The sequence below is a fragment of the Cydia splendana genome, chromosome 9 (genome assembly GCF_910591565.1).
Source record: "Cydia splendana chromosome 9, ilCydSple1.2, whole genome shotgun sequence".
NCBI lineage: Eukaryota > Metazoa > Arthropoda > Insecta > Lepidoptera > Tortricidae > Cydia > Cydia splendana.
In genome coordinates, this window is record NC_085968.1 from 12813838 (window position 1) to 12885926 (window position 72089).

The following is a 72089-nucleotide window of genomic DNA, read 5'->3' on the forward strand; positions in this document are numbered from 1 at the left end:
CGTTGATTGTCCGTTGCTTTGCTCCTGAATATTTATTAAAATTATTTACGCGATCTAGGATATTTTCAACTACTTATAAAATTTTAATAACAGAGAATTCCGAGAAGTGAAAAAATTATAAATCATTATATTAAAACTAAAACATATTTGATTCGCAACATTCGTTTTATTACAATAATCATCATAGGTAGAGTAGCTAGAACCCTAGCGCATTCTTACGATGACGCGTTGGCACGTGACTCGAACGGCGGGAAACAGTCTCGACTCTTTGTGCGCGTAATTATGGTACATTTCTTCTTGTCCTGAGCAGCAGGTATTACTAGCAAAAAGCAGAGCTTTGTAAGGGCTCGCGGAGGTTTTCTACCTTAACGTACCGAACCGGTTGCTGTCCGGTAGGTACGCCTGTCTGTTATAGCTTTTACTTTGTCCTTTAAAAACGTGTCCAGACGACAAAATCAAATTGCCAATATCATCCACACGTAATATACAATTTCATAAGTGCATTACATCCTACACGGTCGCCCAGTACTTTTTGTAAGGAACCCAACTGGCTTTCCTACATAATGTTGGGTCAGCGAGCCAATGTTCTTGAATTTATTTTTGCGTCCACTCCACACAATTGATCGAAAAACTTTCCCGTCTGGACACCTACTGGCGGTAATCACGCTGCTCCGCACATAAACTAACACACACAGTTCCACTAGGTACAGCCAGGGTCCAGCATCAGCTCTATCTTGGGTACTGCTCTTCCAAGTTCTCATTAAGACGTGTCAGATGACCAAAACAGCGTGTGCTTATGTTGCACCAAACCTGAGTTCCACTAGGTACAGCCAGGGTTTAGCATCAGCTCTATCTTAGGTACTAATCTCCTAAGTGCTCATCAAGACGAGTCGGATGGCCAAAACAGCGTGTGCCTATGTTGTATAAAACCCGAGCTCCATTAGGCACTGTCAGGGTTCAGCATCAGCTATCTTGGGTACTGAAAGTACTGATCTACCCAGTGATCATCATGACGAGTCGGATATCCAAAACAGCGTGTGTCTATGTATGTTGCATCAAACCCGAGCTCCACTAGGTACTGCCAGGGTTCGGCATCGGCTCTATCTTGGGTACTACTTTCCTAAGTGCTTATCAAGATGAGTCGGATGACCAAACCATATAATGTGCCTTTGTTACACCAAACCTGAGTTCCACTAGGTACTGCCAGGGTACTGGGTCATTTTGCTGAACTGCACGCCGACGTTTCGATTGGCGTGCAGTTCCCATACAAGTTGCAGTCGGGTTGTAGTCCGTCTGTATCGGCCCTAAGTCACTGAAGTTTGTATTAATTATGCTTATCTTTATTTATAATTTTAGCAGTTCCAAGCAATAGTAACACTAAAGGCGCCATTCATTAATTACGTAAGACAATTTTTGCCAGCTTTTGACCCCCTCCCACCCCTATGTAAGAAATAATAAGAATAGGCTGACCCCGTCCAGCCACCAATATAATTTATTTTCAAAAAAATATTTTTATGAATGTTTATTTGGACCTGTACAAAGGTACTTGAGCTCATTTAAGCTAACTCTGCACCGTGTTTGATAGCATAGAGTGTGGAAGTATTATTTTAAACGTCATAATTTCATAGAAATTAAAAAAAATATCGCATCTTTGTGATCTTACTTAAAAACTATGAAAACCCCCTCCCACCCCCTTGTAAGAAAAAATAAGATATGTTCGACCCCCCTCCACCCCAAAATCGTCTTACGTAATAAATGAATGGCGCTAAAACTGTATCTCGAACTGAAAATACCCGATATAAGTTTGCTAACACAACATGACTGATCAGTCGAGTCAGATCGTCAGCGTCACAAAACATACGAGTAAATTGACCTCGGCAGTAAATATACAGCAAGATTGATTGTTCTAGTAGGTATTCACAAAAACTTAATTGCTAAAATGGGAATCAAACCAAGTGAAGCGAGGTGGGTTGAATCCAAAATTGTACCCACTTTGGTATTCATCGTTGTTAATGGCGTAAGCGCCATCGACGGCATCGACATTATTGAACTTGAAAACACCACATAGGTATCGTATTGTCTGAATACCCACAGCACAAGCCTTCTTAAGTAGTCAATTTGTATAAGAATGTCCAATATTTATTTATTACTAACGCCATCTGTTAGAGAAAGAAATAATTAACATTAGCACGAATGTTAATTCATCATTTTGCCAACAGATGTCGCTAGTAGTAATACAAAGTGTTATTACTTTATTTTATTTTTTTTAGGTTTATAAAATGATATTTTTATGTTTGATAACACATCTAGACATGAATTTAAATTACTATGTTAAATTTCAAACCTAACAGTGCAGTAGTTTTTCCGTAAAGTGTACCACAAGAATGCATAGTTCGTCGATTAGTGATAGGGCTCGCTTCGCTCGCCCTAATTATTAAGGTTCTGTAGGCTATTATAGCGTAGGTATTTTTGCTTTTGTTTGGGAATGAAGTATCTGTTACGTAGTAACAAAGGTAGTAACTATTTATTAATCTGTGACATTAGCACGAATTTTATTTCATATATTTTCTAACAGATGGCGCTAGTAGTAATACAAAGTGTTCCATTATTTTATTTTTTTAGGTTTATAAAATGATATTTTTATGTTTGATAACACATCTAGACATGAATTTAAATTACTATGTTAAATTTCAAACCTAATAGTGCGATAGTTTTTCCGTAAAGTGTACCACAAGAATGCATAGTTTGTCGAATAGTGATAGAGGGCTCGCTTCGCTTGCCCTAATTAAAGATAGCTTTGGCCATATTTGTTTAGGCAACCCTATCTATTTATGTTCAGGAACATAATTATTTTCTTTCAAAAAATATAAGTTTCAGCCGGTATATCGTATAGGAGGCAAACGAGCAGACAGATCGCCTGATGGTAAGCGATTATCGCCTCCCATGGACACCCGCCACACCAGAGGGGTTGTAAGTGCGTTGCCGGAATTTAAGATAGAAGTACGCTCTTTTATTGTGTGGTCGTACCGGTCTGGAAATTCCGCAGGTGTCATGGTTATGTAAGGATTTGGGGTGTGGTTAAGAAATAAAACAGAAACTTATTGAATTTCATTTTTATTACAAAAATGTTATTAAAAAATCATATTCGACTCGGCATCCTTACATTATTTAGTAATAAACCTACATTTAAATTTCTACTGCTGTCTTACAAACTATTTATTTTATTTAATCATATTTTACATGGATGTTGAAATACTGGCAGTGGAAAAATACAAATTCTATTTTATGTTACAAAATTGGTTAGAGATACGTTACAATGCTTCATTATTTATTACTTTACGGAAGTCCAATATTAAAAGTTCAGATTCTTGGCATTGCTTTATGCGGCAGTTCTACTAGATACATACATCCAATACGCCATTTGCAACCATATCATCATTACTATATATTACGACAAGTTTAGTGGGGTTTACCTTCAAGCAATACAAAATTATCGTTTTTTCAGCAAATGTTTTGCTTACACATAATTCATAAACACGTAAGTGTAGCTAAAATAGTATTTATGTATTAATTTATTATCAATAAAAATTCACAAACATACGCAGTGTTATTAATTATTATAAGCAAATTATTTCCCGCTAAATCTATTTACACATTGCACGCTATTGAAATTTTATTAATTATGTCAATAATAATAGCAGTATGCACCTAACAAAGTTTTGTTGCGTTCCAACTTTAGAACGCTGGTGATTTCAATATTTGTGCCATTTTCAACCAAAAGGGTACTGTAGGTTGTCAATAAGGCGCTATTTCCATATAGCTTCAATTTGAAATCAGCCTTATTACAACCGACAATGTGGTACCTTTTGGTTGATGACGTCACATTTTGTCGTACAAGTTACATTTTCCTTTCTTTCAGATTAACCAACATCCATAAACTAGGGCGGCTGTGCACTGCACGACGAACGTTTTTACACACGAACTTTAGGTCCTAGATGCTACATAACATAATAATAGTTAAAAGTACTAAAAACGAATCGCCACGTGCGCAACCGCTGCTACCCTTCAAGACAGATTTGTTACTTGGGCCATGATCTAATTAGCTACTTACATATACCGTTAAAGAGTAATGGGCATATGGAGGGATGCGTATTGTAATGCAGCAAAGCGCATCCTTGACAGCAGTGTATTGAGGTGGATTCTTCTGAGCAAGAAACATCGACAAAAATCATTGACGTATAATATCTAAGGACTGGCCTTACGGGCAATATGAATGGGGCATGAGTGGGGCCAGTAAAGCGGTATGACACCGCTAAAACCCGATTGGTTGATGATGATGAGTTCGCATCACGAGCGCGATTGGACGCAACTAGTTGGGTTTAGATTGCACGATTGGCTCGAATTCGTGAGTGACATTCGTCAGCGGTGTCAGCTGAACTAGTACCATTTTGAGTGCCCATCAGGCCCGTCCTTAGATATTATACGTCAATGACAAAAATATAAACGATTGTCGAGCTGATGGTCAACAGATTGGACTAACAATTTACGCAGACAATAAACGCGTGTTCAGATATTTGTGAGCTCTTTGGTCGCTCCGATATGATGGCGACTGTACAAATTGATTACAGTTCTATGCAACTGACATTAGTCGCGTGAAGCGATGTTTGCGGAGAAGAATGCCACTGAACATGCCAATGAAGATATAGGTACATAGAAAACTTCAATAAACCTAATTTGCAAGTTATAATTGTAATGTATACATAAATACATGTGCACTGCGGTCCGCTCCGCTCGCGGCAGACCCGGCATTCGGAGGACAGACCGCGGCGGGAGCAGACGTACCGTTAGTGAACGTAAATACAATCTTGTGTTTTATTAGGTCCCCCTCACGGTAATAGTGGACGTTACAATACTGTACGTATAGCCAGATATAAACGATCATGTTTATAAATTTTAGGCTTTGTTGTCAGTCCATTACGCCATTACTCTTTTTTAATACAATCTTTTTGTTAACACAATTTCACTAACACATTCACATCCAATAAATCACAAGTCCTATTTGCACGTTACTTTTCCTAACATCGTATCACTTGAAATTTCATCAATCCTATGTGTCCGTGTCATAAAAGTTAAAACTCTTGCATTGCAAGTGTGTCGTCACGGTACCTACCTACGGTCGCCATAACAAGCACACATGATTTGACTCTTTAACTTCTTGACAATAGATTATTTATTCAGATGTGTCTAATCACGTTTTCCGGCCAAATATATATTATAAAGATTGTATTCCGTACAAGCAGCGCTTGTAAAACACTTGTATTACAAGTCTTGAACTTATATGACAGGTCACTCGTCCCTACCGCGTAACGTGTTTAAATGCATTGGACTAGGGGTGTGCTTATCCGTAACAAACCATGATCTTGAAGACATGAGATCTACCGTTATCAACACAACCTTAATATAATTTTGCACCTCAATTCAATCACTTAAAATAGTTAAAATACTACTGGAAAAGTCTAATAGCAAACTTTATTCAGTTCTGTAAAAGCCACTTTCATGAAAGTATTTGTCTATTGCCTGGAAGACTTGATGTTGAAACTAGTCGCTGTTATTTATTACGATTACAGTAATTAGATGTATGAATATCCTGAAAGCTGAATGAAAATACCAACACAATAGAGTTGGGGATAATGTATGGTTATTATTCAATACGTCATAAATAACAGAATCTAGGCACAACAGCAGGGCTAGCCGACAAGCGCATCCGTCTATTTAGAACGTATGCTGCCGACTAGAAGATTTAACTGAGCACACCCTACCTATATCATAAGATACCGCCTGGAATGACCTATAGATAGCTTATTGACATGATTAGCCGGCGTATTTATTGACAAACTTATTGTTTTGCTCGTACGAGAAACACTTAACAAACAACAAACACAATAACGTCACATACTTAATAGACTTAATTAATCAATGAGAGGTATTGTATAAAAATGAGTCTTTTCTGATCCCGGCCAAGTTAGGAGTTGGGACAGGTACGATCCCGGGCTGTAGGCTCAGAGAAGAGTCATTTGTTTTGGTAAAAACCTTCCATCATCGCTCGTCTTTTATTTGCCTTTACAACAAAACAATAATGATGTGCCTAAAAAGAGTCAAGTCAATATTTTACTAGTCTCGACTGTTTGCATATACAATGTACCAATACCAACTGGTATACAAGTTCATTGCTCTATATTATTGTCCGAGTACTGACTCAAGACAAATACTGACTCATACGAATACAAGACGTAGTGAACCACGTTGCATTTTCCGTGACACGACCTTAGAATCTAATAGCATGTTGTTGTCAAGACCATAGAGTTGCGTGATGGGAGGTTACAAGTCGGTATAGTGCCATATTATAGTTCCAGTACTCGTATACAGATAGACATAACACAACTTAGTTATTGGTTACCGCGTGGAACAGTATTTGGCACTATATTGCATAACAGACTAGCTGCCTGTGTCAACTGTCTTATGTAAAGTAGAACATAAATATGTAATAGCGGTGGGAACTTACTTAATACCCGCTATGGCGCGCGCGCGCTACTGTACCGAGACTTTAGTCGATAAGTCAACTAATTTCTATAGTTCCTGTCAACCATGCTCAATAGATTACGCGCAAATTGGTAAAGAACTAAAAACCGTTGCCTATGGAATGAATTATTCACTAACACTATCAATTTGTTTATTTACTATAATTATTTGGTGTTATTTCATTCAGTAAATTCTGATGCTTTACTGTTTACGGGATAACTACCAATTTTAGCAAAATATAGTTATAAATGCTACGTAACGCAACATTACAGTAAGCGTATAAAAGTGTCAATACAGTAGCAGAAACGTTTTTGTACTCACAATGCGGCCGCAACACGGCCCCTTACAAACTAATATGGGAACATTTCATACTCGTATATCGCCGACGTTTGAACACTATTATTTATTTTATAGTACCATTATTAAAAGTTTCACGGACCTCACTATCTAACGCAGAAGCGGTCACGCGTGAGCTTCGAATTCCCCTTAAACTAAACTAATATACAGTGTAAGATATGTAACAAGTGTCCGCTCGCTAAACGGCCTCACAATACGGGCATACTTTTTACGTGCCAAAAAGGGGCACCATACGCTCAACTTAATTATTACAATTCGAATTTGACATTATTTAATTTTTAATGGAACAGAACGATCACTGGTTCGCCTACGCTAAACTACCTACCGCCTCGACCCCTGTAGATCACATGTGTGTGTGTGTGTGTGGTGGTCTAGATGAGCGCGACCCGGTTGACGAGCGGCGTTTTCCGTCGGCTCGTGTGCGCCTGCGTCGTCACCGGCTGGTAGATGAAGCTCGTCTTCGCCCTCTTCGCGGAATGAACTGTTAACAATAACACCCCATGAGATGACAATGTCATACTTGCTGCTATGGAGTTGGCAACTGTCAAAGGTTTGCATAGATGGCGCCATCATAGCTTGCCCCTTTTTAGGGTTCCGTACCCAAAGGGTAAAACGAGACCCTATTACTAAGACTTCGCTGTCCGTCCGTCCGTCCGTCTGTCTGTCACCAGGCTGTATCTCACGAACCGTGACAGTTGAAATTTTCACAGATGATGTATTTCAGCTGCCGCTATAACAACAAATACTAAAAACAGAATAAATTAAAGATTTAAATGGGGCTCCCATACAACAAACGTGATTTTTGACCAAAGTTAAGCAACGTCGGGAGTGGTCAGTACTTGGATGGGTGACCGTTTTTCTTTTTGCTTTTTTTTTTTCGTTTTTTTTTTTGCATTATGGTACGGAACCCTTCGTGCGCGAGTCCGACTCGCACTTGCCCGGTTTTTTCTATGAGATTTGGCATAAAAATCCATTGAAAAAAACAAAGAATTTACACAACTCTAGGGATTGACAGGGACAGCTATGCTAGCGCCATCTGCTAAAACTAAATAAGTACTTCGACCGGCCAACCCCGTTATTGTTGCTATATGCAATTTGGGGACGCGAATTCGTCTATAGCATCAAATCCGGCTGGCGTATGAGCCTACAAGTACGCTAACAAGAGTGTATTGTATATTGTGTTTTTGAAGTTCTTTTAATTCACAGACCACTATGATATCATTAAATAATCAATTCTTCGTTACTGAATACTTACTTGTATAATTTTCTGTGACTGATAGGTCAAACTTCATGGGTTTTGTTACGTCGATATCGATTTCTTCATAGGATTGATCTAACACCTGGAACCAAATGAAAGAAGTCCTTAATATTCATTACTATATAAGATGTAAACTATAAACTAATAGCCCGATGAATTGTTTTGCAACTGTCGGCTTGTAGCGTTTTTTTTTAGGTAGAACTAGATTTAAAACCATTTCAACATAACACAACCAAAAAAATTGTTATTTTCGACATGATTCACTATAAAATTCCGAAATAAATAACTGATTATTGACATGTTGCAGAGTACCTAGTTGCCTTAAATTGGTGACCAATTGACAATAGTGCGGATTCATCAGGCTATTGCGTGTACTGCTTTGCCTTGCGACCGAAGTTCAAGAGTTTTTTTTAGGAAGATTAGAAAGTTGTGAATGCAACTGCACTCTGCAACATGTTGCGTGGATTGGATGCAAAAGTACCATGTGTCGTATCGACATTTAGGGGGCCTAGCCAAGATGACAATTGTTTATCGACAAACGCCAATCGCAAAGTAAAAATGTTTCGGGACGACATACGACGATAGGCCACGTCACGTCATCATTTCCATCTTCGACTGGCGTTCACTATACACAACTGTCTCCCCCGCGGCCAGCAGGCGGTACGTGCCGTCACCATGCCCGTGCTGATACCACCTCCACTCTCCAGCTCCTGTCTGACACCTGCAGCACGGTGTACAGGCGGTGTACTCACTTCGATGTCGCTCTCGTCGTCGTCGGGCTCGAGGTACTCGTGCAGCGCGCCGGACGCGGCCAGCAGGCGGTACGTGCCTCCCACCATTCCCGTGCCTGACACCTCCTCCACCTCCAGCTCCTGGTCCGACACCTCCTGCAATCATTTAAAGAATTTTAATAAAGATATAATGGCTTAGCCAGGCACTTCTAAGGCTAGTTGCACAAACCATAATCGCTATCAATTTCCTTGATAGAATGAGTGACGTTCGCCGCCGATTACTGCCGCGATTATGACATTCAATCCGTCACGCATTTTATCAAGGAAATTGACAGAATATAGCGCCCACATCGAGGCCGCAGCGGTAATGTCAATGTCGCACCAGTCATCCGAATATCACCATAGTTATTATCGGTGCAAAAAATAGTTGCCTCCTCCTCTTCCCATTTCTATAAACAGGATGAGACACTACTGACAAATTGCGCAAATATCAAGCTGCTCCATAATATTTCCTGTGAGTTTAAGGTCACCCGGACACATCGCACCTGCTCTACTCTTGATGTGTTTACAATTATGCACACCTGCCCTAACCTTATCACTTCAAGGTCATGCGGAGACTACAGTCTACACACTACATAACTTGTCGCAAATTTTATGCTCAACATTTTTACTTAGATGTTAAACATCATTAAGTACAGAAATCTTGATATTCGCGAACCGATGTTCGTCACATTTGACTTTGAAAATCTTCTGACGCGGACACGAAATTTTCGTGACTTTTAAGCATAAGACAACTTTTAGAACGCCATAATAAAGGTGTATACGAGTTTCCAGCTTCTTATACTGTTTATATTCCGTGGTTGATCCGTTTGTCTTACGATAACTGAGTTAAAACACATCTGCCCGATGATCTCCTCCTCGTTGACCTCAGGGTCGACCCGGGGTCTATGTCTCCGCTCTGCTGTACTTCATCTGGCCCCGTTCTAGCGCTACTGACAGAGTTACAACACACCTGCTCGATGATCTCCTCCTCGTCGACCTCAGTCTTGATCTCGGGGTCGATCTCGACGTCCGCGTCGAGCTCGGCGTTGGGGTCTACGTCTGCGTCGTCATCTTCTGCGTCTCCCGCCGCTCCGCTGTACTTCATCTCGCCACGTTCTAGCGCTACTAACAGAGTTACAACACACCTGCTCGATGATCTCCTCCTCGTCGACCTCAGTCTTGATCTCGGGGACGATCTCGACGTCCGCGTCGAGCTCGGCGTCGGGGTCTACGTCTGCGTCGTCATCTTCTGCGTCTCCCGCCGCTCCGCTGTACTTCATCTCGCCCCGTTCTAGCGCTACTAACAGAGTTACAACACACCTGCTCGATGATCTCCTCCTCGTCGACCTCAGTCTTGATCTCGGGGTCGATCTCGACGTCCGCGTCGAGCTCGGCGTCGGGGTCTACGTCTGCGTCGTCGTCTTCTGCGTCTCCCGCCGCTCCGCTGTACTTCATCTCGCCCCGTTCTAGCGCTTCTAAGCTTTCTGGAATGTTAAATAGACATCAGGAATGTTAGGGTTTTAATACAATATCTAAAATAATTTGGCAACAACTCAGGTCAGTCGGTTCTACCAGTCCGTACTCCAGTAAGTTTGTAGAGGCTCGTCCATATTTACGTCGCAAGTCGCGAAATCGAGTTTCAATAACTTTGGCTTTGGATGCATTATAAATAAGATTGCTAAACCTTATTGGACGAACGTATTTAGGTGATTCGATTGGTAAGTAAACGATCTAGTTACTTTGTGCTATAGGACAGTTAGAAAAACTTGACATTAAATAAAAGGAACTTCTACGAACCTGGATAAACCATCGCCTTTTTAATAGCCTGAGGATCTTTCCGCGACCACTTTTGAACTTCCTCGTCCATTTTCCCCACTTTCGACGGATTCATCGCCCATAAGCAACCTTTTCTTTGACTGCCATTCGTCGACGGCTTTTCAATTTTCTCAAAACATTTATTTAAACTAAGATTGTGACGTACTGAATTTTTCCAGCCATTTGGAGCCGTTTTGAAATAAGGGAAATGTTGACTGAAAGAAACAAAAGCGATTAATATAAGCGCCATTTATGCTATAATTAGTAGAATATTTAACTGAAGTTCCTGAACTTACCACATGAAGTTGTAAATCTCTGACACGGGTAAACTACCGGTCCTCGAGTTTTTGAGCGCCATCGCGATCAAACAAGAGTAAGAATACGCGGGCTTAGGGAACTCTCCCGCCCCGGCAGTGAGCTTGGTTGTCGTGTTTACGAACTTTGCTTGGCTCGCGTCCACTGTAAACGCTCCGTTGACCGAAGTCTTAATTATTTGCCTATTATTGTTCAACGAGTTGTCAATTAGTATTGTCGCTTGACTCTTGTTACTATTTGCTAAAATTGTCCTAGATTGCTGTGCGTCTAATATATGAATATTGCCGGAGATAATGGTTTTAGTTCCTAATTGTTGCGTTACTTTTTGGCTCGTGTTCAGAATTGAACAGTTTTTATTATTGACTTTTATTAGTTCCTGAGCTGCCTTTATCCTGACGGTTTGAGTGTGCGTTGGCGTGGTGTTGGTCTTCAGTTTGCTAGTGTCCAAGTCCTTAAATAAATCCTTCACTACATGCTTGTCCTGTTTCCGCACATAGATGACCATTTGTGTGGCTTCTTCAAGGGGTTTCTTGACAACGGGCTCCTCTGGTTCCACCTTAGGTACCTTGATCGTGTTCGGTGAGAAGGTAAGATGGCTCTTCTCCTCTTTAGGGCTGGGTGCCGACGTGTTGCTATTTGAATCACCGCTGGCTGCTGACGTTAGTAATAAATTTGACGCCTCTTCCTTAACAATACTCTTTACCGGAGTTTCAGCGAATGTGGACGGCATTACAGAGTTAGGATTCACCATTACGGCGTTTGCTTCGGAACCGTACAGGTCTAAATTGTGAACAAAACTATTAGACGAGTTGTTGAGCCATATCGAAGAATTGTCTGTATCCATATCTAATAGGGGAGGGAGTTCGGAAAAATTTAATCCCAGGGAATCCTGAAATACAAATATTATTTTTTATTTCCGGATATAGATAAATTCAGAAGATTAATGTATGATGTAGGTATGAGTGATTTCTAACCGGAAAATCCGTTATACTGCTTAAATCTGTAGCCATCTCGTTCTTGATGTCCATGTCCAGCATATCCTGGAGTGAGTCGGTGATGTATAAGTCCATTTCTGAGCACCCCTGAAACAGGAAACGACAAAAAATTTACATTATATATCCAATATGAACAAAATGGCTTTTCTAGATATTCCAAATTTTATATTAAAGGAAAAAATGGAAAAATGTACGCTTCCGGCAGGACTTGAACCCGCAACCACCGCAATCCGTCATCCGTCGTGGCGTTTTTAGATATGGAATCTAAACCACTCCCAAATCTCCAAATTTAAATTTAAAAGTAAAATAATTTTTAGTTTTGTTTTAATCAAATAACGAAATGTTTACAAAACATAAAGGCCAAAAAAAAAAAACAAAGATAAAAATTTTAAATGAACAGACTGGTAACAACAACAATCATCGCATTATACCTACGATACCATTATCTTCGACTATTTATTTCGCCAGGAATATTTAAAAGAAATACCTTTGGGTACGGAACCCTAAAAATTGGGAACGTTTTCAGTTTGATTAGAGAGAACAGTCATTGAAAGCACATTTTCGCGCCATTTTGTGTAGCGCAGATGGCGGGCGCCGCGTGCAGTGGAACGGGACGGGAAGGGCAGCACAATGAAACCACTACGCAAGTAGTAGTGGAAACCTGTTCTGCTTGTGGTATGCGCTACCAAACCATAGTGTGGCGAAAATTAAAACCGTAATTCGCATAAACTTTATACAGTAACCTACAACTTGTTAATTGATATTTTGTTAGACTGGCATCTAGTTTTATTGAATGTTCAATGTTCTAAATTGAGCGATATCTTAGTCACATCAATTAACACTAATATGTAACAGCGCAATGACTACTTGCAAGGAAACTAGAATACTGGCAAACATTTTTGATCATTTATCTAAAGTTTATCTAGTTATTCAAAAACATTCCGTGCGTTTTTTTTTGATAGACCTATACCAACCCATGCCTCGTTGTCGGCGAGGGACCGGACTGGATCGGCCGAGCGGGCGGCATGCATAAAAAACGTTTCGAAGGCTTCAAAGATTTGGGACGATGCTTTTTGTAGAACTTTTACTCGACGTACACGGGCCGGCCGTGACTATAAATAAACTCGTTCGGCGTACAGCGGCCCATTACGTTATTATTAATCAACTTCCATCTTCCGGTAACATTAGGTAACAGAGATAATAAAGCAAGTCTACTAACAATAAATTTAATAATTGGATTGAACATAAATAGGTATAATTTATTAATCTTCAAAAATGTTTTGACCTTATTATTGACTCTACCGTACGTTATCAGGCTTCAGACCGTAATTTCAAGATAGGAAAAAAAAAACATAGCACCGAAAAGCAAGAAGAGTGCAACGGCAGATAAGAACACGAAACGATTTCTTTATCAATTACAAGTTTTGGATGTTTACCAACAAAAATAAGATTGAACATGCTTTAATGGATTGTAGGTGTTTAGGATTTTACTACCTTCAATGTAAACAATCACCACACCTACAAGCATGAAATCCGTTTTAAATGATTAGCGCAAACATTTTCCCGTCGCTTGATAAATTGGTTTAAAAACCCGCGAGAAAGAGAAGGCTCAAAGTAGGGTGGACGAAAGAGAAGACAACAGCGGGTTGGACGAGGGTGAACCGACCCCTAACGACAGCAGCCGGCGAGTCGCGCTCAGTGAAGTTCACGCCGTTCCCACAGATTACACAGTGAATAACAATTAAAAATGTAAATTAAAGCAAAAACTACCTTACGTGTGTATTCCTTAAAATACTCTAATATACTATTTAAACAAAACAACTAAATTATTATTCATAGTGACATGCCTAGCCTGCCTTTTTGTTATATTCGTCTGTGATTATTCAGTTGTAATATTTCACAAGTCGAACAAAAGTCTATGCGTTTTTTCGTAGCAGAGTCGTGGCTCAGAAGGCCATGAACTCAGTCTTTATTACCTCTAGAGTTCATCTTGCTCACGTGAGATTACCTATTTCAAGCCTCATAATCGAATCAGGAAGTTTTTTTCATATCCTTCTTGCATTCATCATTCATGAAATGTACTTGAAGTAAGTACCTACTTACTGAACCTAGGTACCTAACAGGTTCATAAATATTGAAGGCAATGAAGTTTTTTATAAAAGGAGGATGCAGTCATTGCAGCCCAGCCCCTCATTCACAAAACATCCTTTACCTATTCCAAGTCGTACCTATTTTATCCAGCTAAAATTAAATAAATAAATAACTATACGTACTATTCCTAACCCAAATCAAAATTACGGTCAGAGAGTGGACACAGGAACAGTCTGTAACATCCTTTGTAGTAAACGGAAGATGGTTACGTTTTCAGAAGTATGGGGTATCGTGTACCCTCGTGGAGGCGCCGCGAGGGGCCCGCGCCGGCGTTGCCGTGTCCTCGAACCTGACCGCGCGCGGTCGCCTTGAACTCGAAGCGGTCGCCTCAGCCGCCGCACAGAGTACTCGGAAAAATCGACGCCCGAGAAAAATATCATCCGAACTCGTGCACGGAAATTGTACACGTGTTCCTACAATTTAGAGTGTAATTATTATTAGCTATTCATATGAAATAGACAAGTCATAGTAGGTCCTGCTGTTAATTATTAAACACCAGATTCTAGTAGGTACTTAAAATAATTAATAATTTTGGAGCCGCGTAACAGCTATTAATACATTTCTTTTCGTGGAAGGGAGTTATTCCTCATAATTAATTAATATTTATTATGATTTTTTTTTATAAATTAGACAAATTTGAAAATTTTGTAGTATTTATTGGTAGCAGAGGAAAATGTATGTGAACATTGCATATCTGAGGGACTACAAATTTCCATACAACCCGCCCTATGCGCGCGCAATATCAGGGGTTCCGTATTGATCTCATGCGCGGCGCCATCCCCTCGGTCTTCAATTTCCCTTTTCGAAACGAAGGGAGGAAAGTAAATATATTATATTTTCGAAATATCGAATAAGTTAAAACATAAGTTAAATACCTATATACCTGGCAATGTAGGTACGTTTTCGTATTTTAATACAAGAAACATTGAACGTTCGCGGATTCGCGGCGCTCCACCGATTATGACGACGATCGGGTCAACAACCTCTCTGTAAATTAGTAACTCGGCGGTCTACTACTTATTGTTGCACGTAGTTCTGACTGAACTCATAACACGTACACGTAAATGTTTTGAATAAACCCATAGCATTAAATAATCTGTCTAGGTACCAGAAATGGAAAACCACCCTCATTAGAACTTCAAATTACCTTTCATGAATAAAATATGCATAGTGAAGTCAATAAAAAAAATGCGATAGGTAAGTGACGGAAGTCAGATCAAGTCGTCCCACCAAATAAATACCTTTTTGAACAGCCCGTTTATCCCGGTTGCATGAGGATGCAGACGTGAGGAATCCTCACAATACTGTTTTGGAGCCCGGCTTTCGCTGTTAAGGCGAAGAATGGAACTAACTTTAATAACTAATGTAATAGAGATGGTGTCTGCATAGGTAGACCGACCTTCGGCTAAAGAGCCTAGTCGTAACTGGAGAATGTAGGTAGGTGCTCTATGTCCTAATATGTGCTCTAAATTGTTAAATTTATTCAGGTCAGAGATATTTAAAATAGCAGGTCGAAGAAGGATATTATGCGAAAGGAGTGGGCTATTTGGAAATATTGTCAATTTTGAAGTTATAAATAAACATGCAATATTGATTCGATGAGAGGTATTTTCTAGATCCCTCTGAATACTCAAAATTGTTTGGATGCAGTCGGAATATTGACTTGTAAGTGTGCTTAAAACTGAAGTGACATGGATTAGGTATTATTTTGTGCCGGCCGGCGAAATCAACAGTTTGGTGCAAGCGGTTATGTTTGAGATTCAAAGACATAAAAACAGATGTAGACAGTATCTTTTGCTTCGGACCCAAGACGGAAGGGATTATTGAATTCAAACAAACTGTACTTAAATGTAGGTAATTATAATTAGGCATTGACGTATATATCTAAGGTCTGGCCTTACGGGCACTAAAAGGGTACTAGTTCAGCGGTGTCACTCACGAATTCCAGCCAATCGTGTAGTCTAACGCAACTAGTTACGAGTGTTACGACCAATAGCGCGCGTGTTGCGAACTCATCAACCAATCGCGCGCGAGATGCGAACTCATCAACCAATCGCGTTGTAGCGGTGTCACACCGCTGTACTGGCCCCTGTCATGCCTCATTATTATTGCCCGTAAGGCCAGTCCCTAGATATCTCTGTCAATGTTTTTACAGACTTCAATAGAAAACTGTTATTAACTAGACTAACTGAAAATAGACTATATGTGGGTGTATTTTTTTTTATCTAACTCGTCCCGCGTAAACGCCATCATGTATTCAAGAGCTAGGGTCTTGTCGGTGGACCACTATCCAAGTATCTCTATCCTCTTCTCTTTGACCGCCTGATGCGTCATACGACACGATGTTTACTTTTTCTTTTACTTAGTCAATTAAGATCGTCTTGGCTACCCTCTCTTCCTTACTTCCACTTTCCCTTCTGTAAAGGTCTTGGTGGTAAGGTAAGTAAAGGTGGTATTCCACCTATCCAATTTCTTTGTCCAATGTGTATTGCGTCTCACATTTTGCTTTAATGAGAGAGTGAGACGCACTGACATTGGACAGGTGGAATACCAGCCTAATCGACATGTATTAAAAGGTGTCCCAACATCTTTCCTCTTCTATTTTCATTATTTTCAATAGATTATAAAGGTAAGTTACGCTAATTTTATCATTTGTTACTCGCATAATTTGGCAGGTAGGTTTGTAGCAGAGGTGGGCATCATTCGAATAAACTTTTATCGGAATAATCATTCGAATAAACAATTATTCACAATATTCTTATTCGCGAGTGATTTATTTGCGAATGATTTATTCGCGGATGATTTATTCGCGAATAATTTATCGGCGGATAAATCATTCGACCACTTTTCAAATGACGAATGATTTATTCGTTATTTCATTCGAATAATACCACGAAAAATATTAAAGTTTTTTGGGAGCGAATCTCACAGCGTATATTTATATTTACAGTAATTATTTAGGTAGTTGTGAAACTGAAAAGTTAACCCTTTAGTGGGTAACGGCAAGATATTTGCCGTCATACCACTCAGATTTTTTTTTTCTCAATGAACGTGTTGTTAGTTAATATAAATTTTGGTTCGCATAAGAGAATATACTCGTACCAATCTACGAAAAAAAGGAGAGCTGATAAACGTTATTCCATCCCTTGTTAAATGATGATTCTTAGGCCTGAACTTAGATTTTTAACTATTGTCTACATTTGAACAAAAATGTTTGTAAATAAAATTTTCTTTGCTGGATTTATCCGATAGTCACAATTCTCTAGTTTCAGAGACAAGTTTGGCGATATAAAGTTTCAAGAAAAAAAAATCTGTTATTTGATAATTTTAAAAAATTAAGACGGCAATATATTTGCCACTGGATAGTGTCTGGTGTTTATTAAAGGAAAGGGTAGGTTAGGCTACTATTGTTATTGATTTATATATGGAGCAATAGCTTAATTCAATACTTCAAATTATTACATGCTAGCAACCTATCCAGTTTTGCTGGGATTACAATACCGACTTGGAAAGAATATACAATACCTACCTTTATATTAAACATATTATAAATAGAATAAACAAATATTTTTAAGTTAAATAAAGGTTTTAATTATTTCTTATCATTCTATTGGTTTTTAATTTATTCATTTTAGATACTTCATGCAACCCGTAGTTCCCCCGGCAAACTGACATGACGGTCTTGTCACTTACTGCCCTTGGCTGATAGCAGCAAACATATTGCCGTCTTATAATTCGGAAACCCCGAAATAATATATATATTTCTCTTTCTCAAAAATCATTAAAAAGAAAATTCATGCTGTGCGTATCGTTAAAGTTCTCGATTCATTGCTATAAAAAAATAATGGTCAAAGGGTTAATAAGGTATTCCAATAAACAAATTATTCGTGGAAATTCATTCGACGAATAAATTATTCACGGATAAATTATTCGACGAGTAATTTATTCAAATAAGAATAATCATCCGTCATTTTTATTCGTCATACGCGATAAATTTTGTTATTCTTATTAGTTATTCGAATAAATTTTGTCCATCTCTGGTTGCAGGGACCTAAAGTTATTATTTAACTTAGGACAGTTGCTAATTTAGTGGGTAAACGTTACATTCTTCGGTGGTATGGCCTTTCTTTATGGTTAGGACTGTAACTTACTTAATGTATAATCAGTCCGTTTTGCTAAGATCAAGTACGCCATAGTAAATGTATGGCGAACTTGATCTTAGAAATCGGACAGGCCTTACCTATGTATGGGTAAATTTTTAAGAGCTGGCACGAAATTTGTACTGAACTGCCAAAATTTTCATAGCTAACCCGCGCTAGCTTTCGTGAAACGACCTAAACATTTCTGAGAGAACGGAAATGTAGTGCGCTTCATAGATGTACCTATTACTCGCTACTATTAAATTCATTTCAAACTTCTTTGTAGGACGGGGTCAGATTACCTATTCGCTGTTTGTGTGTTGTGTGACTGTTTCATGTTTCCTATTCATGTGACGTTTTAAATAGAAGATAAAATCTATCAAGAAATTAATTGTCTAACTATACAAACTAAAAGGTTACAAAAATACAGATGACCATAACTATATTATTAAGAAACTTTGTATCGTAGACCGTAGACATGCCGTCATGGTGCATAGCTTGCTATCTAATTCACGATACAATTCTTATCGTAATGGTGCCAATATTTCTTGATCCCCAGAATGGTTCCCGCTATGTTATACCGAAGGTCAGATTTACACTGGTTCACGGGTCACCACCGTCACCGGTGCATTTGGTATTTGAGAATGACACGCCCTGCCCCGTCGTCCCTGCAGTCTCGTCGAGTGCAGTCAAGTCAATAGCCCTATACCGTCGTAGTATAGCTGTGTTTGTGAGCACACACTGACAGGCAGACGGAACACTGCAACCCTCGTGCACCTTCACTACTACATGCGCGTGATCGTTCATTGTTCAACGTTTTGAAATTCTCGAAATCGGCCGTGGGAACAACTGCTGCGTAGGTACAAAACTGAATGCAACCGGTAGATAGTAATAGGGGTTGTTACCTAACACATTGCTACAATACGCTGATTTGGTACCTGTACCTACTCAAGGATCAACATATTTTTTTTAGCAAAGGCATAGGGGAGAAAGATTAGTAGTACTAGGTACTTTCATATTTTTTTGACGTAAAATTTTCTATACAATTTTCAAAAAGCAAATGTAATACTAACAAAGTAGGTGGCGCGATCGCAAGTTACCGATAATTTGACGTAGTTTAAAAAAAATCAATAAAGACATTTTGTTGGCATAGGCATGGTGACCTGGTGACACTATAATTAGGTATGGCCGAATCGATGGAATCCAAAAGTTCCAATTCAATTCAATTCAATTGATATTGATAGATACAAGCAGAAGCAGTCCCACAGGACAGAGATCGTAATATCTATTTGATTAAGAAATCTTACTTGGTGAAATTTGTCTTTTTTGGTAAAAGGGTTTTCTAAAAATAGTCCCGTCCCCTACCCTACCAATTTTATAGGTTTTTTAATTTTATAAAATATAATATTAATTGTACACCTAATATCTCATGGTATAAAACAGTTCAGTTATATTGAGTCAAGCAAGAAAATTCAAAACACCGTCACTTCTTTTGAGAATATAAAATGTTTCCTGTCTGCAAAAATTGTCTACTCTTTGATCCACCACATTTTGCCTCCTTTTCCTAGGTATACCTTTCTACCTCACTCCTTCGACACCATGCACTATACAAATGAACATACCGACAGGTTGTATCTATACAACTACTCATTGACGGCAAATTGGCGCCTTTTTAACGGATTTAGATTGATAATTACAGAAAAATACGCATCCATTGATTGAAAAGTAAGGTTAGAAATAAGTAAGTTAGCCGTAAGCCGGATTGAAAACAACGTATTGTTGATAAAAACATGAATATTTAAAAATAATAAATCGATTGACAAAGACAAAAATACTACACCACGTGCACGGTAGAGTGAGACGAAAAATAATGAAACAAATTCCTAATAGTCCGTTACTATTACTACACATGTCTATAAAATACGGAGCCTAGTTATAATAATCAATTAAAATAATAGCATTTACTATTAATACGCATTAGATTTCACGAAAAACATCAAGGAATATTCACGAATTACATCGGTGCAGTGGAATGGAAGAGAACATTTCCCGCCACTTTCGGCAAGTGAAATGTTAATGTAGCAAAAGAGCCGCTATATCATTTTCGGAAATGTGTGGATGCTTTTGTATAAAACCATAATTATTCTTGCAATTAGATCGTTATAAAATCTACAATAATAAATGACACTAAAAAGAGCGGGACATGCATGTTAACTATGTTGCAGTGGACTTGCCCATTATCTGTACGTCTTGTTTTTACAATAACAACAGTAAATACTACTGAATAATCGAAAAATTTTACTCACCGAATATTTCTTTATATAAATATCCTTATGCTCAATAGCAAAATCCTGAATTTCACACATTTACGTATTTAAACACATAAGATTGACAGATATAACACCACTCACTCCATAAAAACCACAATCTGTTTTATTGCTATGTGAAAAGGTACACAAAGAATGGCTTATTTTCCTATTGGAGGGTTAAGCCCACGTGACCTACCGTCGGACAACCTCATTGGCCCACCTTGTAATACAGATTGACGTCATCGGTCGACTGACTTCCTTGCAAGAAATTTTAGTAAATAATAAATCTTTATATTGACAGATCTATTTAGTAATTATTTATTATTATTTCCGTATTTTATCAGGTCATTATTTTCTATAATATTTTTGTTTTCAGAATACTTACGTACACTTACCAGTTATAATGGGTCGTCCATTTTGTACAACATGGCGGTTTGTTTACACCGGCATGATAAGGCGGGAAGTACTTTACCTATGTGTGTAAAGCTATACATAATTATAACCATGTATAAATAATTATTAAATGCCAAAGAACAATTTTATTCATAGATACAATACAACAATTAAAACTTAAAATAAATAAGTCTAAGAGTAAGAGCACATGGGCAATACCATTTTAGTTGCTCTCTCACGCCACCTACCGGACATCATAGGTAACTTTATCCTGATGGCGGGAGATTTGAAGTAGTATTGTCATTATCATTAATTTTGCATTACAATGGCATACGTCATAAAACAATAATAATTCAAATATTACAAACATTAAATAACATGAAACGTCAATTAACGAAATGATCAATTTTAAAACTATTAACAGACTCAAGATCACGATACTGATATTAAGTGGGAACAACGGTTAATTCTAAACAAAATGATAATTATTATTCTCTTATAAAATAGATAGGCACACAATTTTTAAGAACTATACTATAAATAGGTATACATGTCATTCGTTTCAGTTCGCAAAACAATTGGAATGTTGGTATGTACTTGTGTGACACATGAAAATATAATGAATTTGTTATCAACAATCATCAACAATGGATACGATGATAATGAGATATGGGCCAGAATGCTATTGACAATAGTAGTTTATGTGACTGCTACATAATGAAAGGCATTAAAATACGAGCGTGGGTTTATGAAACGAATGAAATGAGTTTCATAATAGTATCACACGAGTGTTTTAATGCCTAATTATGTACAGTTACATACACTGCTTTATCTACACACATATTATAAACTTTCTATGATATATTCACTAACCTCATATTACAGCCGACATTGGGGCACTTTGCTCTCTGGCGGAACTCGCGGATATGAGATGGCGTCTCCGAAATATCTTTATCGCACATTTTACACGAAACTTTTGTTATAGTTATTTTAAAAACAACAAACAAATTATTTTTTACTTACAAACTAATTAAAAGATAAACTGTACGTCAAATGGCCGCAAATGAAAACTTTTTTCACGTACGTCACGCATCCGTAGTTTTTTTAAATTCAAAGACAAACTAGAGTCGGGGTCGATTACCATATCGTCCTATACCAACTTACATGCGAGATTTGTCAATATTGTATGCAATTGTCATTTGATTTCGAATAAAACGTCATCTCGACTGATATTAGAATAGGGGTCAAATCAATTTGCTTTTTTTTTCAGAGATGTTCGTAATTTTAATGCATTACCAAATCGATTTTGATATAAATATAGTAATGAAGCTATTACCACATTTTCACAGATAAGAAATTTGCTGTAACAAAACAGATTATCGTAATGTGGGCCATTATTTACGGATTTTGAAGGCATCATAGAGAGTTTATGATATGTGTGTAGATAAACATAATTTCTTAAAATCAATTATATAGGTAATGTTTCTTAGATAGGTAATATATTCAATAATAACATGCGCCTTTTGCAGATACCGCGACGCCAGCGTTCGCTACATGACTAACAAGGAACATGACCATTGCTGCATTGTGTGTTGGCACTTTATTGTCATTAAAATTTAGACATTTTATGATGCATTTGCTTTTTGTACCGGTCATAAGTTCCTAATCTTTTAATATTATTCTTTTGCAAATAGGTTTCTTTGGAAAAAACGACCGGTTCTGCTTCAAATCTCGTAGTTTGTGACAGCTTGTTAATTTTGAAATTTGTTGTATATCCACTGTCTGATATTGAAGCAGTGGGTATAAATGGTAACACTTTAGGTTTTTTGATGCGTTGTTTTTGTCTTTTAGTTAGTGGGGACTTTTCATCAAGGTAAATGCTCTCTTCCAAGTAGTTTGAAGGTTTGGCTCTCTTTTGCCTGGCATTTTCAACAATGAAATTGGATGTAGCTATAACTTTTGGCGTCTCGATCTTTCTGGGCTTGTCATCTAGTTGCCGAAGAATGTTATCCGGTAGACGCGGCACGTGCACTTCCTGGAACGAAGTATCCTTTTTAACCTGAAAAAGTAATATATGCTAGAATCGATATCGTTTATGAAAGTGTAATAAGTAATATTCTTCTGATAAAACATGATTCTACCTTCGTCTGCTTGTTATCGCCGTCGTCATCTCTATGTTTTCGCTTTTTGTTTTTCTTAACTTGTGTTTCGGTCGTTTCTGTAAATGAACAATATTTTTGATAATATAGGTATTGATGCTGAAGATATGGTCAAATGATACCAAGATGCGAATCCCCAATCGAATACCACTTTGGCCGTCTTTTTGGCAGTTACAATATATAGCACTACTTTACGCGTGTTAGTCTGTCTTTCAACTGTGCTAAAGAGCGCGGTTGTTTTATGCCAAAATGCAGCGTTGAACGCATGCGTTAAAGGAATGTATGAAAAATGACAATGCGCTTACCGCGTAAAACAATATAGTGTCATTAGATTATCTAATGTAAAATGTCATTGTCCATACATTCCGGTTTAATCTTGCTCTGCATTTTTCCTACATTACTTAATCTTGGAATAGGTAATCACTTTTTTAATAAGTAAGAAATCAAGCTTCATAGAAATTTCACTACTCTGGAATATACAGTTTCACGAAATTAAAAGTGTAATATATTTTTCCATATTCTCTGTTGACAAACAAACAACTAAATAGGTATGCTTTTGTAGTCGAAACAATAAATGGTAAAATTAATTACCTGATGTAAATGCAGTGTCTTGGTAATTATCATCACGATTTTTGTTTTTCTTTTTCTTGGCATTTTTAGATTCAATGGAGCCTAAAACAATAAAAATAATAGTGGTGGTAAATCTAATTTTAATTAAAAGTTCATGTACTCGTATCAAAACTGCAGAGTCACTCTCTGGGAGGGGAAATATGTATTACATACTAAATCCCACCATGCAGGCAGAGCTGCGGGCATGACTATTAGTACTTAAAGAAATAAAAACGTACGACAAGTGAGAATAAACTTTACTTCTACTGATAATGATAAAAATGTAAACTTTTATGAACTCATATTTTCAATCTAAAAGTCCAATAAGTTATGTGTCTCATAACCCCCAAGCGGACACCACTTTCACGCATACAGCCAATATCTCGTGAGTGACGTTTATTACCTGATGTGTTGTTATCTTCATTCTGCGAGATTTTACGTTTTTTATTGCTGCCAACCAATTCATTATGCTTTCCAGTTTCCACGCTCTCTTGGACATCTGCAAAGAAAAAGTCATGTAACAATTCGCAATATTTACGATTACCTATGTATCTTCCGTTGTAGTAGTAGTAAAACACTTTAAGTACATAACACGAAGAGAATACAATAAATGTGTATTATAGCGAACTTATCTAACTTAAGGGATCTTTTTCAGGGTTTATGTTAGATATTTATCCTTTTCTAAATGTTGAAGTCATAATTAATGATTTCGTTATGGTTTGACTAGCTTCTGGAGACCATTTCTAATACGATAATTGGCCGAGCGAGCGCGAAGCAAAAAAAAAGCTGCTGGGCAAAAAAACTTTCCTATATCCGATTGGTCTCCACAGATCCCCGTGAAATTGTGTGAGCCGGTTCAATAATTACAATATAATAGGTATCTATAATGCTTTTAAACTATTTAATTTTTGTAATTTTGCATTGGCCATGATGCCGTGACGAAGCCACGAGGGTTCGCGAGGTTTACAGAGGGCCTACCGCGAAGCACGTTCGACGTGTTGCCTCTCTGTCGCACTTGTAAATTCGTACGCAAGTGTGACAGGAAGGCAACACGTCGAACGTGGTTTGCGGTAGGCCCTCAGCTCGCAAAGGAACTATTAGTACTTTTATTTAAACGGTAGGTGGATTGCCTCCGTTAATATGGATGGTGTTTAGCAAAAATGAGTCATCCCACATCCATTTTGCAATAAAATGTCAACTTTAAGCGTCAATATTTTGAGTTGACATCTTATTGAAAAATTAATGTGGGTTGACACATTATTGCGTAGTAGCATCCATATAATGGTCATATCTTAGATCTGGCTTCGAAATATAAAATATTTATCAAGTTTTACTTTACCTTCAGATTCTTGGGAATTTTCCGCATTAGAAGAGTTCCTCTTACGTTTCTTAGAGTTAGAAGCAATTAAGTTCTGAGTATCAATGTTTTCACCTAAAATCAGAGATAAAAGTTACATTAAATTGAGCGTATAAGATTGTTATCTTAGCTGAGCGACATATAATGCATGATTTAACTACATATGTTAATAATGTACTTAATGTACGAAATATCATTTGATATTTACCATGCGCTTTTCGGTGAAAGAAAACATCGTGAGGAAACCGGACTAATCCCGATAAGGCCTAGTTTAAGGTTCCGTCACACAGGCGCGTTTTGCGGGCGGAGCGTGAGCGGGGCGCGCCGCTTTTACATATAAAACGCTCACGCCGCGCTCACACCCCGCTCGGAAAACGCGCCTGTGTGACGGAACCTTTACCCTCTGGGTTGGAAGGCCAGATGGCAGTCGCTTTCGTAAAAACTATGGCCTACGCCAATTCTTGGGATTAGTTATCAAGCGGACCCCAGGCTCCCATGAGCCGTGACAAAAATGCCGGGATGACGCGAGCAAGAATAGTTAATAATGTAGTGGCATTCTGAGTAAGGTCGTTTCCTCACTTGGTGTCTTGGTGACGTGGAGTCAGTACGGTATTTCTTTGCTTCCTGGCATTGACGTAATGGTTGTACTCGGGCTAATAGATCAGGCATATCGTGAAACGTGAAAATCTTTGACTCGTTCCCTGAGTCGACGGAGCCCCGCTACGCGGGGCTCCTATTTCTGGGCAATTTGCCCTTCGGGCATCTGAAGCAACCTAACGAACCTATCCTACCTATATATTGGTTTGATGTGACTATCGTCAAAACATTACACAGGAACATTACGATCTGCCTGATCGTACGCTCGGCCTACGACATATACACCAAATACGCACCGTCAAGGGAGCGGCTTACAGAAGTAGCCTTTAACTTTCTAGTTTTTAAATTAGATTAATAAATATATAATAAATAATAATAAATACCCGATTGACTAGAAGCAGACGCTGATTTCTTCTTATTCTTTTTATGTTTTTTCTTGGCACCGTCTGCTGATTCACTAACACTTTCTGTAAAAAAAAAGGTTTGAAACCGTTACCTATTCTGTATAACATAATGTCTCTCAAGCAAGTATTTATTTGTGGTAGCTATATACTAATACGAAAAAATAGATCATGATCACATCTGCAGATTTTTATTTGATGTTTATTAATAAATGCAGGTTTTTCTAGCAGGGTTTTTTATATTCGTTACGCACTGAGATGCCAGGCAACGTTGCAATAGCTACATCATACTCTCATCTAGTGACAAAAGATAACTTCTTATTGCTATCACACTGGATGCGATTGGCACGTCGCTTCGATGTTTGAACGAGACCACTCTATACGCTTATTATAGCAACATCCCGCTATATAAGTCGCAGGTCGCAGTACTGACATGTCAGTAGGCCCAGCACATGATTGGCGCGACAGTATCTCGCGGCGACATAGACTACCCGTCTTTTTCTAACTATGTTAATTAAAGAGGGACGGGTAGTCTATCTCGCCGCGAGATACTGTCGGACCAATCATGTGCTAGCCCGGCTGGTGAAGAAAAAGGAAAACGCCTATTGTGTGTATGTACATAAATTAGGTACCTATATTTTGCAAATCCACTTCGGACGCTTTTTCACTTTGATATGGGACTTCGTCCGGGGCTCCATCTGAATCGTCGTCGCGAACTGTAATTGAAGAAACGAAATTATTAGAATTATTAACCCTTTAAAATCCTTTCATATATATCTTTACAATGTTATGTATTTTTATACTTCTACATATTTTTAGACAGCTTAAGTAAATCAGAGGGAACATAGTTTATTGGTGGAAGCCGAAAAATATGGTGTTTAAATCTTCATAGGTAGGTGGTACTTTAATTGATATTTACCTAAAGCTTCTATTTTTTGTTTCTTTTTCTTCTTATCGCTCTTTGGTGTTATAGGTTGATTTGATTCTGCTATTGTTTTTTCTGTGAAAGTAAATAAACAAGTTATCGGTGGTGGTGCGTCATACATATGTATGATAACATTGATAACGGTTGAACAAACCAAACCCAATTTAACATGAACTTTAAAACTTGTAAAAAAAAAACTACTACTGAAATATGGGATCAATACTTTCACTAAGTATCAATCCGTTCAATTTCATATCGATTTATATTTAACTTGTATTTCTTCTTTTTCTTTTTACTTTTGAACACAACATTTAATGGCGGATCGTCAAGCTCGCCACATTCATCTATAATCAAAGTAACCGGCTTAAAATGTGTTTACCTTAAATTTAACATGAAATTGTAAATTAACAGAAAATATTAAAAGCACCCACCTTTATTACCCTGTAAGGCTCCAGTCGTATCTATGAAAAAGAGGTCACCTGAAAAAGAAATAGTATTAATTTTAAACAAATTTTTTTTTATACCAATTGTTAATATTTATCATTGACCATCAGTCACATGCCAGCTTAATAAAGCTTGTTACAAAATCCTAGCAAGAAGCGTCGAGAAGGCCGCTCTCCTAAATAAGTGCATGCGGCGCCACGTTGTCCTCCCTTGTTCCTGGCGTTGTCCCGGCATTTTTGCCATGGCTCATGGGAGCCTGGGGTCCGCTTTGACAAGTAATTCCATGATTTGACGTAGGCACTAGTTTTTACGAAAGCGACTGCCATCTGACCTTCCAACCCAGAGGGGAAACTAGGCCTTGTTGGAATTAGTCCGGTTTCCTCACGATGTTTTCCTTCACCGAAAAGCAACTGGTAAATATCAAATGATATTTCGTACATAAGTTCCGAAAAACTCATTGGTACGAGCCGGGGTTTGAACCCGCGACCTCCGGATTGAAAGTCGCACGCTCTTACCGCTAGGCCACCAGATCCCAGACGACCCCACGGCGCCCACGTCCTCGTCATACGCTAAAGAGTTGACTCTTAGACCAGCAAAGACGTCAACTGAAGCGCAAGGTTACAGTGTAATATAGACCTTCATGCATTCCAATAAGGTTTACGATGACGCGTTATATATTATTTAACACATTCAGTGCCGGGTATTTTATGATTTCGTTCCCAGGCCGGACGACCCGATATTCGGGATCGTGGTACTACTGCTTTATATGACGAAATTGTTGTGGCCTGGCGCGGACGTCTTGTTTGGCTAGGTGGCAATGAATGTGTAAATAGGCGTGGCGTTCAAAGGATTAACTCACTACTGAGTAAGATAAAATTTAAGAAGATGAAGAGTTAATACACTTACTACTTTCAGGTTCTGCAGCTAAGGAAGACTTGCGTTTTTTCTTTTTCTTTGTTTTTTCATTAAGTTCAGTGTCTACAGCATCAGGAACCACTAGAAAAGAAAATATACAACTTGTATTATATAGTCTGTACTCTGCAAGTGTTTCAAAATAACATAGGGTTTGGTTAAAATTGTAGTCGACACTAGAATAGGTCATAATTTCCTAAAAAACGTGCATTAACAATTTTATCACACTTTTTTCCATCACATTTGCGACGTAATTATAATTAAGTAGGTAAACACACTTTAATGTCTATGAATGATAATTACATTGACATAATATCTAATACCTTTAAACGAGCATTTCTTGTATATTTATTTATATAAATATTTCGGGGATCTCGGAAACGGCTCTAACGATTTCGATGAAATTTGCTATATGGGGGTTTTCGGGGGCTATAAATCGATCTAGCTAGGTCTTATCTCTGGGAAAACGCGCATTTTTGAGTTTTTGTGTTTTCCGAGCTAAGCTCGGTCTACTAGTTCTATATTTACCTTGATTTTCCTCTACAGCTGGCTCTGATATAGAATGTTTCTTTTTCTTTTTTCCACTTTCATTTCTAGAGATGTTCAAAGTATCTGTAAAAAGCATAATTATTGAAATTAATTAAAGAGAGACAAGGCAGGTAGCGTGCTAGAGCAACTATACAAACAATCAATGAGACATATTTTAATCGATTTTTAGTGTATACGTACTCATTCATTGAAATGTTAACATTTTTAAATACGTTCTAAGTATCTGGAAAAAAAGTATAATTCTTAACAGTAATGAAGTAAAAATATTTGCAGGCGGACAAGGCTATTCTCGTTGATTTTAAGTGTATTCTAAGAAACATGACTTTATAATAACTACCTTGAGTGTCCTCTTCAGCGGGCTCTGACACAGAATGTTTCTTTTTCTTCTTCTTTCCACTTTCAGTCATAGAATTGTTAACAGTTTTAGAGATGTTCAACGTATCTGAAACAAAAAAAATATTCTTAACACTGACGAATCAACATCAGGATCTTTTCTCTAAAGTGAAAATATTTCGGGGGATCAATGACAGAAATTTCCATACAAAAATACTATTGATCTATTGATTGACTACTACAGTAAGGGACAAGACACACGGACTGCAACTTGTATGGGAACTGCACACCGACGTTGCACTTGGCGTGCAGTCGGCGTCTGTTCCGGCGCTTAGACCAAGATAAGTTTCCAACGATTTTGACAGCACAGACTGCGCAAGTGTTATTTGACGTTTAAAATAACGTTTGCACAGTCTGGGGCTATCAAATTCGCTGCAGACTTATCTTGGTCTAACTCTAGTCGACTTTATAATAAAATACCTTGAGTTTCCTCTTCAGCGGGCTCTGACACAGAATGTTTCTTTTTCTTCTTTATTCCGCTTTCATTCAAAGAAATGTTTACATTTTTAGATATGTTCAAAGTATCTGAAACAAAAAAAACCTTACAATAATGAACCAACATGACGACCCCATGTAGAAATAGAGAGAAAATACTCTATTAACCTTTTGAATGCCACAGACGGCAATTGACGTCAACGCAAAATCGTGACGATTTATGAAAATCTACTGAAAAACACCCTACATTTAGGTTGGCATTATTTATTCACAAAACTAAATTTTACCCCCGTGGCGTCAGTGGCACGGCAAATGGATGCGCCGTTTGGCGTACAAAAGGTTAAAGAGAAGTGATGAAATCTCCATACAAAGATAATATATTGATTGAAGTTGACTTTATAACACCTACCTTGAGTGTCCTCTTCAGCGGGCTCTGACACAGAATGTTTCTTTTTCTTCTTCTTTCCACTCTCATTCATAGAAATGTTAACGTTTTTAGAGATGTTCAAAGTATCTGGAAAACAGTACAAATGGTTAGGCCGGATTTACACTTGTAAGTTTTACTCACGTAACTTACGCGAGTAACTTATGGTGAATTTGCAAATGTAAACACCCTCGTAAGTCGCTTGTAGTGATAAATACTTATCACTAATCCGCGCACTACGAGCGCCTATATAGGTATAGGTACCTACTCTCTATAGGCGCTCGTATAGGTACAGGTATCGACCTATACTTATCGAACCGGAATTGGTCAGGAAGTCAGTCAGGGTGGTTAAATACGCCCCTGTTTTAATTTTTTAGGGTTCCATACCCAAAGGGTAAAAACGGGACCCTATTACTAAGACTCCACTGTCTGTCTGTCACCAGGCTGTATCTCATGAACCGTGATAGGTTTTTTATTTGTGGCCTAAGAGACTTGAATAAAGTTGGCCTTTACTACCTTGACTTTCCTCCACAGCAGGCTCTGATATAGAATGTTTCTTTTTCTTCTTTATTCCACTTTCATTCATATCGAAATAAAATCAACATACGAAGATAAGACAATATTAATAAAATAAAAGTACCTTTGGCCTCCTCTTCAGCAGGCTCCGATATAGAATGTTTCTTTTTCTTCTTTTTACCACTTTCATTCATGGAAACGTTAACATTTTTGGAAACATTCAATATATCTGTAAAATAAAACAAAGAATAATTAGTTACAAAAACAGACTGATTCCATAAATATTAAAAAAAAAAAAACAGTTAGCCTTTTCCAGTCAGGTAAAAGTACCATTCGTTATTGTTACCTTGAGATTCCTCAAGAGCGGCTTCTGATATGGAATGTTTCTTTTTCTTCTTGGTACTTTCATTCAGATTAATGTCCTGTTGTGATGAGTTGATATCTGAAAAAAGATTTTCAAATACATACATTTAATGCGAATGAACATATTTACCTAATTTTATTTAAAATTGTCAAAAAATCCCGACAAAATTAAAACTGGCTTAAAAAAATATTTGGCGTAGCTCGCCCTAAGAAGACTCAGTACTCGTCGTCACAGAATAAATAAATAAATACACATGGGACATCCTTTCACAAATTGACTTAGCCCCACGGTAAGCTCAATAAGGCTTGTGTTGTGGGTACTCCGGCAACAATATATTATATTTATATAGTACATAAATATGTGGAACAACAAAAAAGGCACAAAAAATTCTAAACAAAGGAAAACCAATCATGCCAAAACTGAAAAATAGAAAAGGAGAAGAAAAAACCAACAGGAAGGATATCAACGAAATTGCCACAATTTTTTATGAGGACTTATACTCGTTAAAACAGACAAACCAGACAACTAGAAAACAAAATGAAGAGAGAAATCAAAATGTAGATCCGTTCACAGTTGAAGAAATACAAAAATCAATACATAAACTTAAAAAAGATAAAAGCCCAGGACCAGATAACATCAAAAATGAAAGTATACATATGATGAAACCAGTAATAGCAGTTCCACTAACAAAAATATTTATAAAAATTGTAGAAAAAAATGAACAAATACCTACTCAATGGACAGAGGCACATATATCCCTACTATACAAGAAAGGAGACCCACATGGCATATCAAACTACCGACCAATCAGTCTAATGTCTAATATTTACAAGATTTTTTCGATGACACTACTACAGCGCCTCACACCTATTTTAGATAATAAACAGCCAACGGAACAAGCCGGATTTATGAAGGGCTTCTCCACAACAGACCACCTTCACCCTATGTCAAATAATTGAGAAACACACACAGTTCCAGATACCGCTTTATATAGGATTTGTCGACTTTAAAAAAGCCTTCGACTCGATTACTCATACATCTATATGGCAGGCACTAGAAAATCAGGACATACCAGAAGTCTACATACATGTCATAAAAAAGATCTATGAAAAAAGTACAGCCAGAGTAAAAACAGATAAACTAGGAAGACAGATCCAGATCAACAGAGGGGTAAGACAGGGAGACCCAATGTCACCAAATCTGTTCATAGCGGTCTTAGAAGAAATATTCAAAAATCTAAACTGGGAAGAAAGACAAAAAGGCATCAAGATAAACAACAAATATTTATCAAATCTCCGATTCGCAGATGATCTGGGCCGTGTTGCATAATAAACTACAACTAATATTATAAGCGGAACTCCTTTTCTAATAAGTGAAAATGGAAAAGGAGTTCCGCTTGTAATATTACTTGTAGTTTATTATGCAACACGGCCCTGGTAATATTAGCATACAGTGCAACTGAGCTCAATATATTACTGCAAGAACTAAATGCTCAAAGTCAACAAGTAGGTTTAGAAATGAATGAAGAAAAAACGAAAGTTATGACCAACTCAAAAAAAGTAACTATACAAATAGAGAATACAACACTGGAATATGTTGACGAGTATATATACCTAGGAAAACAGGTATCTTTCACAGACTGCACAAACAAAGAAATAACAAGAAGAATTGGACAGACATGGAAGAAGTACTGGTCTATGAAGGATATATTTAAGAAGAAACTACCAATGAAACTAAAAAAAACTAGCCTTCGACTCATGCATTCTGCCCTGTCTTACATATGGTAGTCAAACATGGTCACTCACAGGAGATATCATCAAACGAATGCAAGTATGTCAACGGTCAATAGAGAGAAGTGTCCTTAACATAAAGTTATCAAACAGAGTTAGAAACACAGAGATAAGAAGAAGAACAAGATTTATAGATGCGGCAATACATACAGGGTGAAATTTAATTCACTGGCCAAATTGAAACACCCGAAAGAACTCGAAAAAATATTAAACACGTGTTTTTTCTTTTAATACCACTCAGTACATTTTTTTCGAAATAACTCATCATCAAGTTGTCCTAAAAACCTCGTACGTTATGGTGAACCGACAACTACCCACTACACCCGCTTCTCTCTTATCAGTTAAGGTCATTGATACCCCGCCCCTCCCGCTGTTTGCAATAGCGTCACCAATTATGAACCCTATTGCAGCGAGATAAGACGCTTACCTACATAAGTTGCTAATTTTTCCTTCATACTTTAACGGGCTTAGAGCCGTCAAAATGCAAAGGCAACCCATTTTTAATCTAAAATATTATTTCTGACTATTGATTATTAACAAAACGTCGGTGGCTTAAAAACAATGAGTAAAAACTAGGTCAGGAATCTTTGCATTCAGGCGTATTTAAAAAATTGAATCATCTTATGTACTTACATTTGATTAAAAGTCGACGCAATTAACGAAAGTCCCACGAGATGGTACTCTTGGATTCAATCCTTGTCTGCGAAGGCGTGGAACTGATTCCATTTCGTATAATCTTTGTACACCACGTAAACACTCACCACTTAATAAATAACACCGTACCATTTCCTAATATTCCCGGTTCGAAAACATTTTTTTAAACCTTAGTACGCGCGCGATTATTATTTTAAGGTTGGCGAGTGACGAGTGACTAATCATTTATGCTAACCGATAACGTTTACCGCTAGCGCGGAATGGTTTAGACTACCCTCGAAATTGATAAACCTGCCTACCATCGCCAACACTAACTAGGTGGACCCTATTGCAACGATTATAAGGTTTAGTGAAGGTCAGATAAGGGTTTCGCTGATGTTGTTGTTAAAACCTACTATTAGGTTTGTTTACATTTGTCGTAATAGGGTGACCACGACTCGTGGAAAGTATTTAAAAATTGAAAAATGAAAATAAAAAAAAAATGTACTCTTTTTTTTCACTAAATAGATTCCTTAAGTGTAACCTAGTGCCTGGAATGAATATGGCCAGTGATTTAAATTTCACCCTGTATATTGAAACAAAAATACAATTGGGCAGGGCACATAGCCAGGATGAAAAACAACAGATGGACAAAGATAGCAACAAATTGAAATCCAAAAATTGTTAAAAGAAAAAAAAGGCAAACCAAAAACAAGATGGGAAAAAGACCTAATAGAAACAATAGGAAAAGACTGGAAAGGAATGGCAATAGATAGACAAGAATGGAAAAACATGTTGGACAAATACAAATATATCAGAAAAAGGCGATTCGGAAGAGGCCAAGGTCAAAAGACCTTACGAACATGCATATAGAAATATACATACACATAAAATTGTTAAATGAAATGTTAACAGTTCGTATAATAAAGGCTTTAATAATAATAAACATAAATATGTGCATAGAAAATACCCATGACTCAGGAACAAATACCTGTGTTCATCATAAATGCCCTTACCGGGATTCGAACCCAGGGCTATCGAATTCATAGGCAGGGCCACTACCAACTAGGCCAGACCGGCCCATAAAAGCAACCATGAATAATACAAACCTTGCTCATCAACTGTTTCTGCTGGTCCTACCGAAGATTTTCTATTATTTTTCTTTTTACTACTTTCGTTTAGAGTAGTATCTTGTTGGGATGTGTTCATTTCTGAAAAAATATAAAAAATGGCATGAACATATAATCTAACAAAATAGCAATATTGTGCAAGGGGCTGTCCATAAATTACGTCATCGATTTTTAACGATTTTATCATGCTTCGAATGACCCCGTTTCCTCCTTCGTCATGCTACCATCATCCGATGTTCAGACCCCCCCCCCCCCCCCTAATTTGAAATGACGTAATTTATGAATAGCCCCCAATTAACCATCATATTAAATAATCTTTTATAGTATATGATGTTAATCTTTTTCATGGAACGCTCGTAACATTTTAATTAACGTCCAGATTAACCAGAAACACAAAAAGGAATCTATTACGAATCTTGTTTGATAAAAGGTAAATCCGGGTTCCTGTGCACACAACAACTTGCAAGAGCTTCAAAAAAGTCGCAAAGTTAAAAAATGTTGGTAAATTATTGTAATATAATAAATTAATTAGAAACTACAATATTACAAACTAGTATTAAATACTAATAACAAACCATTTACACGGAAAAAATGCCAAACTTACCAATACTTTCCCGAATATTTGTTTTTCCAGGGGTTTTTTTTAGTGGGATAAACATACTGTCGTCATCTGCTTTGTTTTTCTGCGAGTTCTGTTCATCGTCACTGCCACAATTGTCTTCAGAAAATAGTAACTGTAGGTCAATTGAATCAGAAGAGTCTTCATTATCTGTTTCTTGTTTTTCCTTAGAAACTGTTTTTGAATATGAAACATCTGCCTTGGTATCCTTGTCTTTCTTTGATTTTTTAGTCTGGGTCAAGTTCAATTGATCGATTATTGGCTCAACTTGATTTCTTTTAGTTGTATTGCCACTATTCAAAGAAACATTGTTTTTGTTGAATTTAGTTTTGTTGTCTTTGTTTAGTTCATTGAGTACAGAGTCATAATTCTGCAAGATCTCTTCATTTCCACTACTATCCGAAGTATCTTCACAAGCCATCGTAGCTTGTAACGGGTCTGTACCAGTTTGGTTCATAACAGAATGGCCTTCGGTTATTTGTACATCTTCGATTTCTTCCCGGTCAGTGAACTGTACAACAGAGATGTTCATATCTTTTTGGGGTGTCTTAGGTTCTTGTTTTATAAGCACTTGCAAAGGATCCGCATTGTCTATGGTGCTGGCATTGCAGACTGTTATTTCCTTTTCATCAGTAGCAGAGTCATGCATAGACTTGTTCTTTTTGAGCGATAAATTGGTATCTACTTGTCTTTCACTGGTATCAAGGGCAGAGCCTTGCTTAGACTTATTCTTATTGCTTTTGTTCAAAGACACATTGGTATCTTCCAGTTTGGCACTTTCGTTGAGAGTAGAATCCAAACGCATGCGATTGGATTTCTTAGGGTTAACTACTACTTCTTCATCGGATGCTAATAAAGACGAGTCTATTCTCATTCGATTTTTCTTGGTTTTAGGAGTCGGCGATTTTCGATCCGAAGAGTTTAATTTGTGGCGTGATTCAAACATTTCTCTAGATGCATTCTTTTGTTCTTTTAATTTACGTTCATTAAACTTCTTCTTGCTTTTCTTGCTCATTGTCAGTTCTTTATCACTCATTGAGAGGTCATCTCCAGAGCCAGAAAGCAACTCAATATCATCTTCATCTGAACTTACTACAAACGAATCTTTCTCATAATCAGTGTCATTAGACATATCGTCATCTGAGGTTAGAGTTTCGCCTCGTTGTACAATTTCATTCTCTTCTTCGTACCTTCTGTCCTCTTCATCTTGACTGTCCCCCGATTCGTAGTCATCACTTGCTTCTTCGGCTTCATCGTCAATGTGTTTATTCTTTTCAACTGAACGTTCATAAGATTCATCATTATCACTGTCCTCTTCTGAAGAATCAGTTTCATTAATCGATTCGGAAAAGTTAGATTTATTTTTCTTTGTGCCTTCTTGCTTTTGTTCTTCTATTTTTGTTTTGGTACCGAGCTGTTGTGTAGTAATAGGAGTACTAGTCTGCATTGTCAGTTTTGGAATAGCGTTTTGCTTTGGTGTTCCTTTAACATCATTCAAAGAAAGATTACCTTTAGATATTATTTTATTCTTATTACTTTTTTCATTAATGTCTGATTTTGATAATAATTCATTTGTTGGTGGTTTAGGTGACTTGACGTTATCCGAGGTAGAGGATACGTCTTTTAATTGGGATAATATCAACGTGCTTTTATTGTTAGTAGTATTATTTTTAGATAAATCTGGAGTGTCTGCAGTACTGTTTGAAATTGATGACTTTCTTTTATCAATTTTGGTTTTATCTGGAGTATCAGTCCCAGAGCTTGAAATAGAAGATTTCCTCTTGTCGTTTTTAGCTTGGTGTGAAGAAGTATCTGCAATAGACTCTGTAACTGACGATTTTCTCTTGTAATTTTTCGACAAATCTGGAGTGTTTGTACCAGAGTTGGATATTGATGTCTTTCTCTTGTTATCTTTCGATAAATCTGGAGTGTTTACACCAGAGTTGGATATTGATGATTTTCTCTTATCATTTTGCGACAAATCTGGAGTGTTTGTACCAGAGTTTGAAATTGATGATTTTCTCTTGGAGCTATTAGTCTCTTCTATAATACTATGTTTTGAACCATTGAAAGATTTATTAGACTGTGGTGTTGTCTCCAAAGATTTCTGTAAAATTTCTTCATGAATGGTTTCATCAATATCCATTGGCTCGCAACTGTCGTTAACATCATCACAAATTATTTTCGGGATACTTATCTCAGCGCTAGGAACATTTTCTATATCAACTTGATTCGATAGAATAATATTATCATTTCCATTAAGTTCATTAGGTGTAATTTTTTCTTGGAAATCGTGTTTTACTTCAGGGACACATTGATCTTCACTATCTAAATGTGTAATTTTATTAGTTGGGGCGCCAACACTGTTTGAGTCTGAATCTTCGAAATATACTGTGGCCTGCACATTGCCAGGCGTGTTTTCAAATAACTTTGCCATATCATCTCCATTGTCAGATTTTTCACTGGCAATATCTTGAGTACTATTGATGTCTTCTTTCGGTGCTAGCACTTGCAGCATGTTATTATCTTCAGAGGGTTTTGAATTATCTTCAATGTTACTGTCACCTTTCTTTTTCTTCCTTTTTGAAGATGTGTCTAAAAATGAGTGTGAAGTATTTTTATCAGTTATGGATGTATTGGATTTGTCAGTCTTAGGGCTATCTGTAACATTGAATCCGGAAGCATTTCTACTTGATTTTCCTTTCCGTTTCTTAGAGAGTTCATTGTCACTGAAACTAATAATGTCTTTTTCAGATATTATGACTCCTGGCCATGATTCTGTTCTAATTCTCTTACTCTTATCATTTGCAACAGTATCTAAAGCCGATGTGCTTTTGTTGTGATTTGATTTATTTATTTTTGATTCAGTCTCAATTTTTTTCAACAAGCTCATATTAGACTCAGAAAGGTCGTCATTCGATTCTTTGGATTTAACCGATGATGGACTATCTTGGGACTCTAATTCAGCTTCCTTATTCCCAGTAGAAATGTTTAAGCGTTTATTTTCTACAGTACTCGAGTCCTGGTCCGTTTTGTATGATCCACTTCTTCTATTTATTTTTTCTAAAAGTCGTTTACTTTTTCTCGCACTGTTGGGGGACAATTCCTCAGTATCAGCAGCAGAAGGGGGTGACTTAGATTTGTTATCTGCTTTTTGGACTTCATTCTCTGGTTCTTCTTCAATTACCATTTCTACTACTGGCAGTGGTTTGATCACGGTGCTGGTCTCTGAAAAGGAGAAGAGTTACAATTTAAGAAGTGTTAAATCATCAGTATCGAAATGAAGGAAGCAGTTTGACTTTTTCACCCAGGGCTACTTGTGTATCTGAGTCCCAGACAAGAATAGATCCTCTCCTTCCTGATCCTCCTGTCATAAAATGCGATTAGTTCAGAGAAGCAGCAAACGCGTAATCGTTCCAAATTTCTCTACAATGGGAAAACTCAATAAGTACATTTAAATTAAGATCTTGGCCTTCCCTTGACATAGCCTAGAATCTAAGCAATCTGACGTTAGTATCCGTAAGTTTTTAGTTAGTAGTTTACATCCGAAATACGGGGGCACTTAGTAAACTTTCACCATGTAAAAAACATAAATAATGTATTATCTGGTGTTGCAAGGAGCATGCCTTAACTCGCACCTTCATGGCTGCTGGTTTCCGCCGCCAACGGCAGTATTACTTGATCCGGGCCCGCCACCCCGATGATGTCTGGCCAACACCGCGGTGACGGGACGGATATAGTACCTGTACATTCATTATCATTATCAATACAAGCGAGTCTCTGGAACCATATATTATTCTTTTTCCCGTTTTATTGTATTATAGTTTGGGCATACACTAAGCGATTCCTTAATATACTATCAAAATATAAATATGTATATCAGTCTTGACTTTGTTTTTAGCTCAAATTGCATGGCGACAGAAAATAAAAAAAATCCCTGTAATTTTTCCAGCAGCCATGAGTTATATCAAACTTGGCTAACATTGTGCCCATTTTATACACCAAATTATTGTACATGTGCGATTCAACAAGCCATACCCCTTGTCACATGCCACATACCATACTTCATTCGATTTTATAGCATAGATAAAGGTTAAACTAGGCCTTTAAAGGATTCGCCGCTTGAGGGCCTCAATGAAGTTCAACAACTGCTGTTACAGACAACAACCAAGACCAGTAGCTAGTTGTGACTTCGAAAGTATGGAAGTGCTTAGGGCGGTCACTTTGGATCGGTAACTAACTAACCTCAAACCATGTTGCTTGATTCCACTGTTCACTTAAATTATTATGCACTAACACATGATAATTCTACATGTCGATAAACGATTGCAGTGTCATCTGCATTGAGTTTTGCATGTTTAACCCCAAATACAACACATTATTTCATAAAAATTTAGCTGCTATTTTTGTCTTGATTACATAATACCGTCGGGTGACAAGCAAAAGTCACTAACTAACACCATTGAAATTATTGGACAATAAACCGTGTTACAAGTGTAATAAAGTGCATTGTTACTTTAATTTTTTGATAGTACTACTTAGTGACTTTTACTTGTCACCCGACAAATATTAAAAATAAAGTTCTCACCAAGGTTCTCGACACTTGAAGTGGAATCTTTTCTAGTTCTCCTTGTCTGCCTGACTGGAGTTGCCGGGCCCTCATTATCACTTCCTGAAGATTAAATTGATAACATGCAAATTAGTATAAGTAGTAAAAAGTCACAACATACACTCTGTTATGTAAAACTGACAATCACAAATCACAATTAAGTAAAAGTAACCAATAAACAAATTGATACAGATGTAGTGCATAATTATTAAATTTTTCATCGTATTTTCGCGGAAACGTACGAACGTGTCTTGCTATTTCAGTCAGTCTCGATACAAAAAGTACTGTTAAAAAAAAGTATGTTGACTGAAGCAGCATGACAAATATGAACGTTTCCGAGAAAATACGATGGAAAACAATAGGGTATTTGACAATTTTTTATGAATATTATCAAATCGGTCAGGTTTGTTTTGAGGATGAAATGTCTGTATGGGACTCATTGTCTTAAAGCAATACGAAAGTCACAAATGATGGTCAAAGTCTGGCACCCGCACTTTACTGACAAAAACTTCTAACAAAATTACAATACGTAACGTTAGAAGCCGTTTCAGTGTATGGAAAACAAGGAAGGAAACGATTTTGTTGGTGAAATATTGTGTTTATGTATATTGTTGACATACAATATATTTTTTAATAAAATGTTAGGAATGGTACCATTATTTCTTTCCTATCTGGAAGTTGAAAAAAAATTGAGGTCTTGTAGTTTTTTATTATTCCCATATTTTTTTTAAGTTTCCAATTTATGGTGATAAATTGCCCATTTTCTATCTATTTAATTAGATTTAGTTATAAAATTCAACATGTGTCAACAACCCTATTATGCACTACATCTGTACTTCAGTCATAAACAAAGCATATAAACAAAAAAGTGAATTATGTAAAGTCAAATATATAATCAGTCTTGTCTTGGATAAAACATACCAGCTTGTGAGTTCCTCCGGGCAGCTCTTTTGGCTCTAGGAGAGTCTGTTGCTGTCACAGACAGTGTTTCTGACACAATGCTGCTGTTGGACTTGATTCTGGTGCTCCTCCTAGATGGTGTGATCGGCTTCTCTTCAGCCTCTGTGGCTAAGGACTTCCTTCTGGTCTTTCTGGGACTGCTCACTTGGGCTGGAATAACATGTGTCAGTTTTAAACATAAAAAATAATACTATATTTAAGTAAAACATTAACCCATGGAGCGCCCCAGTATCATAGTAGTATGGAACTCCTATACTAACTACTATCACACGTGTGACAGTAGGGCGCTCCATGGGTTAATATTGACTTCTAAATAACCTAATACAAAAAACTGTTGACATAATGACAATGATTACAATACTTCTTACGTTATTGTAAAACCATCCTTAAATTTACTATATTGATTATTAAAAGAACAAATTAAGGTAAACAGCAATTTTTGGTTAGGTCATGTGTAATTACAGAATTTTTTTTCAGTTATGTTTGAATTCAAGTAATTATGAATTCATCAAAACAAGGGTAAAAGTTTAAGTTTGGTGTCAATAACATTAAACCATTGATAATGTGTTATCAGCACACTTCATTTGAATAAAACAAAGTGCTTTATCGGCTGGGTTTCACAAATCATTTTTCAGTACAATCACAGCTAACTGTACAAGATGCAGAGATAACTGGCCACATCTGGAACTTTGAATTTGAATTTATGCAACTTTCACAATGGCACATAAATAATTATGGCCTGGCCACTAGGCTGGAATAAGCCCTTATTCACATAATTCTTGCAAAGGATGAACAGTTTACACAAGTTAACAAAGAGTCTATAACTTACCATTTTCATCAATGAGTTCCAGTTGTGGTTTGGCTGCCAGCCTCCCCCCACGCTTCTTGGTTGGTGTTGAGGGTGCCGGGGACCCACCATCTTCAGATTGTTCCACAGACATCCGCCGTCTCAGTCTTGTTACTGTTACTTAAATAATTTTTGATTGGTATACCAATGGTATATATTATTAAATTATTATATTATATTGAAGTTTAAAGAAATCATTTAAGAATTTATATTATTTAGCAACTTTGAACTAAATCAACTAATTAAGTCATTGTACAGTTTACCCTTTCAACTCGGTCAAACTGTAATTCGTGTTACTGCATAGAATTTTATTACTATTATAGGGAATGATGAACTATTTTTTAACCATGAAAAGTATTTACAATTTTGATTAATATGCTTTTTGTTAGAGAACAGGCACTGACAAAGAGATGGTTAGTTATTCGAGTGTTTTCTAGTCTAAACAGCTGGTGACCCTGCTAAGTATTATATTTACTACGCAAAAGGAAAGCGTGCGTCGCCGAAATCTGTAAATGACGGATAAACCACGCATGTTCACGGTAAGTCTCAACCTGTATTGTTGACAAATCACTCAAAAATACGTACCTTTAACGCCAACGTCTTCTTCCATGGTGTAAGTAAACACTAATTAGCTGTTAAATGTAGTTAAATATCTTCTATTAAGTCGATCTCCAAACACGTGCAAACGAACCAACTGATTTCAAATCGGAATGGTGCATAGAAGAATGAAAAGAGGGGATGCAGGACGCTAAAATTATTCTAAAGCGTTATGCATTATAACCAATCAGAGAAGTGCGTGCCTATAAATGCTGCACAGTGATTGGCTAAAATCGTTTGATCATAGTTTTGACACGATAAGAGAAAACAGACAAGCTACGCGACGGCTGGCTGGGGGCCACGCTCAGCTGTTTCCAGTTGTCAAATAATTGCCGAGGTCGGACCAAGATGTCGTTACTGTGTCGTATATACAAGTACACAAGATACACAAGTTTGTATATCCCTATAGTTCGTTTTTAGGGTTCCGTACCCAAAGGGTAAAACGGGACCCTATTACTAAGACTTCGCTGTCCGTCCGTCCGTCCGTCCGTCCGTCTGTCACCAGGCTGTATCTCACGAACCGTGATAGCTAGACAGTTGAAATTTTCACAGATGATGTATTTCTGTTGCCGCTATAACAACAAATACTAAAAAAAACCGGGCAAGTGCGAGTCGGACTCGCGCACGAAGGGTTCCGTACCATAATGCAAAAAAAAAACGAAAAAAAAAAGCAAAAAAAAAAACGGTCACCCATCCAAGTACTGACCACTCCCGACGTTGCTTAACTTTGGTCAAAAATCACGTTTGTTGTATGGGAGCCCCATTTAAATCTTTATTTTATTCTGTTTTTACTATTTGTTGTTATAGCGGCAACAGAAATACATCATCTGTGAAAATTTCAACTGTCTAGCTATCACGGTTCGTGAGATACAGCCTGGTGACAGACGGACGGACGGACGGACGGACGGACGGACGGACAGCGAAGTCTTAGTAATAGGGTCCCGTTTTACCCTTTGGGTACGGAACCCTAAAAACAGAATAAAATAAAGATTTAAATGGGGCTCCCATACAACAAACGTGATTTTTAACCAAAGTTAAGCAACGTCGGGAGTGGTCAGTACTTGGATGGGTAACCGTTTTTTTTTTGCTTTTTTTTTCGTTTTTTTTTTTTGGATTATGGTACGGAACCCTTCGTGCGCGAGTCCGACTCGCACTTGCCCGGTTTTTTTTTAGAATTTTTAGCATTAGAAAAAGGTAAACAATCTTGATGTGTCTTTTAATTGAAAAACACATTTTAAAAATAAGTTACGGCAAATATGTAACAATTATGAATCTAATACGATCTTTTATATTCTTCTGCTTTCATAAGTAATAGTTATTGATTTTTATAAAGCGTTTTTCAATTAAAAGACATGTCAAGATCACTTACATTCTTACAAGTTCTTTCTAATGCTAAAAAAACGAACTATAAGATCATGCTACGTACGTTCGTACGTCTATCACTAAAACTAAACAAATGAAATACTTATAGAGGGAAATTATGCGAAATATGCGAATGGTTATAAATCCTGTCAGGAAGGTTACCTACCTCTTAGAAAATAAATTGTATGGTAGAAAAATATGCGAATGGTTATAAAAGCTTTTGGGAAAGGAAGATATTGAGAAAAAAAATAAAGTAGTAAAAATTGCGACTGGACCAGACGTGGCTCACTCCTCGATTTCGTCGCTTTGCTACAGGTAGCTAAAAGTACATCCGTTCCACACCAATTTTGGTGGCTAGCCATAAGCCGCGCATGGCGCTGTCGCCACCTAGCGGCCATATCTGTCCTGATCGTAACAGACGCGTTTTGTTAGAGAGTGAGTCTTCTGTACCTAGTACTATTATTTATTCTGTGACTGGACCTAGAATGGACCGCCTAATCGCAACTGGGAAATACGATTTTCGGAAAATAGTAGAATCACTCGTGCCTTTTAATAAGAATTTGCCAACAAGCAAAAATACCTACACCTTATAGAACAAAGTCCCCCGCCGCGTCTGTCTGTTTGTGTGTTTGTTCGCGATAAACTTAAAAACTACTGAACGGATTTTCATGCAGTTTTCACTTACTTATTATGTCAATAAAATGTTCGGCAGCGCGATTCAGGTTTTCCGTTATAACTAACAGCGCCACCTAGCGTGCAATTAGGTAACTCTGAAAAATCTTGATAACGTGATTTAGGATATTCACTACAGCGTCTAATGATCCTAAAAAATCTTTAAGATTTCCATGGAACATTTACATCCCTCTTCCCATTTGATACATCTGACTCATAACTTCATAACCTCCACCCACATCGCTCTAGCTCGTGCAACTACGCCCTTACAAAAATAAAAACTTTTCTCAAACATGCATTGATGTAAGCGCCCTCCACACTCATGCGCGATTCGCGGCGCGAAGCCGCGAACGCGAGTGTGGCGTTGATTTCGCAGATTGTTCACGGCTTCGCGCCTTGTTCTCCGTTTTTGTCGGTATTTCGGCCCTCGTCAAAGGAGACGCGAAGCGCGAACTTGCAAGACTCCACATTACATGACATTACACAATATTTTGGCTCCTCTGTGGCAAGATAAATATTAATTATATTATGATTATATTATATTAAGCAGCTATATTTTACGGTTTTACAATAAAACAAAATGAAAAAACAGCTAAATCACGTATGATGCCATAGATAACTAACAGTTAAACTCGATCAGCTGATGCTTTTCCGCCATATTGCCGCAAACCAAACTGCGAAATCGCCGTGAAGTGTGCGAGTATCGAGTCATACGTCAACTTCGCGATATGTTCTCTCCGCGACGTCGCGCCGCGATTCACGCGCATAGTCTGGAGGGGGCTTTATGTTCCTTATAATAGGCTGCGAAGTATGACGTTTCAGGTGCGGCTAGGACAAGAGGTCGTTAATGGAATTTCATACAAATCTTGCAGGCCTAGGTCGGCAAAGTCCTCTTTTTTAATTTCCATTTTACAGATATTTGTGACACGTACACCATCGTGGCATTCAGCCATTAAAGTGGTAACACACTGTCGCACCGCGCCGCGGCCTCGGAGCGTCGCACCCATCATCACTTAGCCCCCATTCGTACGGGAGCTTTTACAACGCGCGTTAAAAAAGAGCTTGAATCTGCCTGCACTCTAAATTCGATTTAACGACCAAGACTTAAAGTCGAAAATCCAACAACGTTTGATAAAAAACGCCACCGCTGTCGTGTGAATACATACTACATGGTTATCCATTTGTGTCATTCAAACGCTTTTATAACGCGCGTTGAAAAAGCTGCCGTGCGAACGGAGCCTTATTATGGGTGCGACGCTCTTTACTTAAAAAAAAATATAGGCAGTATTTGGTTTATGGTACGATTTTTTTTTAATCTTTACAGGGCTGTATCTCCTAAACCGTGCGTCGTAGCGCAAAAATAATCAAATTTTCGTTCCCCCTTCAAAACCCCCAAGTAATATTTATAAAATACGAAAATTAAAAAAAAAGAAAAAAACCGGACAAGTGCGAATCGGACTTTTTAGTATTTGTTGTTATAGCGGCAACCATAGGAATCCCACGCACTGAACAACCTATCACATTAGGACATGAAACAATCATCATCATCCATTTTTATTATTATTTCATTGCATGTTTGAGAAAAGCACTATACATACCTCGGCGGGAAATATGGGGTTGCCTGCCTCAGACGTAGTCGAACTCGCTTCGATCGGCCGTCTATATGTCTTCGGCCGGCAACCCCTTTTGTCCCGGCCTCTGTAGTAATGTACTATTAATTAAAGGACTCCTGTCTCTCGATCGTTAAAAAAAATAGGAGCTTTCATACAAGACCCGTGATATTTTCCGCCCGTGCCGTGATATTGCGTGATATGTAGGTATATTTACCTACAACTTAAAGAAGAAATAGCCTAGCCATAATATGCATACAATGGTATACCATTTTATTCTGTAATGTCGAATAAGCAACAGCCTATGCCCCGCGTTAGGGTTAAGTGGGTCCTCACTTAAAAAGACATCAAGGGTAGAGAAATGGCATTATATCTTCCTGATGACCCTCTTCGGAAATTACGCTCAACGACGTTAGGCCATTCCTCTCTCGGGGACATCCGTCTGCCCTGCTGCGACTGTCCCTTGGCCCCGTTAGGTTTGATTAAGGACTCGCGCTACGCCGTGCCGTACCCGATACGATTGACGTCCGTCGCTTGAGCTATACACTTGTACTGCGGCCGAGCGTTGACCGTGAAATCATATCCGTTAATTTTTATTTATTTATTTATAATAACGGTAGGTACAGCTATCATAACAGTTTAATGCGACAATGCAGCAAATAGTTAGGTACGAGTAAATAAACTAAGGTATGTGAAATGTGTGACTTTTAATTAGGTATATATTTGACGTGCGCCTTGGTCTCCGGATGGCACTGAACTCTTATGGCGTTACTTTTCCGGTAGAAGCCGTATGCTGTCAGTGTCATGCTGTGTGCCTTGTTTGAGAATATACAGCAACAAAATCGCGATACTTTACGCAACATACAGTCGCCATCAGATATATCGGAGCGGCCTAGGTGCTCACAAATATCTGAACACGCCTCTATTGTCAAGGCGTTAAGTGCGTGTTCAGATATTTTTGAGCACCTCGGCGACTGTACAGCTTCATCCGGAGGCTGAAGGCGTAAACATAGAGGACACACGCACACATATAACATACAAGGCAAGGTAGCTATAGGTAACGTCCGGCAAGTCAACGGCACGGCGAGGGCTCGGCACGGTGTAGAACGAGTCATCCTTTATCCGAGCGCAGATGTGTCACTGATTACTGGGGTTGGGGGGTCCCAGCGTTCTAATAAAATGCTTACAAATCAGGGCCAACCCCGGATAAAAGGTCAAGACACAAGACAGTAAACAGTTTTAAGCAGACTTTAAAGGCCTTTCCAAAATAAACTATGTAACAACTTTCCGACTTTAAATTATGAAAGTTAGATTTTCTGCGTTGTGTACGAGTTTAAACTTCGAAATTATAGCTCTTTGCTCCATGATGCACAACTTATCCCTGCGAATACCTTGCATAATTAATGAATGGCTTTAGAATCTTTCATACAATAAGTAAACTTTACTTTCGGTGAAATTCTGGCACAAGCTCGAAGTTTTCCCGCCGTTATAGATAAATTTGCAAATATGAGAACAACGGAGGGTAGAATTACGAAGTCTGGCCAGATTAATCATGAAATTGCTAGGAAACTGTCGTAAATTTTTGTGTGTCTTTGTGGTAGAAAACAAAACTTTTTCGCGGACAATGCGGGTCGCTTGACAATAGGCAGGGGTACAGCGGTGACCGAAATCAACCTTTTCGCGAAATAAAACATTTAACCCGTACCAAACCCGAACTTTTCGTTCTGTTCAACTTTCGGCGAACTCTATTTACTAGTGTCGTTTTTTTGTGTAAGGAAAGTGGAATATCATATCATAAAAGACGACTGTTGGGGTGAAGTTAAAAGCTCATAAGAGTTATAATCAATGTGGTTGTGGTATGCCTAATAGTTAGTTTCTGTTAGCTATATAGAAATCATAACACATGACAACAGGTCTATAAAAAAGATGAGAAATGCTATTCATTTCACGATATCGATATCCATCGAAGATAAACAAAAGTCCTTGTAGTCACTTTGTAACTTGTAGATACCTACTGTACAATCGGTGCCCTAACATACTTAAGTAAGTATCCACTTTTCTAAACAATTAGTGTACATATACTTAGGTCAAGATTCGCGATTCGCGAAGTATTAAGTATCTACCTTTACCTAATGAATACCGGGATTAACTGTTTACATTCATTAAATTTAAATTAGTTCTTCCGATATCGCTTTCATTGTCTCCAATGTCACCATCTCCCCGCCTATAATATTGCCAATAAACGTCGAATTGATACCCTTATCTCGCGACATTTTCGCATAATAGCTTCAAATGGAAGTGTCTTTTCTATGTTCCTTTATTCCCACGCTAATTCCAATTTAAGGTTTTTTGTGCGAAGCGGCTTACAGACTCTGTACTACTTTGTAGACGCTTTTTCGAAGTTAATCCTCATATGGTACACGAGTCTCATTAAAAAAATGTGAAGAGGAGTGGGCTTCATGCTTCAAGGGTTCCATAAAATGTAGGAAATAGAATTAGGCGGAGGCCGAGCTCGCTATTCATTAAAGTAACTCGGTAGTTAGGTACCTACATACAAGGAAAGCCACGTTATTTTCTTTAGTTGAAAAGGATAATCAATCTTAAAATCTTAAGACATGTCTTTTGCGCAATGTGAAATAGTTTTTACAATTTTGGCCTTGGGCTTACCCCGAACGAATAAATAAATAAATAAATTCGTAAAAAAGATTTTCGTAAGGTTATCCTATAGATAGGTTAGGTTAGGTTTGTTTTATGGCAATCCTGAAAAGTTACGCGTTTCCGAACCAAACAAATTTTATGACTAACGAAAATGCGGACAAACAATACATTATGACTTAAAACTTTTTGGGAAACATAGAGACCCCTAATTACCGAAATACGTAACTCCACGGTGACTGTATGTATGTATGTATGTATTTATATACTTTATTGTACATAGAAATAAAAACACGAGAAACACAGTTACAGAGTGAATTAAATACCAAAGGCAAACTTATCCCTGTATGGGATCTCTTCCAGTTAACCTTTGAGGAAATGAGTAGGACTGTTATACTCTGAACTCGGTTTCTGTCTGGTGTGCATGTGGCTAACATAGCTAACGTTGTTAATAAAAGTTGGTTGTACACGTGGTACCTACTTATAAAATATCACCGCAGGTGGTCGGACTTTTATTTCATCACGGAAACAAGCTCTGAGAGCTTCCGATAGTCAAATTCGGTTACATTGGTTGGTACTTACTTCAGCCTGGCGTTTCGTCCGCATGGCAGCATGCTACTTCCGTCGTGAGGGTATTGTTTGTTGTATCTACCCGAGGAATGGCCACCCTGCTTAATGCTTTCCCTTCTCAAGCTCAGAAGGTCCTTAGACGTATACAGTGGCGGATTTGCAGTCTTTGCCGCCCTAGGCCCCAGGCCTTGTAGCCGCCCCTTTCTCAGCATCAGCACCCATCATATTAACTACATTCAGGTCAGGCAACGAAAAGGTATAGAGGGAAATGCTTGGGTCACATTTTTAACTTAGTAACTTTATTTGGACTCGTTAGGAGGTGAACATATCAAAAGTCCCCTTGAGCGGGGGTAGGGGGGTTTGGTTTGAAGGTCACATTTTTCGGGTTTTCGTTTATTATATCTCAGAAACTATACGTCCTTGTGACATGATAATAGGAACATAGGTTCTAGGAAAAAAATAAGCAAATACTTATTCATTTTAAGTGACAGTTTTACCAATAACATTGACTTTTTATGTACCTACAAAAACATTAAAAAAAAAATAAACATATTTAAGAAAAACATTTTTTGTTGCCTATTTCCTTGAATAACTGCTGAACTATTAATCTTAAAATTATTAAAAAAAAATATTTGAGATTCTTATAATGAGCTCTTTGATTGGATATGTAACACGATATAGTTTGAAAAACTTTATTTTTAAATTTTCTCATTTACCCCCCAAAAATGGCCTCCATATTTAAAATTCATTTATTTACGTTACACGTCCATCTTTGGGTCACAAACTTACATATGTGTGCCAAATTTCAACTTAATTGGTCCAGCAGTTTCGGAGAAAATAGGCTGTGACAGACGGACAGCCACACGCACGAATGATCCTATAAGGGTTCCGTTTTTTTCCTTTTGAGGTACGGAACCCTATAAACAGGGAACAAGGCGCGATGATTATGTCGTTAGAACGCATAGTTTCCGAGATATAAGCGAAAAACTGAAAATTGTGACCTTCAAACCCCTCTCTCTACCCCCGGCGCAAGGGCTACGGCCGGGGACTTTTGATATGTTCACCTCCTAGATAGTCCAAATAAAGTTAGGTACGAAGTCAAAAATTGTGTTTCATGCATTTCCCTCTATAGATACCTTTTTTTGAGAATTCGTTGCCTGGCCTGATTTTGAGTTATTTTTTGTTATCATCAGCGAATTTTTTGTCACAATTTGCCGCCCCTAATATCTCGCCGCCCTAGGCCCGGGCCTACTGTGCCTTATGGGAAATCCGCCACTGGACGTTTATGTTATATAATATGTATTATAATATAGATTGCCATCTTGAGAGTCTGGGTAGCTGTCTAGTTGAAGTATTGAATTGACGGATCACAAAGCGTATAAGTAGGTATGTTAATTTGCTTTCCGCCGGGACCCTAAAAAACAAAACGTCTGCATGCTACGACCGCAACGAGTGACCAGCGAGAATTAAAAAAAAAACGAGGTGAACAGTTAATGATGGCTTTTTCAAAAACGTGCAGTTAAACAGTTACTTTGTTAATTTTAGTTTGGTAACGTACCTACTGATGTTTATTTTTTATTTTTGAAGCAGGAAGCAGGAGCACGAGTCACAATCAGATTTTAATAAATTGATTATGACTTGTTTTTAATATCATCGCATCTCCGCACATATTATATTTGTTGCGATAGAGTTGCATTGAAATTAATATCAAAATCATTACTAAAGCATAGGTCAAGTAGATCTTGTCAGTAGAAAAAGGCGGCAAATTTTAAAAATGTAGGCGGGAAGGGATATCGTCCCATAGAATATTTGAACTTCGCCCCTTTTTTTACTTGACAAGATTTGCTTGACCAGCTATAGTTATAAATATGTAAAAATTATTAAAAATTAAGTTTTCAAATACTTGATTTTTTAATAATTTCACTTCGCTTAACTAGATTCGCGGGCAATGTTTTTAGTTCATTATCATATTCGCGAGTGTAACGTTTCTGCTGAAAGCGCGGATTAGGCCGGGCGCCGCACGGTGAATTATCACGTCGTCTAACTAAGTGCAGTCCGACTGCAATTTCACGGTCGGGCGCCGCCGACGCGCCGCCGCAACTTTCTGCAATACGTATGTTTAGATTCATCTAATTTAAAATAAACAAGTGCATTAATTTTACTGAATTGCCTTACGTATATATTGTTTTTATTATAGACTGTCTGCTTATTGTATTGCAGTAACATTTAATATTTTAACAGCACAGATACGATTTTATTAGGATTACAATCACAATACCGAAAAGAATGATAAGAGATACAAATACGGTTATTAAAAATATTTTATTAGTTGTAAATTTTTTAGCCTTTGGATTATCAAATTTGTATTCAAAGTCATCCATTGATGTCGTTTATTTATCAAGTGTCTAAGTTCAGTTCGACAGCAAATTTTAAGGTCAGGTTCGACATCAAATTTTACGGTGAATAATGCTGTAGGGTGGATTTCATCACCAAAAATTTCACCATACAAAAAAATATTTTTTTTAAATGTTTAATTTAACACGATTCTAGCTGGGTAAAGTAATAGGGGGCTGTATATTGAGGATATTTATGGTATATATACAATCATTTGTGGCTTATATTTGAAGTTATCGCTTTCGGAAAATAAAAACGCAAGATGGTGATGACAATCATGGTATGGTAATGACTCTTTTATAGACGGTAATGACACTGCATGTACGGTAATGACGATTTGGGAACTAATTTATATATGTATTAAAAACGTATTAAAAAAACAAAAACTTTTTAATTGTAAGGCTTTAGAACTTTAATAAACATTACAAATAATATGTTTTTGAACATAAGACTAGCTACATAAATTATTTTTAGAAAATTATAAAAAATATATTTTATTCATATAAATAAATATATAACAAGTATTTTTATTGTATAATTTTAAATAATTTATATTCCGAAATAGGCAATTTATGTATTCATTATTTTTTTTGGGTTTTTTCAATGTTAAATCATATTAACAATATTGTACTCTTATTATCAGTTTAAACCCGCATCTTCTTTTATCTACTGCATAACTTGGTATTTATATCATATTATAAAATTGCTGGCTTACCAGTGAGCTTAATTTTTATGATATATTACTTTTTTTTTTGATAATTTGATTCATTGCATAAGTTTGTATTTTTGTTGTTTTATAAATTAACTTTAAAAATAGCTATAATGATTTAAATCCATATATATATTGTTTAATAGCTAAACATTAATATATAATCAATGTTTTATAAGTTGCAAGACCCCTACTTGTAATGCATGTCATAAGTTACAAAATGTTAGGTATTGGGTCCGGTGACTACCCAATGGTATAATTATTAATTGCTGTAATTATATACATCAATTAATATAATATTATCAAAAAACATAAGGCCATTACGATAGTGAGCCAGTACCGTAGCCTATGGTCGCTTAAAACTTAATATATGTTGCTTGTTTAAATACTTTGTTTTAACACGACTAACATGCAATTACAGACTCTAAGTTGCACGATTTACATTATTAGATAATAAAAAATAATCATTTGTATGTTCTAAGTTCTAAGTGACCTAAATTTTGCCTACTTCAGTCAAAATGTTATTTAAAACTAACCATCTCTATAGTGTGAAAAAAATAGTCATATCTTCTTCTACATTTATAAGGTAGACATTATATAGTGTTAGAAGACATAGAGAACGTTTTTCAAACATACAGCTTAATTTCATAATGAATTATAGCAAAATAACTAGAAAAGTTTCTGAGAACCGTCATCACCATACACATGAAATCATCACCGGTCGTCATTTTTTCCCGGTGATGATGGGTATGGTGTTGACGATTTGAGAGTTTCTTGTTTTTATTTCTAGAATACGAATAATAGTAGTTAATGTCTATGCTACACAATAAAGTTCATGTAGTTTGCCATTCATTTCAATAATTATTTCTAATATATCATTTGTAACTTTTTTAAACCAAAGCATAACGGTGATGATGCTCTGTTGTGACAAACTACGTTTTACAAATTTGTTCGTAATATTTCTCACGATTCAATGATGTGACTTTATAGTGAAATCATTTTTGGCATTCTATATTAAAGTGAAAAATAGGGCAAGGACCTTTAGCGGTATTTCGTTGTTCATACACGGAGATAAGCTCACATTGACATTACCATGACGGTGTTGACGAATATTCGTGACAAAATTTTAAATATTTTTAAATGTACTTTCTCGGTGAAGGAATTATTGCATATTTTCCCATGTGTTAAACAACAACATGGAAAAGATATAAGTAAAAGAAAAATCGCAATCGTACGATAGGTATGCTATAATTTTCACTGCAAACAATAAGGTTCAGATTTTTCCGGTAGACGGTGATGATTTTAGACACATAAAAAACATTTTATATAAAAAAAACTATTAAGTTATTGGAGATGGTAATTGAAGGAACATGAAGATAATAGTTCTTAAAAACATATAAAAAAGTTGCAACTTGCACAACCTACTAGTTTTTTTTATAAAGACCGAACCATAAGTTTTCGCAGGATTTTGAAATCCACCCTGTAGATCCTAGGTCTAATGGTGTAGATATATTTTTAAATATATTTTTTTAAGTACTTACCTTAAGTTATAAACACTTACTTGAAAGAGATCTTTCAATCAGAAATTTAAAATATAATCATGATTAGATTTAGTTGATTGGCGATTTTTTTGGTTTCATTTAGTACCTGCCGGTAACGATATATTTCTTAATAAATTTAGTTTATTGAATTAAAATTCGTTGTAATCAGGATGATTTACCTAAACATGAGGATTTATATAGTCAAATCACCGATTTTAATCATGATTGCCCAACTCTGATATCAACTAATCGGTTTGGTCGAAAGGAGTTGCCAACGCGGTTTCATTAGACTAGGCACCGACCGGAATTTTCACGCCACATCACATAACTGCAGATGGACAATCATTTCACGGTCTGCCGGCATCTACATCCTAACAACGCAGACGCCATAAGTACAGTGTAATTAGTTGATTTTACAAAAGTTGGGTTTATAAGTTTTATAAACATTTGATTTCACTGTACTCATTTTTTACCTAAATATTGTAACTCTACTATTGATTATTAGGTAGGTACGTCTCACATTATGTGAGTAACTTAAGTAAAAGTAGGTACGTCTACGGGCTTAAATCTCTTAAAAGTAGATACTTAAACGATTTTAAGTCACGTAGACGTGCAGAGTAATCGCAAAATAATCAAAGCTCTTGTGAAAGTAGTATAAGTTTTCCCAAGTTTGAATTAAGCACTCTTTGTTACTTACAAGTTGGCAAAAGTTGCGAGTCTTCACAGAGTGGCGTATAGGAATTTCGAACTTTGTCGTAAGTGTCACAAGACTCGCAAGTATTATAATTATAATTTTAGGGCTCATATTCTTGTCTTCATTAGCCCAGTAATAACTTCCAGCGGCCCACGGATCAAAACTTGCTCAGACAAGTGTCATTTTGATTAGTCAAAATAAAAAATCAAAATACAATGGAATGAAACGCCCATTTATAGAGTCTGTGCGGAAAGAGAAGAGTCGTGGAATGTATGGGGCCCAATACATTCCACGACTCTTCTCTTTCGGTATTACTAGAGATAGTCGAGATATGCAACAAAGCCTATCTACAAATATTTGTTTAATCGGCGAGATAATTATGAACGTTGAACGAAAAGCTGGAGTTGAGCGTCCCATTTTTCTGGCTTCTGACTCGAGAGAATGTGACGATTTAGGGATTAGGTCCGATTAGGAGTCTATTTCGTTCAAAATAAACTACACGTGCGATATCTTGAATATTTGCCAAGAGCGATTGGTATACAAAGGTTTACTATTACTTATATACATATTAATTAATTATAGGTACCTACTTCATTATAGACTGAGTTGGCCCCGGAAAAAAAAAATAAACAACGAAACACCCCCAGTTGGTTTGATACTAGATCCATTTAATTATTACTAAGCTAGATCCGGGCGTCTGGTACTTTTATAGTGTAGGTATCTATTTTATTATCTTTATTAATTGATCCGATGTCAGGACGCCATAAAATCTAAACATTTGTTCCAGAAAGGGTGATGGTATTTTATAGAACACAGCATTAAGATTACAATTAAAGTAAATTCAAGCATACCTAAGATATATTCATGCTAAAACATAGAATTAAAAACAAAAAAATACTGTAATACATACTAAAAACTACTCAATAGATAATCCATCAATGATCAAATTAAATTTTAATACTATATTATGATCTGTCAAAATGTCAGTAAGCAATTAAATTCAAAATAAAATAAAATACTTACATTAGTAGTCAATTAAAAAAAATGATTTATATAAAAAAATGTTTAGATTAGATTTTATTTTTATGTTGGTGATGGATTCAAGTATTCAGACTATGTAATCTTATATCAAAATTACAAACAGCACGAGGGATGACAAATACTTAGATACGTCTAGAATTAAATAGCTTATGTTACGCGGCTTGATATTATATATACCAAGTCCTACAACTTATTTACAGAAATCACATTTAAAATTAGTTACTAAACAACTAGTTAATGAACTCATATCGCCAGCATCCATCGGACTTCAAATCCAGTTATGAATTCCTACGTATGTGAATCCCAGTTGGAAATTATGTAATCGTTTACATTGCAAACTTGTTGAATTAGATGCATAAGATATATCTATTTAGACTACTTTAGTAATGAAGCTTGTTCTCTACACATACCTAGGTGTTTGTAGAGTGTAGAGTTTCATGTTCCAGAGAGCAAAAGGGTAATAAGACTTTTGCAGCAAATACATATTACCTATATGTAATTGTAGTGTCTTTGTAAGGAGTAGACATGTGCGCCGATGGCAAAATCATCGGCGGCGGCGTCCGATGATTTTTTGACCGGCGGCGGCGGCGTGATCGGCGTGAAATCGGCGTGGCATAATTTTTTATACTGCATGAGAACATGGCTATAGAAACTCTACATTAAAGCCTTCTGAGTATTTACTAGGCTATCCAAAACATATTACGTGTGTTTTCTAAATTATTGCCGAATATTATTTAGAACTTATGTCACTTGGCAACCATTTCTTACCAACCTAACGGCTAGCAACGGTATGTTTAAATATTTACATAAAAAGGACACTTTAAAACGCTACATTTAAGGCAGTATAATGACTTTGCAAGCGTAATACAAATAAAACACAAAAATATTTATTTATAAGTTAAGTCGTAAGTTAAGAAAATCTACATTGACTTTTCCCAGCCGCTGTCGTCTCACCTATGATTTGTTACGAAATAATGATGAACTACTTAACATTTGTCTAAACTGAAGTTCATTAGAAATGTATGTTAGAATAAAGATGTCGTCGTTTTGATTCATTTCGTCACGTTGATTCGCTCAACAGAATGTCTTCGAAGTGTCTCGTGTCGATGGCACTTGCAGGGGCACTTGCGTGTCTTCAGACCTACAAACTGTGAGCGACTACCCAAAGATTTGATACGAGCGAGCCCTCTGACGGAAGATTTAAGATTCGCTTGAGATAATCTGAATCTGAAACCCTCTCTTTACATTTTAGAAGTAGCCATATTTGTCCACAAAAATATACATCTTTTTAAATTTTGCCAAAATGCCAGACGCAAACAGTATTTAGAACTTCCGGGGCCGAAACTAGAGATCTACAAAAACGGCCCCTATTACAGGGCTATTAAAATTTACAATAAAATTCTTGCTTATTTAAAAACATCATACAACCAATTTGCAACAAATCTAAAAAGTAAGCTGGTCGAAAAGTGCTATGTATATCTGTATTTATGGAAGATAACTTGTTATAATTATAAGTATACATATGTAAGAAAACACATTTTAGTAAAAAAATATAAAATTGATTATTCCTAATTGTTACCTACTCTTAATTTACTTTAAGTCATGTTATGCTTGTCACATAAAACTTATAATTTGATTTGTTACTAATATTTTTGTGATACCCTACCAGGGTCCATGTCATCATCTCAGCCATAAGACGTCCACTGCTGAACATAGGCCTCCCCCTTGGACCTCCATACGTGCCGGTTGGAAGCGACCCGCATCCAGTGTCTTCCGGCGACCTTAACAAGGTCGTCTGTCCATCTTGTGGGTGGACGTCCTACGCTGCGCTTGCTAGTCCGTGGTCTCCACTCGAGCACTTTTCGACCCCATCGGCCATCTTCTCTGCGTGCAATGTGGCCTGCCCATTGCCACTTCAGCTTGCTAATCCGGTGGGCTATGTCGGTGACATTAGTTCGTCTACGGATCTCCTCATTTCTGATTCGATCACGTAGAGAAACTCCGAGCATAGCCCTCTCCATAGCTCGTTGAGCGACTTTAAGTTTTGAGATGAGGCCGATAGTGAAAGACCACGTTTCGGAGCCGTAAGTCATCACTGGTAACACACATTGATTAAAGACTTTCGTCTTGAGGCACTGAGGTATGTCGGACGAAAAGACATTACGTAGTTTCCCGAACGCTGCCCAACCGAGTTGGATTCGGCGGTTGACCTCTTTCTCGAAGTTGGACCTACCTAATTGGACTACTTGTCCTAGGTAGATGTACGAGTCAACAACTTCGAGTGCCGAGTTCCCAACAAAGACTGGGATGGGCATAACATTGGCATTTGACATAAGTTTCGTCTTGTCCATGTTCATTTTCAAGCCCACCCGTTGTGAAACTCGGTTGAGGTCATCGAGCATCATGCTATTCATGCTGAGTTCCTCCATCGACTTTGCCATGACTACGATATCGTCGGCAAACCGAAGGTGAATGATGTATTCGCCGTTGATGTTGATGCCAAGTCCTTCCCATTTCAGGAGCTTGGAGGCGTCTTCCATTACGGCAGTAAACAGTTTCGGAGAGATAACGTCTCCCTGCCTTACGCCTCTTCGCAATGGAATCGCCCTCGTGCTCTGCTCCTGTACTCTGACCGACATGGTGGCGTTACTATACAAATACTTCAACACTTCGATGTACCGATAGTCAATATGGCATCGCTGAAGAGACTCAAGCACCGCCCATGTTTTCACCGAATCGAAGGCTTTCTCATAGTCCACAAACGCTAAGCATAATGGCAAGTTATACTCTTCGGTCTTCTGTATAACTTGCCGCAGCGTATGGATGTGGTCTATGGTACTATAGCCTTTTCGGAAACCAGCTTGTTCGGGAGGCTGGAAGTCATCAAGTCTGTGTTCGAGACGGTTCGTGATGACCCTTGAAAACAGCTTATAGACATGGCTCAGAAGCGTGATGGGTCTGTAGTTCTTCAATAGGTTGTTATCACCTTTTTTGAAGAACAGCACCACCTCGCCTCTATTCCATGTTTCAGGCGTTATGCCCTCGGACAAGACGGAATTAAAGAGCTTCTGGAGGACTTTAAGTACCAGTGTTCCACCCGCTCTCAGAAGCTCTGAAGTGATTCCGTCTTTGCCCGGCGCCTTGTTGTTCTTAAGCTGCTTCAGGGCCATCCTAACCTCGTACAGACTGATGTCCGGGATATCTTCGGTATAATGTCGGGACAGCTTGGCTCTTGGATCTCCTACCAAGCTGTCAACGGGCTTTGCGATCGAAGTGTATAACTGTCCATAGAACCTCTCGATCTCGCCTAAAACCTCCGCTTTGCTCGACGCTATGCTGCCATCTTCCCGTTTCAGCTTCGTCAGCTGGCTTTGCCCAATAGACTTGTCCTTTGCGAACATTTTGGAGCCTTGGTTTTGCTCAATAGTCTCTTTAATACGGTTAGTATTAAAGAGACGCAGATCATGTCGCAAGGACTTAGATATACGTCTATTGAGCTGCCTATATGACTTCGCGTCATCGGGAGACTGCGACTGAAGCGTCCCAGGGTCCATGTGCCTGTATGTTACTATGTAGTTTACTCGTATGTAATATAATCTAAATATAAAAATCTATAATCTCTAATAAGTACATTGTAGGTATCTCATAAATGATGGAATATTAAGGTTTACTTGATTTTCTTTGTTACTTGCTTAATGATGACCCTTGGTGAGATGCTTACTACAGTAAAACAAAATGCGTTCTATAAAAAAGCTGTGCGATAACATATCAAATAGTAAACTGTGATCAAATAATAACACCGCAACGACAAAAGTGATGCTAATTTGGTTCACTGGCAAATAATAAGCGAAAAAGCATAAGGATCTTTAATTTATACCTCTGACACTATCTACTCACTATGCAACATGCAATAAGACACGATAGGTATCAAAATTTTCCACGCCGATTATACGCCGGTCAAATTTATCGGCGGCGGCGGCGTGGCAAAATCGTCGGCGGCGGCGGCGCGGCGGCGCGGCGCACATGTCTAGTAAGGAGGAGTGAGGGTATTCAAATTAAATTACACTCGACACAGTCGACACTGTGGGCCCGATTCGGATTTTGAAATAGACATCTATTAGATATCTTTTAGACATCACCAAGATACGATAACGATATGTTTAAGATCTAACCTGTCAAATTTGACATTTGCGCGATTCTGGAGATACACTTGAACGATTTCCACAGGATATGACTTAGAGATCGAATTCACATCTAATAGCCCATATAACCATTCCAGTCGCAGAATCACAAAGTGGTAACTAAATGTCAGATGTGTCGTAACAGAGTCCACACAATGTGTCTAGAATTGTTTCGAAACAAAGTGTCGTCGCCGTGTCTACACTTTTCCGTAACAAGGTGTCGACACATTTGTGTGCACTTTGCGTGCGGTTTGCTACTAAATCTGACAGCAAATTTGTGACAGCAAATGTCAATATAAAATACCTCTTGAAAACCAAGGTTTGTCAAACTACTATTAGTGTCTCGTGTGCTCGTAATTCTAGTAAGTCATCATGGGCAATGCAAATGATAATAATCGACCGAAACCATATAAACACCCAACACCCGTCAACCTTTTACAGAAAAGTTTTTAAAGAAATGCAATAAGCTACTTAGGTCAGGCAACGAATGCTCCAAAAGTTGTAGAGGGAAATGCTCGGAACGCAATTTTTGACTCCGTAACTCGGTTTGACAAGTTAGGAGGTGAACATATCAAAAGTCCCCGGCCGTAGCCCTTGAGCGGGGGGGAGAGAGGGGGCTTTGAAGGTCCCATTTTCCCGTTTTTCGATTATATCTCGGAAACTATGCATCTCAGCGACATGGCCCCTTATACAAAATGAAAGTTAATTTAATTTGTTACAAGTTTATTCAGTCAATTTTTTCGATATGTTGAATAGTTTTTGAGATATCCGCTCTTGAAAGTTTATTTAGGGCTCTCAATTTTATCTTGATATATCTATATCAGTGAAGGTGCTAGGCCGTGTTTGGTATCGTTTTCGTATAAATCTGGGGTGCTGAATCCATTTAAGATATCACATTGACACCATTCCACAAAATAAAAATAAATCTTTTTAGGGTTCCGTACCTCAAAAGGAAAAAACGGAACCCTTATAGGATCACTCGTGCGTCTGTATGTATGTCCGTCTGAATACACAAAATAGTTCTTTACCTATAGATGACAGGAAAACCTATTAGAAATGTGCAGTCAAGCGCGCGTCGGACTTAATGTACGGAACCCTTAATACGCGAGTCCGACTCGCACTTGGCCGGTTTTTTTGAAACTCTTCTTGACGCTTAACCGCTACACCGATTTCGTTGAAATTTGGTATAGAAATAGTTTGCGTCCCGGAACAGGACATAGGATAGATCTTATAACCAAAATCATCTTTTGAAGGTGTGAAAAGTGGCGTGGAAATTTGTACGGGAAATCAATAACCGCTGAACCGATTTATATGAAATTTGGGATGGTCTACATCTTTGATTTAGTTAAAAATGATAAAAAACCTGACTTCAAACCTAAACTTAAACAGTATTAACTTCAAGAAGTCAATTCTGAATTCCCCCCAACACCTAATTTCACACCTTTAAAGGATGATTTTTGAGATAACTTATTATATCCTGTCTCGGGACTCAAAATATATGTGTACCAAATTTAAATTAAAACTGTTCAGCAGTTTAAGCGTGAAGAGGAGTTTAAAAGAAAGTATTTTAATAAGTTTATGTGTTTTTACTTCGGAATGGTGTCAATGTGATACCTTAACTAAATTTGGTACTGCGAATTTATACGAAAACGATACCAAACATGGCCTCGTAGCTTTACTGTTGTAGAAGTCAAAATAAAATTGAGAGCCCTAAATTCTTATTACTTGGCCAAACTTGTGTAGAAGGAAAAGGTAAAATAAAAGTCTTCGGCAGGAATATAAGACACAAATATTTTTTTTTTTGCGTTACTATTTCAATCATCAAATATAAACATACCTTGATTATATTATTCTAGTGAGATCCTCATAGATAAACAAAAACATTTACTTAAAAAATTACAAGGTCGAAATGTCACGGAACTTGTGAGAGTAATATGTGAAAAATATAAACTTTTATGACAAAAAAATCTGGACACAATTTAAGAATCACCCAGTTGCGTCGAGGAATCATCTGTATTTTTGCTTGTTTCATTACCTCCTCGCTTCTTTTTTGTCCTTTGTATTCTGTAGCAATTTGTTAGATCTGAAAATAAAGATAACTTGCGTCGTCACGGATGTCGATTTATAGGTTTTAGGGAGTGCAGAATTCGAAAGCGATTATCATTTTATAATCCAAGATGGCGGCTACGTATTTTGTCATAAAAGTGGAATCCAAAATAGTCATCATTTTCGAAATCTGCGCCCCCTAAAACCTATAAAACGACATCCATGACGACTTTTATGACATAGTGCATGGCCGCCATCTTAGAATCCAAAATAGTCATCATTTTCGAAATCTGCGCCCCCTAAAACCTATAAAACGATATCCATGACGACTTTTATGACATAGTGAATTGCCGCCATTTTTAAATTGAAAATGTTATCATTTTCGAAATCTGCGCCCCCCAAAACCTATAAAACGACACCCATGACGACTTTTATGACATAGTGCATGGCCGCCATTTTGGATTCCAAAATGGTCATCATTTTCGAAAGCGGGGCCCCCTAAAACCTATAAAACGACATACATGACGACTTTTATGACATAGTGCATGGCCGCCATCTTGGAATCCAAAATGGTTATCATTTTCGAAATCTGCGCCCCCTAAAACCTATAAAACGACACCCATGACGACTTTTATGGCATAGTGCATGGCCGCCATTTTGGATTCCAAAATGGTCATCATTTTCAAAATTGGGGCCCCCTAAAACGTATAAAACGACATCCATGACGACTTTTATGACACAGTGCATGGCCGCCATTTCGGATTCCAAAATGGTCATCATTTTCGAAAGCGGGGCCCCCTAAAACCTATAAAACGACATACATGACGACTTTTATGACATAGTGCATGGCCGCCATCTTGGAATCCAAAATGGTTATCATTTTCGAAATCTGCGCCCCCTAAAACCTATAAAACGACACCCATGACGACTTTTATGGCATAGTGCATGGCCGCCATTTTGGATTCCAAAATGGTCATCATTTTCAAAATTGGGGCCCCCTAAAACGTATAAAACGACATCCATGACGACTTTTATGACACAGTGCATGGCCGCCATTTCGGATTCCAAAATGGTCATTATTTTCGAAATCGGCACTCCCTAAAACCTATATATCGACACCCATCTCGACTTTTATGACAAAGTGTTTTGCTACCATCTGCATGCAAGACATTTCTATTATTTTTACGTACAAAAATGGCCCCCTGTCAACTTTCAATCGAGATTTAATCGATAATTTATTCGATTAATATTCAGATTAATTCAATTTCAATCTATGTTAGGTCGACTAAACTAATCGCGATTAAAATTTGAGAATTAACTTTTTTTATTCCATTAATTAGTCGAATAAACAGTTAATCGATTAATGCCCATCTCTGACCACGGCATTTTTACACTTTGAGAATATCTGAAAACAAATCAACACAAGGAGCCATTTTGCAAATCCAGTAACATACCAGTAACTTTGTTATTACTTTTGACAGCGCGTGTCATGTGTCAACACAGAGTCGACACAAAGTCGAAACATTGCAACTACTTTGTGACTGCAATATTTCTCAGCCTGAAACCATATTTATACATCATAATTAACAAGTTTCGTAGTATGTAAAGCGTTATTTCTGTTATTTAAGTATAGTATACGCATCGAAGTACTAAAAATGCTTCAAATAATATAGTTATGAACACAGGCACTGAGAAGTAAACAATTTCATTTCCGGCTAAACTAAAACAATGTGGTGGCGCGTTGATTATATTACACTTAGTTTATCAAATCACTCGAGCAGTTTAATTCCCCATAATAATTTAAGTCATATTGTAATATAAATGCAAACAATATATAATTACGTCTTGTAATCCGTTTTAGAGATGGCGTATTAATGTCACTTATTTTTATTTAAGTATTTTTCCATCTGACAGTTTCCATTTGACAGGAACAAAATGAACGAATGAACGAATGATTTTGGCATAAAGTAGTCGCAAACCCGAAACAATGTGTGCACACGGCGACCACACTTTATGTCACTTTGTGTCATGTGTCGACCCTTCCCCATTTCTGGTAACTGTGTCGACACGGCGACGACTCTGCGACTGGAATTGTGACCGAAACAGACGGTGTCGACACAAGATGTGTCAACACGGCGTCGTAACGGCGACTGGAAATGGTTGTATGGGAGATATCTTACTCTATCTAACGTAAAAGTGACATTGGTTGCCCAAATTGCGCTGCAAAAGAGAACTAGTTGATATCTAAACTATAACGTATCTAGAATGGATCTAGTACGTGTCGTCTCTTGTGAATATCTTGAAGTTCGAATACGGCAGTGTACTTCTTACTGAATTTCAGGCTAAGAAAGTGGACGACCGCCCCGAAACAGCATTTCCATACAAACGTAGTCCTCGTTTTCCTCTCTAGATATTAACATTATTCAAAATGTTTTGATACAATTTGAAGTATATCAAACGGCTATGTACCTTCATTAGTTTTTTTTTCGAACTTTTAATTATTATAAGAAATAGGAGCTTTAACATTTGTATGGAAGTTGTTTTTCGTTTTTTAACTCTTATAATACTTAATAAAAAATAGATAAAAATGAAACGAAGGGGCATAGAGCATAGCTATGGTTAATACACATCACATAAAAATATTTTACAGTACATATGGTCCTATTTTCCCGCACTAGTGCGTAATAAAAGTTTAAAGGGCCATATGTACTGTAAAACGTTGTACGATACACGTGCGAATTCCTCTTTTCCGCACTTGTATCGTAAATAACTATTACAGTACGTAATATGGGGCTTCTTTCGGTAAAGAGCGGGATTATGGACAATACGTGCCTATGTCAAAAATTGAGAGGGCCATACGTACTGAAAAACGTTGTACAACACACGTGCGAAAAGGTAATTCGCAACTCCTGTCAATTTAAAACACTCCCTTCGGTCGTGTTTCAATTTATCGCCACTCGTTGCGAATTTCCTACTTTTCGCACTTGTATCGTAATGTACTACATTATTGTTTAATGTCTAAAAAGGGGACTACGTTTGTATGGAGAAGCGGTCGTCCCCTTTCTTCGTAAGATGGCGAACTCAAGATTCTTGTGGGGGTACGTAGTTGGTTTCACTGACGTGTACGAGCGCCAGAATGTCAGTTTTGATACAAATGCTGCAGCTATATTAAACCGCGAGACAATATACCGAGCTTCTGTCTCCCACGTAGTAAATTAGCTGTGAACATTGCATATACACAATTTCCCTGCTGTGCCTGAAATACTTTTTATAATTTTGTTTTGTTGTGTTATTTTAGGAGCGGGGTATGTCTTTCTAAGTATGTCTTTTAGACACAATAGACGGCAACGCGCATTAAATATTGAAGCTTTAGTAAATGTACAGCTAAATATTACACCTATTTAATTTGAAAAAAACATGATACCTAAGAGAGCGCTGGTGGCCTAGCGGCAAGAGCGTGCAACTTTCAATCCGGAGGTCGCGGGTTCAAACCCCGGCTCGTACCAATGAGTTTTTCGGAACTTATGTACGAAATATCATTTGATATAAGGTCTAGCTTCCCCTCTGAGTTGAAAGGTCAGATGGCAGTTGCTTTCGTAAAAACTAGTGCCTACTACGTCAGTTCTTGGGATTAGTTGTCAAGCGGACCCCAGGCTCCCATAATCCTTGGCAAAATGCCGGGATAACGCGAGGAAGAAGAATTTGAATAAGACATCAAATCTGGTAGACTCGTTTTTTGGGTTTTTTTTTTAATTATTGCGCTTCCAAGCAAATGGCGTGAGAATTTATGAAGACCCGGCCGATTCGCGCAGAACCATTTCACTGAGCTTTCTGATTTACACCGATATTATTTGGTTTTCTTGATGGCCCTTTGATACAGCATCCTTTTCCGATTCCCTCGAGAGATACAGCTTTCAGATTTTGACTAACTTTTCCTTATATTCGGGATTGTTCGCGTCTGGTCCGTTAAAAATATCGTTAGCAACTCGCGTTAACGTTTATTGATATCATATTTCTTATTCGAAAACCAGCTGTGATTGCTTAATATTTCTTAATATCTGGTTACATAGCAATTCTAAGAGACGTTTCATGCTGTTTGCGTGAGAACAACAGTAAAAATTTATTCCAAGAATAAGAAAGAGAGATATTGATTTTTTGCCTTCTTAAGCCCTTTTATATTCAAAATTATAATGATATCGCTAAAGCAATTTACGTCGATTTGCGTATAGCATAAATATATATAAATATACAATGATATTTCCATTGTCTCTGAATTGTGTTATTTACGTTGCACACGTATGTAGTGTTTGAAGACACTACTTGTACCTAAGTAGTTATCGATGCAGCCGTTAGATTAGTTTGGAGTTGCCGGCATTGCCGAGTACAACGCGTGATGGACCCGAACAAGTTTGACATGTCCTGAGCCATGCCGTGTAATTTGCGACCGCCGGTCTCCTTGATGGGATATGTAACATGCAGCTAGCTTGCATGTAGCATGACTACATGTATGAGCCTGTATCTATTATTAGGGTAATTTTATCTTGTTATCTTATGAGCGTTTTGGGGTCACCTGTAAGAGTTTTCCACAAATAAAATAAAATAAATAAAATAAAATTAGGGTGCTGCGCTAAACTAGTACAGTCAGCATCAGAGCGGTTCATACTACGCTTCAAAGGATCGACCATTCTCTAATAACGTAATAAAAAGAGATATATGTAGAATAATTAAACTGTGACGGATACATTTGAACGAGAACTGTGGAGATTTATCGCTATTTGGAAAAGTATACCATCAGGATGACAGATACTTTTGGCGTGCAAGGATGGATTCCTGAACACAAATTAAGTCAATTTCTCAGAGACACCGGTATTCTATATAACTCAATTTTGAAGATAATCAATCATTTAGTTTTGTCTGATATAGTTTGTCCCATCCACAAAGACGCGCCCACTCTTCTTCCTAATCGCTTATATTGCAAGTGTGTAACCTTTTAGCAGTGTAGTAGTTCGGTCTATACACATGAATTAGCAGTAGCACACATAGCTATTATACAGAAGAAGGAGAAGAGCGGGCGTGTCTTCGTGGATAGCATAAACTATAGGTAAGGCCCTTACGCTATGACTAATATGGCAAGAAGCTAATGTTATATTTTTGTAAGCCGATAACGATTAGATATCAATATTAGGTATAAGCTTCACACTCTTCACAGGTACAAATCAATGTTGTACAACGCATTATTGTATCTCTTATATGTACTTAGTCGACATTAGCGAGCGAAAATAGTCGCGGAAGTTTGCGCGGCTCACAATTTGTACACGATGCGGGCGCAATCCGCCCTTTTATGCGAGAACTTCGGTCATAAATTAGACGGCAAACGCCTCAAGGTAAATACGCAATGGGTTAATATAAAACAGCATATAGCTAGATATGATTGCAGTTACTTTTATCGTCTTGTTGAGTGTTTCAAAGGGCGCTGAGGAGTTCCATACAACTGGAGTCCAAGCCACAAAAAATAAAGGCAAAGTAATAGCTTCCTGTTACAAAAAGCCAAGTGTTTTTTTACTTAAGAGATAAGTATTAAGAATTTCGCAAAATTCTCGCTTAATATAGCAAAATTTAGGCAAAAACAGTCTCCCACATATATCTCTCGGAGGTCTGTCGCAGACATGTACCACTTTGGGGCATTCCATAGCTCGGCGTAATAAACGCCCGCCGCATTTTATACTGTCTTCTTCGTGCCAAGCCAACTAGTTTATGCCGTTTGTTTCTCGTGGAGGAATTTAATTTAGTGGTGATAAACACTTTCGACATCGACATTTTTGTCGAGTTTACGACAACGCAACGCATAAATTGAGAATGGAACGTATTTTCGTTTCAATTTCGACTCTGGAGTTCTTTTGATTCATACCTAATAAAGTTAAGGTAAAGTTTTTCTAACTACTATTAATGCTATTATGTAAATATCACAAAGTATTACTAAGTACTCGTATTAGCAAAAAAAATATTTTATCATTCAATATCATTACTTAAAAGTCAATTTTACCAGCTAATATAAATAAACTACTCTAAATTTGCATTGGTTTACTTTGCCACTCTAGTTACTCATCACTTCATCAGTTTTTGAAGTGCTGGTGTGGTGAATAATTATTATGAAGCTTATACCTTAAACTAAGATAACATATAAGGGCATTTTTTTATTTTTTATGCTCGTAAGGTTAGGTATTGCAATAGGAACGACGTAAAATATATATTCAAATTATTTTATAAACAAACATAACGATTCCCACACCAGTGTTCGTCGGTAGTTACCTCAAGTACACTAATATGCACTTGTCCCTCAAATAGTGGCATGACAAATATTAGCTCATGAGTTAGAGTAGTTAAACCAGCGTTACGCCTCGCTAATGAGCCGGCATAATGTGCGCAGCTGCGAGCAACTTCTCTAAAAGTTAACAACAAATTAGCTAACTTGTTTTGTTAACGCTGGTTTAACGCTTTTGTGCCACTTTTTTCAATGGAAATGTTCTTTTCCCGAAGTATAAGTCCATTTTCATGACACATACTTAACCTCTTGAGTTTTGAATATAGGTAATACATAGAATCATAGTTTATTCTTCTTCTTCTTGCTCGCGTTGTCCCGGCATTTTTGCCACAGCTCATAGGAGCCTGGGGTCCGCTTGACAACTAATCCCAAGAATCGGCATAGGTACTAGTTTTTACGAAAGCGACTGCCATCTGACCTTCCAACCCGTAGGGTAAACTAGGCCTTATTGGGATTAGTCCGGTTTCCTCACGATGTTTTCCTTCACCGAAAAGCGACTGGTAAATCTAAATATCAAATGACATTTCGTACATAAGTTCCGAAAAACTCATTGGTACGAGCCGGGGTTTGAACCCGCGACCTCCAGATTGCAAGTCGCACGCTCTTACCGCTAGGCCACCAGCTCTTTTTTTTAGTCTATACCTAGTTAAGTATACCAAAGTAGATTGATTTAAAGTAAGTAAACAAAGATATGAGCGGTAGCTACAAAGCAAAAGCACAGCTGGCCTGGATTAACTTCGGGCAGCTGTGGTCGTTGCATCTCAGATTTGAAATTCAAATGTGTTTTCCTAAATATTCGGAGGTACGTTACTGTCATTGTTCTTACACTGTGATGTGCATTTGTGCAAACCTGTACGCTTGGCAAAAAAGAGTAGAAATTAAAAAGTGGCAACACTGTAGTGTCGTCCCGTTTTCTTATATAAATTGGTTTGAAAGGGACGACACTACAGTGTTGCCACTTTTTAATTTCTATTCTTTTTTGCCAAGCTGTAATTGTATAGTATTTATACAAGTATAGAATCGGTGCTGCACACACACTTCCTCTTCACGGTGGTATACTTCCCCTTTACCACAATTTAATAAAATTTCCTCAGCAACGCGAAACACGTCCGATTCTATCAGTGTTTCGGAAATTGACGTCTGTTAAGAAAATACACCGTAAGAAACTGTTGACTTTATGCTTAAAATGTACTCTCTTGTTTAATTTTGAGGACATGCCGCCCCGCTTAATATACACCGACGTATAAAATATTGACGATAATCCCAGTGAATTTTACCCTTCATCTACGCGAGTCACTTGAGAAAGATGTTTTTTATCCACCTGCTATACTTACAACTTAAAACGTGACAAGGCCCCTTACGATGAGGACAGAACATGTAGTCAAGATTATAGTGATTAGTTAGATTAGATGAAAATAGTCCGCGATGATTTCAGGGTTAACAGTGTGGGCCATGGTACAGAATACAGATAAAAACAAAATACATGTCAAGTTAACTGTCCAAATGCAGCAAATAAGTAATGGCCAGTAAAACGTGTTTGAAATGCACTCTGGCGCTTACTGCATGAAAATTCGTGTATTTTTTTCTCTTGCAGTGCGGCGGGGGCGCGGTTCGGCGGTTTGGCTGTGCCACGGACAGAGGGCGCGGCCGGCGGCCAAAAAACCAAATAAACCATTTTAATGGCACCTACTACAGCACTATACCATAGAGAAAAAATACATAGAGTGCTCATTCCATACATCAGTTTTAATACCAAAAAACAGGGCAAGTGCGAGTCGGACTCGCTCACGAAGGGTTCCGTACCATAATGCAAAAAAAAAAACGGTCACCCATCCAAGTACTGAGCCCGCCCGATGTTGCTTAACTTCGGTCAAAATCACGTTTGTTGTATGGGAGCCCCACTTAAATCTTTATTTTATTCTGTTTTTAGTATTTGTTGTTATAGCGGCAACAGAAATACATCATCTGTGAAAATTTCAACTGTCTAGCTATGACGGTTCGTGAGATACAGCCTGGTGACAGACGGACGGACGGACAGCGGAGTCTTAGTAATAGGGTCTCGTTTTACCCTTTGGGTACGGAACCCTAAAAACTATTATTTTCTTAGTAGACATCTAGCATCGAGTAGCGGAATTATCAGTACTGCTACTTGACAATAGATGTTGCAACGACCGAAAAGTCTAATGCTCAACAATTTTCAGCTAATATTGTAACCGGATTATGAATGAACGACTGAATATTTTTATTAACCGGACCTCTATTTTCAACTCCTGCTTTAATATTAGTTGTAAATTGTTGTTCAATACAATTGTCGTGAGTCGCCACTCTCGAGACAACTAGTATCAAGTAGCGATACTGTTAATTCCGCTAATCTATGCTAGATGTCGACTACGAAAATAATAGTCATATTGGTACCAAAATTGATGTATGGAGCTATTCATAAATTACGTCATTTCAAATTAGGGGGGGGGGGTCTGGACATCGGATGATGGTAGCATGATGTAGGAGGAAACGGGGTCATTCGAAGCATGATTTTTGGATGATTTTAGGGGGGGGGGGGGTCAAAAATTCTCAAAAATTGATGACGTAATTTATGGACAGCTCCTATGGAGTGAGCACTCTATCTATACCTAGGGTTACCAGATGACATGGATTTTCCTGACATGTCAGGAATTTTGGCCTTTTGTCAAGAATGGGGACGGAACACGAAAAAGTCAGGATTTTTTTGAATTGATAGACTTTTTTATAAATTACCTTTACAGTACATATGGTTCTATTTTCCCGCACTAGTGCGTAAAATAGCACTTTTCGTGCGATGTCAAAAGTTTAAAGGGCCATATGTACTGTAAAGTGTAAACTTAAATTAATACAACTAATAAATTTAATACAACTTAAATTAATAAAGCGCAGCTATCGGCTCAATCGGGTAGCCATCGCTAACGGCTAGACACCCACCCCACCCCCGTCGTCGTCAAAAATATGAATGACAGGAAAAATATTCGGAAATCAGGAATATTGTCAGGAAATTCTAAATTTGTATCTGGTAACCCTATCTATAGCTAGTAAATAAGAATATTTGTGTTTGTTTGTCAGGAACACTATTGGTATTAAGATTTACAATTAGCGCCAATGCAAAAGCGAATGCATTGGTTGCTAGACTTAGCTACTTGACAAGTTGTAGAGCGAGCTGCAAAATTGCATGGACACATTATGAATGAATTCCTTTATAAAGTGGCCATACAACTTAGCGGCGGGGTACCTATGGGTACTGAGCGGCATTCCAATTATTAATAAAAAAACAACGGGTTGCACTCCGGGAGTGCCGACAGAAGTGAAAACTCAATGACTAGTCCAAAATGTCTGCAGCACTATGTATAATTGACCCATCTTCCTTTCTATTGAAAAACTTTAGTTCCGAAATTGCTGGTCAGTGAGCTTGTTTAAAATTCGAAATTCAAATTTCTAGCGTTGATTGTTTAAAATTCGAATAGAAATTGTAAAGTTACCTTGCCGACCTCGCATCTAAATATATTTGGTCATGATATTTTGAGTTTTATTCACCAGTACTAGAGTTCACTTTTATTAGCGATTTCATCAAGATGTAGTTTATTGAATTATATTTGAGTGATATAAAGTTAGAATGTAACTGTGAGATCCTCGTATTTCAACCCGTACAAGATTAGAACCTTTTTCATGTAATGTCATTGAGTTTTTCTTTATTGATTTAAATGCCATCTAAATGAGTGGCCATCTAAACCTTACGGTCACGTGATCGCCTTACGCTGTCTCGAGCTTATCATTTTTTCCCCACCTCAAAAAGTGTCCAGCGCCGCTAAAGAAGTTTTCACTTCAATAAAAAAAACGGATCATCAAACATAGGTAATTCATTTTTATGCAACTAAAGCTCGCAAGATGCACAGAAAGTAATATTATATGAC

The 72089-nt window shown here is 37.5% G+C and overlaps 2 protein-coding genes across 2 annotated transcripts; both read right to left on the reverse strand.

Annotated features, from left to right (window-relative positions):
- Positions 1 to 3098: 3098 nt before the first annotated feature.
- Positions 3099 to 20847, reverse strand: LOC134793598 (uncharacterized). Its single transcript, XM_063765221.1, has 8 exons — positions 20689 to 20847; positions 12072 to 12179; positions 11079 to 11986; positions 10765 to 10997; positions 10288 to 10451; positions 8947 to 9081; positions 8192 to 8276; positions 3099 to 7417 (listed from the first exon to the last, which is right to left on the reverse strand). Exons 1-8 carry the CDS (start codon positions 20746 to 20748, stop codon positions 7308 to 7310), a joined length of 1803 nt encoding a protein of 600 aa, XP_063621291.1. The 5' UTR covers positions 20749 to 20847; the 3' UTR covers positions 3099 to 7307.
- Positions 20848 to 22665: 1818 nt separating this feature from the next.
- Positions 22666 to 42487, reverse strand: LOC134793629 (protein PFC0760c). The gene is made up of 25 exons (XM_063765254.1): positions 42343 to 42487; positions 41740 to 41877; positions 40872 to 41060; positions 39930 to 40013; positions 38980 to 39084; positions 37165 to 38569; positions 35327 to 37101; positions 34702 to 34803; positions 31152 to 31247; positions 31001 to 31034; positions 30806 to 30876; positions 30275 to 30379; positions 29851 to 29955; positions 29375 to 29479; positions 29017 to 29100; positions 28483 to 28572; positions 27564 to 27611; positions 27127 to 27207; positions 26840 to 26923; positions 26190 to 26273; positions 25192 to 25284; positions 24256 to 24351; positions 23835 to 23915; positions 23226 to 23302; positions 22666 to 23143 (listed from the first exon to the last, which is right to left on the reverse strand). The coding sequence occupies exons 1-25, from the start codon at positions 42365 to 42367 to the stop codon at positions 22694 to 22696; spliced, it is 5607 nt and encodes a 1868-aa protein (XP_063621324.1). The 5' UTR covers positions 42368 to 42487; the 3' UTR covers positions 22666 to 22693.
- Between the last annotated feature and the right edge of the window lie 29602 nt (positions 42488 to 72089).

Coding starts and splice junctions, on each gene's coding strand:
- LOC134793598 (XM_063765221.1), bottom strand. CDS start 20,748: ATGTGTGAAATTCAGGATTTTGCTATTGAGCATAAGGATATTTATATA. Junction 12,180..20,688: donor TTTATATAAAGAAATATTCG/GTGAGTAAAATT, acceptor TTCCTGTTTCAG/GGGTGCTCAGAAATGGACTT. Junction 8,277..8,946: donor ACGACGAGAGCGACATCGAA/GTGAGTACACCG, acceptor ATTTGGTTCCAG/GTGTTAGATCAATCCTATGA.
- LOC134793629 (XM_063765254.1), bottom strand. CDS start 42,367: ATGGAAGAAGACGTTGGCGTTAAAG. Junction 27,612..28,482: donor AGCTGCAGAACCTGAAAGTA/GTAAGTGTATTA, acceptor TTTCTTTTTCAG/GTGACCTCTTTTTCATAGAT. Junction 26,924..27,126: donor ACAAAAAATAGAAGCTTTAG/GTAAATATCAAT, acceptor CTTCAATTACAG/TTCGCGACGACGATTCAGAT.